The following is a 60,948-nucleotide window of genomic DNA, read 5'->3' on the forward strand; positions in this document are numbered from 1 at the left end:
AAAATAAGTCCATGCCAGCTCACCATTGGTGATCAGGTAGTTTCTGTTCCAGTTACAGTCCCATAAATCATGAAGCTTGCTGACAGAAAAGCTTCAAATCTCCTTTGAAAGCTGTTTGTGGTCTGACTCCAGTTGCCACACAGTGCTCACTGATATCATTTGCAAAAACCCCAGTGTGACAATATTTATCAGTGAAACAGAAATCAGGAAGTGACGACTTTTCTTTGAACATTTGCTAAGGCTAATGTAAGTGTCACAGAAATGGCTTATGTATAAAGAAGTTTAATAGATGGTTCCAGCAGTTAAAATGTTCTTGCTTGTACGTTTCTGTGGCCAATATTGTAAGGGTGTGTTTATCTTGTCACAAAGAACAAGTTTTGTTACACCGCTATTATAGCGAGGTTTGGGCGTGATAGTATAGGCTGTGAGCCCACGTTTAATAATCACGCTAAGGAGTTCAGCGAGCTATCTGCAAAGGCCTGGTTAGTCTACCAGCGGTACAAGGTATTTGTCATTGCCATAACTGTATTGTAATATTGTGAAAATTTGTAATGTATGGTGTTCTAATTATTTTATGTTTTAATTTAGAATGCACAAGACTGTAAAGCTATTCTTCTAGGACCTCCGAAGTGGCAGGCGGCCACGAGGTAATTTTCGTTGTTAAAGCACAAGTGTTAATTTTGATAGACTGAAGCGCTTAAAGCCTTTGTGTTTTATGTTTGTAGTTTTCACGGCGTTCAATAAATGCAGCCAAGCGCCCGTCTTGAAGAAGCCGTGCCTGTGTTGTCATTTCGGAGTTACAGCTAAGCTGTGCTTTCTACCACAGTTGGGAAAAGAGAAAAGAGAGTATATTATCCTTAATGTATTAGGAAAAAAGAAATCTGATACAAAACTGATACAACCACAATAGTCACATATCAAGTAACCAGAGTACAGCTGTGCAGGACTTTTATTGTGAAAAGTAGGAAGAGGAAACAGTTTTCATGAGCAAGCTTTTCTGACATGTGTATTCAGTGTTTGAGAGGAGGCGGCAGACAGCACGACAGTCAAAAACCCCCGAGCACACTGGTGCTGGGAATCCCACAGTGCTCGTCCTTTAATAAACACTCCTCACCAACAAGGCCCAGCTGAACGGCTGCTGTCTTATCATACATGAAGCGAGCAGCGTTCATACAACAGAGGGCAGGGCGCATGCTTGTGACCTCACTAAACATTAAGTCGTCTTAAAGAGACACCACACTATTGCGACTGTTACACATGGAAACTTATAAGCATAACTTCTCTCCAACAAACGTGGAATAACAGGAAGATCCTTTATAAACACAAGTCATTTCTTCTTCTTTATATGGAGGAATTAACTGGAAACAAACTTGGCTGCATGAAGGACAATTTAAAGGAGTTTCTTATAAAATACTTTAAAATTTAGAGACGAAGCCAAGAAGACACTGCAGAGGTTTCAGCCTGATGTGAACTGTTCTGCTTCTTTCTGTGAGTTACGCACTGAAACTATTTATCATCTATTTGATCAGGATATAAACAGCAGAATCAGAGTTATTTCTAACAGCAGTCTGTTTCATTATTGATCCAACAGCACAGATTTATCACTGATCTGTTAAACCTGATCACTTAACCCTTTCACACACAGTGGTCACTACAGTTACAGCTATTCAAAGGCTTGTATTTGTGTCAGTGTTGATGGTATACTTGCACATAAACCACTACACTGGACACTGATGTGTCCCTCCATACCCTGTCAAAACCTGTTGTCCACCTAACTGGACATGTAAAAAACACTGTTGAAAAGTACACGTTTAAATGAAGTTCAAAAATCTTTTTTCATGCCTAAAGATGAATAAAAACACTTAAGAAAAAAATCCTGATTGAGGTTGTAATAATTCATGTGTGAAAGGGTCAAAACTAGAAAATAGACGGGACAGACATGACTGAGGGATCGGAAAGGGAGAAAGAAAGATGAAGGAAAAGAAAAACAGAAGGGAAGAGGGACAGAGAGAAAGGAAACTTAAAAAGAGAAAGAAGAGAAAAAAATCTCCTGGATCACCTGTTGAGAGAAAAAGAAGAGAAAACAAGCAAAAAAAACAGAGCAACATACTAAACACAACACCATCACGTTAATCTAGCTAAGTGTAAACAGCAGTAAATACTAAATATTGAATGCTGTTGTGTAGCAAGCAGGACCGACAGCGCACAATGTGCTTGGAAATAGCACCAATAGAGGTGTAGTTTATGTCTATGAACAGTGAACACCCGTGTGCACAGTTGTGTGGATCAGCGCGCTTGTATTCAAAAGGTTTCCACATGTAATGGTCTGCAAGAGGATGTAGAGAGCCATAGCCCCGCCCCCAGGGCATGAAGCAGGCATGGAGGAGATCCAGCCTCCATGCCTGCTTCTGTCTGTCCCGTCTGTAACAACTGAAAATAAAATAAATAATAACAACAAAGGTCGATCAAATGGACCAATACAGCAAGGCCGTGATGATCTATTTGGCAAAGTAAATCCACTGGGTCTCCTTGTTGGTCTTCAGACAACAATTCTGACGGCTAAAGAACCAAATGGGAGGCAAAAAAACAAACAAAAAAAAAATACTAGAAAATAAACGATCACGTTTTGAGTTGAAAACAGTGGCAACAGAAACAAAATCACATAGTTCATAATAAAATGACTGCTGTGAATCTTCTTAATCCAGTGGATGATGTTCAGGTTGTGTTTGTGCTGATTACAGAACCACGTGATGTGATGACTGCAGTGAAGAAGAGCAGCATATACTGTCACACAGCCCCGATAGCAACATGACTCTGGACCAGATCTGTAGACCAGGTCTGGACTGGAGTCCACCTGTGCAGTGGAACAGATCAGGATTGGATCTGTTTGTTGTTGTCACTTCTGAAGAGCTTTGACGTTCAGTTTTAGACAGTTAAAATCATTATTTGCGCCTAAGAAAGATCCAGTGTTTCTGGTCTAAATGTGTCATATAAATGCATAAACCACAGGATTTACCACTAAGGGCTCCTGTCTGGCCAGAATGCCGTTAGCCCCCTGTGTGGATGTTATAGCGTGGACAGGGTGAAGGCCAGATCAGTGAAAGATAGAAGAAAGCAGATCAATAGAAGAAAGAAAAGGGACAGAAAAGAAGGGTGGTGGGGGAAAAGTCGAGGGTGAAGCAGATGTACACAATGGGTCTCCACCTGCTGCCACAGATGGAGCTCCCACAGCCAGGGGAAGGAGTACTAGCGGTCCAGTGCAGCGGCCAGCCAACCACTGCAGAGGCCGGCCACTTCAGAGAAAGCCAAAGATGGGACTCTGGACCCCAAGAACCACCCGACACCTGGGGGAACCCCGACCACGCAACTAAGAGGAATAAGCCATCCCCGGAAACAACCCTCATTGGAGCAGGCCAGCAAGTCTCGCACCAGTTGTGACATCACATCCTGTGTCGTGCGACACAGTCGTTGTGGTGCGTTGGTCAGTATCGCTTAATTTTTGTAACTTGATCCATTGTGCTGTGGTCGTTGCAATCATGCTCATTTTTCCACCATTTTAATGATAATCCTGCACCGAAGCTCAGAGACACACGAATACACAGAGTGAGATTGTGGCGAGAATAAGGCACGGCGGGACCACGGAGTATCATTCAGAGCCATCTTTATTTACATCTCACCACAACAATCCCCAAACCCCTGAGTCCCCGTGTTTTTAACTAGGCAGGCGTGATTAAGGATGCCGTGCAGGTGCGTCCGCTCTCCCTGCACGGCACCGCAGACCACGCCCCACCACATACCCTCATCGCCCGATTGAGGCCGGGGAACCATCCGGCCGAACCTACTCACCCACCGCCAGTGGGAAAGGGAATCAGCCCGGACAGCTGGCGCCCCGGCCAAGCGACGGGGAGGTGCAAGTTCAGGTGGCCGCCCGCGAATCCAGCGGCGCAGGCCAAGCTGGTTCGGAAGTTGGACGCGTGGCAGATGCACCCGGCGCGGCAGGTGCACCTGGCGCGGCCGGCACAGTCGTGAGCCCCAGCTCACAGGTGGCTGGGCAGAGGTGTGGTGTGTACTGGCCTCTGGTGGTGGTGAGGTCGGTCTGGTGAGCACGGCGATCTCAAGCGTGGCGCCAGTTCCACTCGAGCAGGCTCCCCTGGCACGGGAACCTCCAGCTCCTTGCGCGGCCCATCCATCACCGCCGTCGCTCCCCGCTGGAGCAGCCCATTGCGCGACTCCTCCGTCACTACTACTCCCTCCGCCGCCACTCCCGGCTCGCGCAGCCCCTCGCACAGCTCCTCCTGCAGCTGCTGCTGCTCCTGCTGCTGCTTCCGGCTCAAGCAGCCCCTCCCGCGGCTCCTCTTCCTCCAGCCGGCACATACCCTCGCGCGCCTCGTCTTCCGCCTCCGGTCGGAGCGGCTCATCCACCGCTCCCGGCAGGAGCAGCCCTTCACCCGGCTGTTCCCCCTCCTCTGGCAGGCACAGATCCCCGCGCGCCTCGTCTGCCACCTCCGGCTGCTGAGTTGCCTCACGCGGCTCCTCCACCGCTTCACTGTCCTCGGGACACACCTGTGGGGGTGGAGCCCAGGCCCAGAGCAGCGCCGCCAGCTCCCCAATCCTTTCCAGGTGGCGCTCGGACTGGTCCGATTAAGGATGCTGTGCAGGTGCGTCCGCCCTCCCTGCACAGCACCGCAGACCATGCCCCACCACAGAGATGTTGAAGCAGTTTGAAAATGTGAATTTGTAGAAAGACCTTTGCAAAAAACACCCTCAACAAAGTCGTGGGTTCCAGTTTTGTCTTCTCCTTATCAGCTCGTGTGACGTGATCCTGTCTGAATGGTCTAATTTAGGAGAATAGTGCAGCGCCTTCTCCTGCTTTAACGACAGTTAGAAATGACTGCATCTGTGTGCTGACGAGATGAGTTAAATGACCATTGTGGCGGTATGATGGTGCCAGGAGTGGTTCCAGGGATGGCCCCACAGGGGCACTGGTCCCAGCTGAAATTTGATTGGCCCCCTGAAGTGCCCCTGTCCTGTCACTCATCTGTCCTTTGCGGGAGTGCTCATCAGATTCAAATCCAAGTCCCAACACTAGTGGTGCTAATGAGAAAAATAGGAATTTCCAGTGTGAAATCTTACAGAAGAAGATTTGAACATCCTGCAATGAAAGCTTTTCAACCGACAACTGGTTAGAGTCTACATTTTGAGAAGTTTGTTGGTATGTCATAAATCTGTATTTACCCACAGCTGTCATGTAGCTTAAGTCTGACAAACATTAAATGAGCCCCAATGCTCCCGGTATTGGTGGAGAGATCCCGTTTAATCGACTGTAACACGAGCTTTGTAATATAAGTCCCGGCGTGTGTGGTACCTAAAAAAAACTGAATCTCAGCTAAAAGCTCCTTTAAACCATTTCTGCAACCTCCAAATACAGCGAAAACAACAAACAGTTAGGAGCCGTTACGTCATTTCACAACAAACACAACGCAGCCTCGTTAGTGCAAAACTGCAGATAGCAAAACATTGTTTAAAAGCTGAGATCTCACAGATTCCAAAACTGCGAGTTTCATCACGCTCCGACCAAAATTCATCGAACCAGCTGTAAAAACAAGCAGACCACAAATATGCACAGCGTTCAATAAAATATAATGTAAAGCTCCTTCCAACGTGTGAACATCCAGTCGGGAGTCCAGAACTTTCCCTTCCTCACTCGATCTCCCACAATGCCTCAGAGCCGTTTCCCGTCGAAAATCACAAATTTTTCCTGGCTACAGACATTTGATTGGACCAGGGTGAGTGTTGTAAATTTATGGTTACGTGTATTTTTTGCTCTGCAACTTCTGATTGGTGGACCTGACGTAAAAACAGTGATTTTAGCTTGATTCTCTTGGCTAAAACTATTTTAAAAAGAGGGTCAATCATGCAAATCTGCCAATAGAAGCCAAAGTTACAGCCCCTCAGAGTTTAAAGAGAAAAGGCCCGTTTCCAACACTCGGTTGTGCAAAGGGAAACAGGCCCAAAGTGCCTGAGTGTGTGGGTAATTCTTCAAATAATATTCAAAAGCAAACATTTATAAGCATGTAAATAAAATTCAATCATTTCTGCTCTTAAATACCTAAGAAATGAAAACTGGCAGATGGTACCAAAATGTGAAACGCCTGGCTATCTGTGCATTTAGTGCTGTAGGTTTTCACTGTTTACCTTCAGGAGCATAAATCTTTGCACAGATAATGTTCATATGTGGATTCCTGGTTTTCTGGAGTTAATTGTGACCCAAAGCGTATTTTTAAAGTGGTTCCAGGCAATAAAATCTAAAAATAAATACATCTACTTCCTTTTTCTGTGTTCCAGCCTCAGTGACTCTGACACAGTGCTGTAATATTTACACCTCTGATGAAAACAGAGTTTGTAGTTGCAGAGAAATACTCGACTCATTTTGGGCATTTACGAGCAGGAACCTCAGAAAGCCCCTCGCTGCTTCACTGGTTAAGAAGCAAAGCAAACATTAGTTCACAGTGATGTTAATTAAGGCCCAAAGTTTAGGAACGAACGTCAGCACTTCACTAATGAATGTAATGCTGATTCATGTGCTGGTTGCTATTTCCCATATTCTTTGGCACTGATAGATGAAGAGTCTCAGGCAGGACCGAGGCTGCCAGCTGCTGACAGTGAGCAGGGAGAGAGCAGCAGAAGCTGGGCAAGAGCAGGGCACCTTCAGCCCCCTTCATCAGTCAGAAATCATTTGGGTGTCTGTGTGAAATGTCTGATTTTTTAAAATCTTTTTGTAGACATATTTATTAAATGTTTAACAATTATATAGAAGAAAGACAATGTAAAGAACAAAACCTTTGTCCCATAAACACGGTCAGGAGTCACAGTCGAGTGTGAGCTGCATGTATACAAAGAAATAAGAAGGAAACAGCAGTTAGAATGAGCATTGTACGTGCTGCTGGAGTAATACTTGGCCCCTCTATGAATATTGTGGCCTCTTGATGGCCCCACACTCAGAAACATAGATCCACCACTTTCTTTTCTACTGCACTGAGGTCTAGCAGGACAAGCACAGAGATGAGTCCACTGTCAGCACCACTTGTCTTTTCCCAACCATTAGTCCTGTTATTGCGCCTGTTGATGTGGGTGTGGCCAATGAAATGTCTCCATTACTTGTGTTGACACCAGGCTGTGATATTCTACAGGTGATGGTGGCACACTGTTCAGTCTTGGTGTTGGATCCTGATGTGTGGAGCCGGGGCTTTGGCCACAGCTACTTTCCCCTGTAGACCAAGCCCCTGTAGAACAGGCTGCTTACAGCACCCCCTGGTGGTGTTAAAGTGGAGGAGAGCCATGAGTGAGAGATGATCTCTTTCCTTTGGCTCTGCTGTTTGTCCTCATATGATCCTTCTTCCTGGCAACAGTGGGATGCATAAGTTGGTTGTCATGGTCACTGCAGTGTCCTCTCCTGCTCAGCCAGAACATTGAGACTTCTGGTTTCTTGGGGACGGGAATGATGATGAAGGATGTGGGGACCACCAACTGCTTCAGGAAGAGGTTGAAGATGTTGGTCAGCACATGCTCTAAACCATGACCTGGAACACCCCCAACACATCTGGAGAGCACTGAAGTCTGAGAAAGCAGCAAGTGTGTAAATCCGTGACTCCATAACCACAGACTGGGCTCTCTTTACACTTCATCCTGCAGCATCTGGACTCCCCAGGAACCTACGCCAGGATCCTGTTTGTGGACTTCAGCTCTGCCTTCAACACCATCCTTCCAGACCATCTCCGAGGCAAGCTTTCCCAGATGAATGTGCCTGATCCCATCTGCCGGTGGATCACTGACTTCCTGACGGACAGGAAGCGGCACGTGAGGCTGGGGAAGAATGTCTCGGACTCCCGGACCATCAGCACCGGCTCCCCTCAGGGCTGTGTTCTTTCTCCTCTGCTCTTCTCCCTGTACACCAACTGCTGCACCTCCACCCACCAGTCTGTCAAGCTAATCAAGTTCGCAGATGACACCACCGTCATTGGGCTCATCTCTGACGGGGATGAGTCTGCCTACAGGAGGGAGGTTGAACGTCTGGTGTCCTGGTGCAGCCACAACAACCTGGTGCTGAATGCCCAGAAGACAGTGGAGATTATTGTGGACTTCAGGAAGCACACAGCCCCACTCCCCCCCATCATCCTGACTGACACCCCCATCACCTCTGTGGACTCATTCCGCTTCCTGGGTACCACCATCACCCAGGACCTGAAGTGGGAGCCCACCATCACCTCCGTCATCAAGAAAGCCCAGCAGAGGATGTACTTCCTGAGGCAGCTGAAGAAATTCAACCTGCCAACACGGACGATGATGCAATTCTACACTGCAATCATCGAGTCCATCCTCACCTCCTCCATCACCGTGTGGTACGCTGGAGCCACTATCAGGGACAAACAGAGACTGCAGCGTGTTGTGCGCTCTGCTGAGAAGGTGATTGGCTGCAGACTCCCATCTCTGCAGGACCTGTACACCTCCAGGACACTGCGGCGTGCAGCCCGGATCTCAGCTGACCCTTCTCACCCTGGACACAGTCTGTTTGACCTGCTCCCCTCAGGCAGGAGGCTCCGGTCCATTCGCACCAGAACCTCTCGCCACAAGAACAGTTTCTTCCCCTCTGCTGTTGGACACATGAACAATAACCACATGACTGTCCCCGCCACTAACACATGACCCTACGCTGTGTCACTGCATCATTTCATGTCTGGCACTGATCACCACCTGCACTCATGTATATATCTTTCTACGTAGCACTCTTAATTCTTATTCTCATGTATATATCTCATGTATATCTCATGCACATATCTTTCTTTCTACATAGCACTTTAATTCTTATTGTTTGCACTGAAGCACCGCAGCAAATTCCTAATGTTGTAAACCTCAACATCTGGCAATAAACCCATTCTGATTCTGATTCTGATTCTGATTCTCTTTAAAAGCTGGAGAGGAAATTCTCACTCACTGGGACACCGATCTGCACCATGGAGCGGTCCCATCAAAACATTATCTCAGGACACCACGAGCAACACACTGGGGAGGGGAATCATAGCCAGAGACTCAGCTTTGTCTCTGTTTTCTTTGTACTATTGTAGGGTCTTTACCTTACAAAGGAACAAAAACAGAAGGTAAAGAGGCGGGAACAACAATCCTGGGAGACTGCCAACAAGCCGACTGTTTTCTGAAATCACACCCTGCACCGCACTTACGGTGTGTTCACACCGACGCGACCAGAGCGTCAGCTTTACATGTAAAGTCAATGTAGAAGCGTGATGATCCGCGATTGCGAGTCCCGCCAAAATTCGGAAGCAGATTTGCGTCGTGAAAATGTGTCACAGCAGCACGTCACAGCAGCGTGTCTGGCGCATTTGACTCGCGAATAAAACCACGCGCGTCACTTTTTGTGTTGCATTTTGTGTACACCCGTGTATCGCGTCCCCCGCTCGAGTTGGAAAAATCTGAACTCCAGCGTCAAATCCCGCGGCGACAACCAATCAGGAGCCTGGTGACGTAGCTGTGACCTAGGTCAAAGGGGCAGATCCAGCCAAAGCCCTTCATTCTTCAATGGAGGGAAGGCTAATCAACGCCGTAGCAAACAACCCGGAGCTGTACGACACCAGCTGCTTTCTGTACCGAGACAGGAATATAAAGGACGAGCTTGGAGGAAGATATGTGAAGAGATCGGGCAACCTGGTGTTGAGACAACGCCGGTCTCTGCGATTCGTTTGGTCCTGGTAGAGATCACTCTGAGATGTTTCCATGTTTTACACAATCCTTTTATTACCCATTATTCTTACAGATGCATCAGGAGATCAGCACACTGCATTCTTATGCAGTCCTATGCTAAAGGCTGATCGAAAGAACTCCACACAACAGTTACAGTTATAACTTCTGGTCTCCTCCCCCCTACAGTAAACACCCCCACAATGGAAATACACTAGTACAGTGGCCAAGGGTGCTGACACCCTGACCCCCACCACCTTTTATGGTAGCGTCGGTTTGCCCTTTGTCTGCTCCTCAGCCTCAGTAACTTTTGCTACTGTCCTGGGGGTTGATTGTCCTTCTGCCTGCACCTCAGTTCTTTCTTTCCATCCCAGGCCTATTTTGTATCCTTACACCCATTACCACAATATTATAATGTTGCAAGCAATCACAACTATATTCTCTTTAACTTTGATGTACATTAAGGAATCTATTCTCAACACTGGTAAGTTCATTCATTTCTCTTTTGAAAGTTTTCACTGACCCGGGGAAGCCGCACAAAAGCTAGCAAGCCACCGCTATTTTCCCACTGACGTACAAATACCGTTCTGCTTTTATGCATGTTGTCATATAGGAATTTATTGTTTATTAATAAACAGCACACAGTGTTCATCCGTCACTGCTTCGCTTTTTCGCTGATTTTTTATTGCACAGTACAGCATTGCATTCTGCAGCCTGATTGACAAATCTCCTCCGTGTCAGTTTTGATAACCATCACGTCCAATAAAAAAAACAGCACAAAAACACCCATAACTATGAGCTTCATTTGGAAATACACACCTGCACCGCGAGGGAAAAAGGCACACAAAAGTGGCAGGCAGATGAAGACAAAACGCGGGTACGGCGAGGATGTCCTTTACGCTGCAGCTCTGCTCTCCACAGTAAATAGAGAAAGGAGACTCTCTCTTCAAACGCTAGCTCGACAGCTGCCATCTAGCAAAGATACCATCTGGCACAACTTCCTCCCACGTTCCTCCCACATTTCTGGTTCACGCGCGTCAAAATTGCATATTTTGACACACGATGAATTCGCGTTGGACACGCGTCGATGTGCGAATTTGCACGCGTCAAGTTAGGGGCGTCTGGTGCGTTTTGATGACGTCTATCGCGTTCAGTGTGAACACACCGTAAAATACCACAGCTCTAAGATGGAGGCTGATTAGAAGCAGATGGCAGAGCGATCAAGTGCAGGTGAGGCCACAGCTGTGCGGAGGAGCTTCCGGGTGGAAGGCCATCCGAGCCACGCCCTCCCCGGAAGCGCGAACCTCCGTAAACAAACCCCGCGGCTGGGAGAGAGGAGAAACAGGGAGAGAATACACACAAAGGTGAGGTCATGTAATTGGATTACCAGTCTGGCAGGGATTATGGTGTTAAAAGCCGAGCTAAAATCAGTAAAGACAAGGCTGATGTCACTGTCTTGTTGTTCTAAGTGAGCTACGGTTGTATGGAGGGCTATAGCATCCTGAACTGTTCTTCCTGTGAACTGAGCAACGAATGTGTGAGTTCTGACCAGTTTCTCGAGACACTTCGAGATGACTGGAGTAAGACCCACTGGCTCTGCGAGGCACTAGAAAACTAAATGAAATGTTTATTAAGGGAGAAATGTTTCAGGAACCTGAATTGATAGTTTATCTGAAGCAACATCACATCAGAGACACTCCCACCTCTGACCCAACTACCCAACCACAGCAGAGCGCTACTCTGGCAGGTCCAGCGTCAGCACCTGTAATCTGTCAGTGTTGATTGGTCTGGGTCCAACAAACTGGTGGTTGGTAACCAGCAACAGCACTTCAATGACGGGCACAAGAAGCTCTCTTTAAAAAGAAGAGTGAGGAGGTGCATAAGGAGCTGCCTCCAGTCTGTAAGTGCTTCTGAACGTTAGCACTGCTAACACCTGCCCACCCCCGGATCCTTACAGACTTACTCTCTGGACGCTCCCTGTTGCTCTCCCAGATCTCTTACCCCTCCATGCCTCGCCTGCTCCCGCAAAGAAGTACGACTGTTTTCAAATTCACACTTTTCTCACTGCAGTAATGGCTGGAACACCTGCTAACCCCTGTCTCCCTCATTGCAGTGACTTTGAGAATTTTCCACCTCCTAATTCCTCGCTGGCCTAATCTCTCGGTTACTGCACTGGACGTTACCCGGTGTCAGGTTCCTCACTCAGGTCTGTGAGAGCCCCAAGACTCCCTCATGGACCCCACCTCCCAGTTAGACACAGTGGTTACAAAGCACCCTGTTTCTCAGTCTGTGTTGTGTTGCCTGTAAGAATACAAGTTGCATTCAATGTGTAATAGAGGCACTCGAGTAGTCTCATAGAAGTGAGGTAGCGCTCACAGTAAAGTGTTTGTATTCTCATGTTAGTGTTCTCATTGAAGAAGTCAAGCTGAGCTCACAGTATAGTGGTACGCTCATTCTTAGTATCTTCATAGAAGAAGTCAGGCTGTGTTTTCACTTTAGTAGTTCTATACTTGTTCACAGCAATTCTCAGAAAGGTTTAAGTATATTGAATTATTTCACGCTTAATCGTTGTGTTTTGTAATTATTGCATTCTTGTTCACTTTGTTTTCTCTCAGACTCTGTTTGCTTCGCTCATACGCTCTGCGTCTCTGAGTGGTTTTCGCATCTGAGTCCATTCACCTGTGTCTAGCTTTCTGGCCATTGCAGTGGGGGGGGGGGGGAGCGCGGTATGAAAAGGGACGAAAACAAAAGAAAAACGCTTGGACACTGCTAGCACAGGGCGCCCACACAAACGCAAAGCAGGAGATGAAGCATCGCTGAATATGTTTCCAAACCAACTTCATTCTAAGCCAAAGACAAGAAAATATGGTGAAGCAAATCTTCCCTTTGGTTTCACTTGCACAAGTGCTGAGGTAGGTCTCCCTGCAGGATTTGTCTTGTAAGACAAAAGTTTGGGAACCGCTGTCCTAATGCAACACTGCACACACCGCCGTGGAGCTGCTCAGTGTTAAATAGTAACAGAGTAACACCCCTGACCTGTGCAAGGACATCATTTTAAGAGACTATTCAATCAATAATCAATAACATGTTTGCCTTTTTTCAGGAAATCACAAATCTGAGGACCATTAAACACTTCCTGACTCTTGTTTTTGAACAGCCTGCTCGATGAAGATTACAGAGAATAGTGTTGTAGTTCAGCCTGACCAGATCTGAACTGGTCAGGCTGAACTGACCACATGGTGGCAGTATAACAGTCACAGCATTCCTCAGCTGCTTTCAGGTTCCATTTGCTCTAACATTTCATTTAACGTTACTTTTACAGACAACAGCTTTGTCAGATAGGTGGTTACAGGGTTGTGTGGTTATTATTTCAGTCGGTTCATGTAACGACCCTGACTGCGTGGCACAGACTGGACAGCAGGTGGCGCTCTTCACTTATTTGATGATTCAGCAGGTGAGAAAGAGAAGTGTTTTTTCTCCACGTCCAACATAAGGACAAAAATGTTAACCACCTAAAATCTGTAAACAGGGTAAACAGCATCCTGTCATAATGTCTGGCTGGTTCTTTAAACCTCTATAAACTTTGTTATTACTGATTGACTTGTGTAATTGATGGTAGCTACTAAGGCACATTAGCATAACTGCTGATCTTTGGACTAAAAACATGTTTTTTTAGTTAATTTAAAGGCAGAATGTAAGTTTGAAACAACATTCAGAACTGCAGCTAACCTGTGTTTCATTCAGCTGTTCCAGGACAAATTTCCAGCTCATGAATGCTGAAGATCTCACCAATTCACTGGGAAAACATCAGCCTTCACCTGCAGTAGAGAAAATCCATGACTTCTAAAAGTTGATGGAGCTTCTAATTCTTTAGTTTGCTCAGAATCTGAACTGCTTCAGATTCCGCTGGTTTCTTCTTTCTGGCGCAAAGTGGACGATAAACAAACAAGAGAGAAAAGTCTATCAGCTGATCATTGATCAGTTTCATGATTGAAGTAGAAACAGAAGCGAAGAGGCAGCTGTGCAAAATAAAGTTCAACATCAGTAACTTCATAGTATAGAAACTCCATCATGCTAGCTAGCACGCAGTAGGAGTTATTGTAACTGACTGTAAAAAGTCAGCACAAGGAAAATGAACTCCACCTAAACTTGGTTTATATCTGACCCAGATAGACTGCAGGTCATAACTTCTTACCTGAACTTCAGTTCACCTGACACTCGGACCGGCGGCCGCTTCGAGTCAGGGGCGGATCTAGAGAAATTTTCTTGGGGTGGCAAAATCAAAGCCTTTTCCCCCCCAAACACATATGCAGGTGGTTACATATGGTTAAAATAATTCAAATGCAGTAAGTATACACGTTTTTCATATAAATATAGTCTATAACTTAATTATTGTCTGTACCCACATGATTACACACTTTGGTTACATAAAACATGTGAGTTTTGATGTTATGTACTGTATAGCCTGTATAATAAATAAATATGTAGCCCATGTAGTGTAGTGAGTAGTTCCACACACAATATAGCTAAGTAGTACAGACCTATAAAACATGTTTGATTAGCTGATGGGCACCGAGTCTAATAAGTGCTTAGTGGACACATGTCCAACACCAGTTTTATGTACTTTTAATTTCTTTATTATTGTGTAAAACTGCATGCTAAAGCGGAATGCTAATGGGATGTTCTGCCGTAGTGTTTCCGTTGTTTCCATTCAGGAAATAAAGTGGCAACGATCGATCAGAGACTCCTTGTCTTCTTAAAAACACAACACAACGCAGAGTCAAGGAGTCTCTTTGGGCCAAACTGCTGCAGCGGGATGAAGCAGAAACCGGTTACACCTGCAACAAAGATTGTAGCTGAAAGATGACGTGTGTAAAGTTTGCTCTGTGGGAGGGTTGAGGCTGTTTTTAGACCTTTGATAGTTTCCAATCCAGTTCTGACAGACAGAAATAAAAACAACATCATTAAGATCAGATCATGGAGCTGTTTCTGCCTTGTTTCTATCTTCAGATTACAAGACTTTACTACAATAAAGATGCTGACATGTATCTGTAGCAACAACATCATTGAATCTAGAACAACTGGAGCCAAACCAGTGGCTCTGCTGGGATCACTGGTGAGCCAACACTTCCTTGTTGATGCAGATTTCAGGGCTTCCTTTTGCTCCTCCGTTATAACTGTTCTCTCTTCTCAACACATGATGACACAAAGGAATCAGCAGTGACAAAGATGATGCTGAAGAGAAGCACACACTTCACACATATAACAGACCAGTGCAGTTACACACACCTCTGCTTGACATCAGGCCTCAAACAAAGACACAAAACACTAACTTGACTCTAAACAGAAGAAACGAGCAGCTGTTTCTGTTCTGTGCTTATTTATATTTGACACACATGCTTCTCTTTGTGCAAACACACATCGCACTATAAGGGTAACCTCGCACACAATGATTGGACAGCACAGTGATGATGCTGGGAGATCCTATACGCAGCAACACAGAAACACTGAGAACTTTAAACAATGATGGAAAGTGTTATAAATGACTTGTTGGCCTCTGATCTGTCACAAACAGCTGAAACGTGTCTCTCATGAGTCACATGAAGGTTTTTGACAGAAAGGACAAAAAGTAGCTGCAGTCAGTTTGTGTCATTTTTATATTTATTCATCTGGGAGAAAAATCTGAGGGACATTAAAATGTGTTTTCAACAGAGACAAGAACATGAATATAACAGAACAGGTAAATGAACATGTTTCAAGTAAACAGCTGGACTGATCAGGTCCAAACACAGAGTGATAAACTTGTCAAACAGCTGTCATATCTTTATATATAAGCTCTTTATAAATGCTGTTCACTGCAGTCTGTTGACTAATAATGTCAAACTGTTAGAAACACAGAAACATCAGAATGGTCTTTGTTCACAGAAACCTGTCTGGGATCCTTTGTTGTTCTTTTGATGCAGAGTTACATTATAAATATAAAGAGTTATTTCAGATTCTCATCAGTTTTCCTGCATGTCTTTATTTAACACATCAGCAGGGCTGAAGCTCTCATGTTAAACACACACTGATCTATGTACACGTTCATGTGTTTCTAACAGAACCAGGCTGTTATCAGCCTGCACTAACATTATGTCACACACACTGAATGTAACAGTGACAGTTTACATCATCACACAATCAGCTGTGATTGTTTCACTGTCATCAAACTAGTCAACAGGAAGTAGAATCAATAGAAACCAATCATTTACTGACAGCATGTCTGATGGAAATAAGTGCAGATTATGTATGAAGTATAACTGCACACAGTAACTGTGTTACAATAAGGACTTAACAGCGCCCTCTGCTGGAGTGTTTCAGTACTGTGTTAACTAGAATACACCACCTCCTCCTCACACCACCTGCTACAGCTCTACTCTTCTATGACTACAGTCATCCACAGCACTGATGTGAGGTCACATGGTTCATCTGTAAGGAGCACAGCTGACCTCAGGTCAGTTTAATGACTGTGAGCAGCAGCTGTGTTATTGTCACTGTGACAGGGAGACACTCTCAGACACAGCGCTCATGTCAGCTTGTTCTCATGCAGGAGGATCAGGAGCTCCATGTTTGTCTTTCTGTTTGAATTATGATGTGTTTGTGCCATCAGAGTCTGTCATGAGTACTCAGGGTTTCACAGCAGCTCTTCTGGATGCTGACGAGGACTCCAACCTCATGTTTCACCTCTCTGAGCTTCTGATGTCTGTGAACACTCGTGTTTCTTCTCTGGGCTCATCTGGACAAAAACACCTTTCTGTGTTTGGCTCCAGCCTCATTCTGACTGACAGGAAGTGTGTTATCCATGAGCTGCACTTCTGTGAGGAAGTTTCCTGCTGTGTTTCCTGTCTGTGGACAAACACGAGTGTTCCAGCTGAGGACTTGGTTCCTTCCACCTGTCCATACAGGACATCACGCTGTCTTTTCTCTGTAAATGCAGCTCCAGGTCCTTCCACGTGCTGCTCTGTATTTGTGCAGTTTGTAGTGTGTCCTGGGAAACGTAGCACACATGGTGTTCTTCTGCTGTTTCCTCCTTTCACTGAGTGTGAAACACTGACGCTGTGCTGTTGTTCACAGAGGGGAGCTGATTCTAGCTGCAGCTGGACTCTGTCATCTAACTGAATGTGTTGGTGCTGATCACGGGGCTCTGAGGGGGGAGCAGCAGGAGGACTCTGGATGCTGACGTCAGTGTATCTGTGGAAGCTCCCACAGCGTGTCTGTCATTCAATATTGTGCTGTATATTGTATCTATGCAAAGATGAACAGACTGTGTGTTCACTGGTCTCTGTGCTGCAGCTCTGATGTCATCATCACTCCCTCCTCCACCCTCAGCAGTCCCAGCATGCTGCTGTGGTGCACCCCACCCTCACTCTACACCTGAGCCACAGACCACACCCTTCACCTCAATATACACCACAGTTTTCTCTGCTATGGAAATGAGATCAGGAGGAAATCATGATTATTATTATTTAATAAACGCTCACATTAATGTGGGCTTATTTGTTTCATATTAGAAACATTAGTTGAGTGTTTTTAGTATAAAATGGTGAAAGTCCCTCTTTTTGCTCCTCCCCTCACCTGTGGATGGACGGTGCTGTTACCGTGGTGACAGCTTGGATGTGTTTCAGTCCTGCCTGGTTATCACTGCAGGAATCTTTCACATTTATTACAGGTAATAACTCTGATTTTTCTGTGTATTATGAACTAAATGTATCCTGATACACACAGAGATGGATGAGCAGAGGTCACATGATGAAAGAACAAACATGGAGTCTTTGATTTATTTAGATATTTATTGATGAATGCAAACAAACCCTGACACTGAACCATCGTCCAGCTTTCACAGAACAAACCTGATCACATGACCTGCTGACGCAAACAGTGAAAAGCTCCATGGCAACAACAACAAACAGCCTCACATATGTTAACAGAGGCTGTTAGAAGCACAGAGTCTTTACAGTCTTTCTCCTGTTTGGACACAGATCTCTGCACATCTTCATCACAGTTACTCACAGACGTGCAGAGTGTGTGGATATCAAAGCTAAGTTTCCACCATGTTTGTAGTCTGTACTGGGACTCATGGAGCATCTCTCTATGAGCACTCAGTGCTTTAAACAGTGAGTCCCAGTTTAACCAGCAGCCTTCACACCACACATCACACAGACATGGAAACTTCAAACCCTCAGACTGAAGGCACCATCATAAATAAATAGATTGTGATGAAGATGAAGAACTGGAACAGTTTGCTGTGGTTTCTTCTGTTCCTGTCAGAAATAAGAGTCTGGCAGCACTTTGCTCTCCTTCCACATGTTTAAAGAGGAAGTGAAGAAGAGTGAGTGAGTCGTCTTCCTCTGTGGGCCCAAAATCAGGTAGCAGCCACGTATTTTTAAAAACCCAGCACACTGCTTCAGAAACACTGAGTCCAGGTGACCAGAGTCATGTGATCAGTGAGGTCTTCACTCAGGACGTCACTGCTTCAGGACCTGATTCAGAGGTTTATAAGGACGTGGATCATTGGTGCTGATGTTGTGTGAGAGCTGGTGAACCATGGGGAAAATAAATAACAACCAGGCCATCAGCAATTCTACCCCCAGCTCTAAAACCTACATAATACACTATACATATAGTTATATAGGTTATAGTATGTTATATATAAACTTAGCTGAAGCAGTTTTATTTGTAGCTTCAGGCTGCACTTCAAATGTTTGTCCACCAGATGGCAGCACAGAGGCCTGTGTTGGAAAGCTTTGAGTAATGAAGCGTTTTCAATCCAAGCTTTAGAAAGCTTCATGTGGTCATCAAGGAAGCAACCAGGAAATATCTGCTGTGTGTAAAAACAGCAACACAAGAATCCAGGATGAAGACAAGAAACTCAAAGCTCACAAAACAGGTGGAGCTAATTTTGTGACGTGTTTCTGTAAAAACACCACAGAAGTGAATCATCAAAGTTTCCATGTGAGCTGATGATGCTGCTGCAGAGTTTCTGTGAACCTCCTGTGACCCCGCCTCCTCATACAGAGACATCTTATTGCTCTTCAAACTGCATCACGTGGACACATGTGATTGTGTGTTGTAGTATTGATCCCAATGCTGGTATCAGTCCTGGATCAATAACACTGGATGGATGCGTTCAGCATGGAGCCCCTGAGCTGTGTTACAGACAAACATGAAAACTGACAGGTCTGTGTCATTCACAGTCTGTAACACTTCTAAACAACAGAGGCTGACCCAAGTGCCTCAGAGCCAGGCACGCTCACATCACAGCTCTCTAAATAAGCCAGTTTCAAAATAAGAGCTGAAAGCTGTGTTTGGTTGTGTTAGCTTATTATTGTGGAGACTAACATTCAGTGATTATGTGTTCAGACTCATAATGATTACTCTCATAAATCCTGATCTTTGTATTTACTGTGTGTTGGATCAGTAACTGAGATTCATCGTATCACACAGCTGTGCTGCTGCTGCTGGTGACGTCAGCACATCTGGAACAATACGAGGTATCTACTACCAGACTGAGCAGGACGTGAGACCTGTGGACTGTTTAAAGCTGTCCCTCCACAGGTCACTCAGACCTGATCCACACCTCAGTGATATTCTCTGACTTCCTCAGTAGAGACAGAAACCATTCAGATCTGGGACGATCAGCTGACTGATGATGTCACACAGACTGTGTTTTTCAGGAACAGTGATTCTGATGTGAGCCTGCTAGCTGACAGCAGACCTGATGAAACCACATGTTCACATATGTGAGGACAGACTGGACTCTTTGACTGCACCTTGGTTCTCCTCAGAGGTCTGTACAGGAGCATGTCCACCCCCACTGAAGATCTCAGTCACTGTGAAACATCAGTGGTGCCAACAGCACTTCCTGTGGTGAGGATGCAATAATGCAATGTAGCATTTTTACACTGAACACTTCCAGTCATGGAAACTGTCTGTTGGATCTGTGTGACGTTGCTTTCTTGGTTAGAGTTCCTCACAAATGTCCAGATTATTCTTCTAATGAGGCGTCGACCATGTTTTCAGTTCTTTGGAAGAAAACATCGCCCTTTGCCATCATTACTTTTCTTTGACTTCTTCAAATGCAGCTGAACTCCAGCTGGTATTTTCTTGGACTTTGCAGCTGTTTCTGGTCATCAGTTCATTCCTGCAAACCTCTGAAGCTGAACAACAATGATGCTGCATTGCTGGCTGATCCCAAAAGGTTGATTCTGTTCATCTGGACGTTTTCAGAAACGTTTGCTCACTGATCAGGTGACTTCTTCAGTCTCAGCTGACTGCAGCACATTTGCACAATGACTGACAGACAGACATGTACAGACTGAACCATCTGTTCAACAGTCAGAGTGTTTCTCTAACAGGAGACACTCTTTACACTCCACTCAGCACAGGGACACTGAGGAACCACGAGACAAGAACATAAACCCAGGATAAAGAGTTTGAGTGAATGTGGTGTTGAAGGTGTGGAGGTGGATCAGAGTGTCGGAGGAGACTCTGTAAAAAGACAGAGTGCCAGCAGGACAGTCCACATACACTGCTACTCTGTTAGAGACAGAGGAGGAGGAGGAGGAGACAGAGGAGGAGGAGGAGGAGATGGATGTTACTCTGTTATTGTGCCTGACATAACGAGGACCATTATAATCACAGTACAGACTCCAGGACTGATCGTTGTATCCAAACACACAGTCATAACTGTGTCTTTTCCTTCTGATGCTTCTGTAACTCACTGATATACAAACGTTTCTTCTCCACTCGACCTCCCAGTAACAGCGACCAGTCAGACCATTTCTACACAGCAGCTGATAATCATCAAATCTGTCTGGATGATCAGGATATGACTGAACCTCCCACACATGTGTCACCTTCCTGTTGTTGTCAGACAGTTGGAGCTCTGTGTTCACTGTGTTTGTGTCGATTGTGAGTTGACAGGAATCTGATGGAGAGAACAAACACAATCCAGCTGCAGTTATTGATCCATCATCTGTTCATTGATTGACACTTTGATGATGACTCCTGACATGATGAAGATGGTTGAATGTGTGCTGCTTTGTTTTCATGAATCCCATTAAAAACACACTTACACTTCCTCAGACCTGGTCTCAACCATCGGACTCCAGCAGGCTTCACCCTGAAAGGAGGAGGGGGGTCAGAGCAGCACAGTCAGCATGCACACATGGACATTACATGGCTCTCACACACACACTGTTACACACTGAGCTCAAAGCTCGGCTCCACTGTTTTATTCAAAGAAATCTACATTTATTTATCAGCACATTTAAAAACAGGTTGAGCCAAAGTGCTGCACAGAGTAGAGAGAAAATAGGAAACATACACAGTAATTACTATAAAGACTCGTCAGAATTGAAAGCTACAGAGTACAAATGTGTTTCCAACCGGCTTTTAAAAATGTCGAGTGTTGGTGACAACCTGATGTGAAGGGCGACTGTTCACCTGCTGTTCACCTGCTGAGTCTTGTCCTGTACAGGACAAGACTCAGCAGTCCATCTGCATCTTACGGATAAAGGACACTCTTTCGAGGATGCCAATGTTCACATTTTGGACAGAGAGGACAGATGGTTTGAAAGAGGAGTGAAAGAAGCCATCTATGTCCACTGTGAGCGACCATCTTTGAACAGAGGCGGGGGTTTACGACACCAACTCTCTGCCATCTATAATCCAGTTTTGAGATCCCTTCCCAGACGCCTTAACGCCCACTCACATCCTGGGCCATCTGACCTCAGGAATTCGCATGATAAGGTGGGGCCAGGTTTCACAATGAACACACCCGAAACTCTGGCTGATTGGGACCCACACCCAGTTACACACCTTGGCTCAGGCGATTAGAGGATCATCAGGGGGTCCTTTTGTCCCTCTGTGGGGGGATACTCCCACTAGGTTTATATCTGGGACTCTCCACCATTTGACCTTAGAACTGAAGAAGCTTCTCGGATGAGAGGTGAAACGTCTTCAAGCAACTTAAAGAAGTCCAGACGCTTTTCTTTGCAAGCTCCTTTGACTAGCATTATATTAGTGAATAGTTAATGCTAAGTAGGCTACCATTAGCAGCTAAAAGCTAATTTGGGTTAGTAGCTAACGCTAATACCCTTTTTTCTTCTTTTATAATGATGTGAGACGTTAATGCTAAATAGGCTTCCATGAGTGACTCCTTTCCCTTGCATTATAAAGATGTGAAGAGTTTATGCTAAGTAAGCTGCCATTAGCAGCTAATGCTAATACTGTTTTTCCTTGCTTTATACAACTTGAGCAGCTATTGCTAAGTAGGCCACTTTGCTCTGCTAAGGATTTGTGTGACCATGATGGAAACTCTGATAAGCTAATGCTGCTAAGCTAATTCTCTTTATGGGCCCTGTTAGAATCAATATTTCATTCTCATTCTGTTGTTTGAGAACAATAACAGAAAAATGTGCACTTGAGAACAAATTTATTGTGGATTCAGCTGTGAATGTAGAGTTTGTCATTATTTAAGCTTCCATTTCTGTCAAGGAAGAAACGCTTTTATGAGTTTTATGTTGCATTAAAGTATATGTTCATATCTTACTCTTATAGGAAAAGAGCAGAATGTACTAATCGCTCTCTTGCTCTGTTTCTAGAAACAGGAAGTTCACCCTGTGACATTTACACGAACTTAGACACACACACACACACACACACATGCAAAATTAGAGGAAACTGCTTGCTATAAATAATAAACGACTACTGCAGCTCGTGGTGAGTCTCTCTCTGAGTCTTCACCCGTGCAGCACGTTTAAACAGTCTCCAAGTGTCTCAGTGTTTTTTATTCACCTGACTGTTTGTTAACTGTAAATATCTGACATTTAATTGGTCCTTCGAGCCGCTAATGGACTGGTATTAATAGTAATATTACGCTCCATTTCACAGTGGTATCCTTCTTCATGTCCCGACGTCGTGACAAACCTGCGTTGAAGCCCCTGCAGAGCTCCCTCCCGGAAGGGATAAAGTCCAGGAACGTGAATTCGGGTCCTGGCCAACGTCTTATACAGGTCCACGGCGGTGGGATTTGAAGGAGGACGCCCGACCGGCAACTACAATGCCAGGTGAATATTCCACACTTAACACACTTCGCGGAAAACAATCGGCTGGGACAGCCTGCGTGGTCTGAGTACATTAAAAATAGGAAGTAACCTATTAGCTAACAAAGGTCTATAGATTTTATCCGCTCACCTGAAACAGTGGTTGGAAGCAAGATGAAATTAATTATCCGCTCACCTGAAATAGTGGTTGGTAGCAAGATAAGTTATCCGCTCGCCTGAAACAGTGGCTGGAAGCAGAATAACGATTAGTAGACTTAATTATCCGCTCACCTGAAACAGTGGCTGGAAGCAGAATAACGGTTAGCAGCTCGCCTGAAAAAGGGGCTGGTAGCAGATACTAATAAGACACCCAGAGCTGTCCAGTACAAATTTTGCGCGTATGAACTGTCATTTTACTGTTTTGTTGGTGGAGTAAGTTGATTTAACAGCACATTAAGGTGGCTGAACTACTCCACTGAATTGTTTACCGTTGATTGCTGAAGTGCTGGCGGAATGAGAATAAGGTTGTGTTTCATCACATAAAATTAACACCGCTTTCAAGGCAGCTTGAAAGTCAAAGGCCGTTGTTAATATCCGCTCTCATTCCTCGTGCCAGCGACAGCATCACGGGTGTGTATGTGTGTATGAATGTAATATATCTATAAACTAAGAAAAAATGGGTAATAAATCTACAAAACTCACTGCTGACGAGCAGTGGTTAGAGAAAAGTTGTCCCGGCGCCGGTCAAATTAGTGCTAAAGGATGGAGGAACCGAAAGAAATTAAACTGCCTTGCGTGGGAGGGAAAATGCAGTCCCTCTGCAGTAACTATTTTAAAGGAAACTCTCCAAACAGAAATAAATAATGAAAAAAGCTTTAAAAAGAAAGACAAACGTCTCACAGAATGGCAGTATTTTAAAGCCTGGATGGCAGAAAAAGATAAACGCACCAAAGCACGTGAAGAAAAAAAGAAAAAGAAAAACGAGCAGCACACAGAGTCAAAGGACCCAAATGTCCCAAATCCGCCTCCATATGTGCCAAGTCCCTGCTCTAAACCGCCATCTACAAATCCTTTCACTACTATACCAAGCCCATATGCCCCTGCAAGACAGGCACTGAATCTTATGTCAACACCCCCCACCCATAAAGAACAGGACGATTTAGGGAAAGATTTGTACGGGAGGGATATGAGAGGGTGGCCAGACCCCCTGGCCCCAGTGGAGTATTCCCAATGATCGCAGCACCAAACCCTTGATATGGAATGACCACAGGGCCACCTGCTGATGAGGATGCTGTCCCACCAACAGACGATAGGCCAGTAATATACACCTATCGCCCCTGGTCACATGAGGTTAGGAAAAATGTTCTGAAAGATGTGCCTCCCCTCAATGAAGGCTTTCTGCCATGGAGGGATGCAGTAGAATTAATTCGCGACAATTGGGGTCTTAATGGACATGAGATGTTGCAAGTCTTACAGGACCTGCTTGGGTTGCGGTTCCCTAGAGTAAGGGGCACGTTTACGGGTGACGATCATGACCATGAATTACTCCTAGCGGGCACAGACCGATTAGCTAATGCCCTAAACATAGTATATGAACGTGTCCGCACTGAATTAGCACCGCGCCCTGACTATGGTAAAATAGGGGAAGTGAAACAAAAAGAGGCTGAGACAGGGTCTGATTTCCTGGACCGTCTACGTCCTGTTTTTAGACAGCACTCAGGCCTGAACTATGAAGACGGGCCACAAACTCCTTTCCAGCAACAATTAAAAAATGCTTTCCTGAACGGCCTCATCCCAAAAGTGCGGGCCCATGTGGATAAGCACTGGGTCACACAGAACACAGGCAATTTACCAGACGCCTTACAATATGCTGAACATGCTGTTAAGGTCCAAAAGCAGAAGGAAAAAGGAGGTGTTTTCACTGTAGACCCCGGGACAGGTTTTGTGGCATTCTCAGGACAGTATAAAAGGCGCAGGCCAAATCCGTTTAAGGGAAAAGGAAAGAATAGGGACAGAAGACATCGTGGAGCACAAGACAGAGACACAAGCTGTTACAACTGTGGAAGGGAAGGGCATTTTGCCCGTGAGTGTAGACAGAGACAGCGTGATGATAGCAAGGAAGATAGAGATAGAGGTGGCAAATGACTAGCTTTAAAGCCAGAGCCTAAAGATAATGATGAAAGTGAAGTATACAACATAGAACAGTTACTTCTAGGCTCTGAACACAAGCCCACCATTATAGTACATGTTAATGGACAGCCCATAACACTGCTCTGTGATACAGGAGCATGTAAAACAGTACTAACAACAGAACCGCCAAACATCAAATTCTCAAATAACACACTGTTAGTGAAATCAGCATCAGGACACGTGAGCACAAAGCGACTAACAGAACCTTTGTTCCTATCCCACCGAGATAGTGGCCGCAGCTGTAAAATCCAATGCATATATGATCCATCGTGTCCAGTTAATCTTTTAGGGAGAGATGCGCTGGAGAAACTAGACGTCGGAATATTGTCAGGGCCAGAAGGCATGTATGCTAAGCTAATGCTAAATGAGGGATTGGGGGAGCCACATTATTACTGGACGCTGGATTTGCCCCCTTTAGAGGCACTCCACCATTTGGCTAGCAAGTACTTACCAGCCTTATCTACACAACAGCCATACACTGAGTATCACAACACGCTGAGGTTTAAACGGAGCCCAGGTCCTGACCCACCTTATGACAAACAGATACACAAGTTAGGCCCACAAAAGCTAACATTACAGCATCTGTATGTTACAGAAAGCGGAAATGCAGTCTGCTCAGTAATACAGCCGGAAGCAGTGAGGCAAGTGAATAAAATGCCAAAAACCCACATGTATCAGTGGCCCACAATAACAGCACTGAGTGGAAAGATTTAGGTCACATCCTAGAAAAAGTGCAACGGGACAGATATGAAAAAACCGAGGAAACGCATGAGGGCTGGTTGCAGGGTCATAGAACGGGATGCATGAGGTACACGCTGGGGTGGGTCCTTACCACACTCCCATCAACTCACATGACAGACAATGCCAGTCTGCATGCAGTAGAAAACGAGGACTGACACGCACTCTCATTACAGTTACTTCCAGAACTAAAAAAGCTACCCACAAAGCTGTGGTCCACAGGATTGGCAGATGTAGGTTTGATTAAGGGAGCAGATCCCTTTGTAGTAAAAACTACCACTACCTACAGGCCAGTAAAACCACAATATCCTTTAAGCACAGAAGCAAAGACCGGGATCAGATCAGTAATTGCAGATGTTGGATACCTGAATACACACTGCTGGCCCAACCTTTGCAAAGCCTAATCTATGGTAAACACTTAGCACTGAAAGATGAAATAGAATGGACACCAGAAGCAGAAAAAGCATTTAATGACCTAAAACTTGCCCTGCAAACAAGCACAGTTTTAGCTTTGCCAGACTATGAAAAACCTTTTTATTTGCATGTTGACGGCGCGGCCGGTTTTATGAAAGCCGTTCTAACGCAAGCTTTCGGGGAAAAACAATGCCCACTTGCATTCTATTCCTGCAAATTAGACTCAGTCGCCTCAGGTTTACCAACATGTGTACAAGCTTGTGCCCCTGCAGTGGAGGCAGTTAAGAAATCAGCTGACATTGTCTTAGGACACACATTGATTATCAAAGTTCCTCACGCTGTAACCTCCATTTTGCTACAAGAAAACTTATCTTATTTAACTCATGCAAGACAACTTTCATATGTAGGCATTTTGCTTTCGCAATCGCACATTACAATCGAGAAGTATAGGCAATTGAACCCTAGCTCACTCCTCCCCGTACCGGAAGATGGTGAAAAACATTGCTGTATGCAGACACTTGATGAGGAAACGAAACCTCGACCGGACATTTATAGTTCACATCAGCATGGTTTCACAGACATTTTTGTAGATGGCTCAGCATCCAAAAATAGTCTAGGTCGCAACTGTGTCGGTTATGCAGTAACCACAGTAGACACGATTCTGGAAGCGAAACCTCTAACTTCCTCTTTTTCAGCACAGAGTGCTGAGCTCATTGCTGTCATACGTGCATGCCAGCTATACAGAGGTCAGGATGTCAACATTCACACTGACAGCCAGTATGTTTTTGCAGCAGTGCATCATTTTGCAAAAATATGGCAAAATAGGGGCATGGTCACCTCCACAGGTAACCCAGTCCAACATAGACATCTGTTAAAAGAGCTATTAGATGTCATAACGTTGCCCAGACAGCTGGCACTATGTAAGTGTGCAGCTCACCAGACAGATAACTCAGAAATTACTAGAGGCAATAACTTCGCAGACCAAGCTGCAAAGAAGGCCGCACAGCAACCAATACAAACTTTAATGTCTGCAACTTCACAGCTAATACCACTTGATGTACTTGAGGATGAACAGAAAGCCGCACCTATTGCAGAGCAAAAGAAATGGCTAAGGTGTGGAGCAGAACTACACAATGACTTAATGACTTGTAATGGCAAGCCAGTATTGCCAAAATTCCTACACAAAACAGCAGCGTTGGCGACACACGGGTTAACACATGTGTCGAGGGGGGGATGATGAGTATCCTCTCTAAACACTTCTATACCCAAAATTTCGAAGCTTCAGCACAAGAGTTTATCAGAACATGTATGATTTGTCAGAAACATAATGCACAGGGAAACCTCAGACCTAAACGAGGCCTTTTCCCCACACCACCCGTTTCACACAATCCACATGGACTTTATTGAACTCAATGAATGTCAAGCATCAAAATATGCTCTAGTAATAATAGATGTATTCTCAAAATGGCCTGAAATATACCCAGTCAAAAGTGTCAATTTCAGTAGCAAAATGCTTGTGCAATCATTTCATTCCAACATATGGCATACCCACTCTGATAAGGTCAGATAATGGGACTCATTTTGTAAATGAGGTTATCAGCAAAGTTTCTGAAGCCCTAGGTTTCAGCATCAAACATCATTGCTCATATCATCCACAAAGCGCCGGATTAGTGGAAAGAACTAACGGCACAATAAAACAGAGGCTAAGAAAATGTATGGAAGAGACAGGAAGGCTGTGGCCTGAGTGTTTGGGTCTGGTTAAGATGTGGATGAGACTGACCCAGGGGTCACAAAAGCTCACACCCTTTGAAATCATTCACGGGAGACCTTTTCCACTGCCTCTCACTAGTGAGCCAATTAACAAATCTATAAGAGAAACCACTTTAGCAGAATGGATGACCAAGCTGTTTGAAAATAAAGAGATTGTTCTAAACAACCAACTGGCGAGTGATATCTCTCCAGTGTCTTGCAGGTTGCAACCAGGTGATTGGATCCTGATTAAAGTGCTCCAGAGGAAAGATTGGAGTTCACCGAGGTGGGAAGGCCCGTACCAGGTCCTGCTCACAACACCAACTGCCTGCAAAATAGCAGAAAGACCATCTTGGATCCATCAAAGCCACTGTAAAAAAGTGAGTGACAGTCTAGACGTTTAGACGCCGGTTCCCCTAGCTTCTAGGTGATCTACCGGTGGAGGAAGGGCTGATTGGGTATATCCCGCCTCTCCACTTCGCTGGTAGTCTACTCAACAGAAGTCTAGGTGTGCCTGGTCATCATGAAGAAACTTGTCCTCATAGTGGCTGGCATCGTGCTCCTAGTGAGCCTACTGATACTCACCTGGAAGGACGAGGTCCCACAGCACCACCTGCAGAAGAAATGGTCGTATGACAACTCACACCTGAAGGATATGGACAAAGAGCACAACCACCCCTGGCTGAACAATACCTGGTACCGGTACGTCTACAACCGAGTACATGCAGAAGACAACCACACAGGCTGCTACGTCTGTTCTCACCTCCCAACAACAGCAATGCAAGCCACCCTATATGGAAAATCACCCAGCCTTCCCGAAGCCCTATGTATATTCCACAAAGCCATCAACGGAACATGTTCCCCCGAAGACATTTTCTTCTTCAAGGTTCAGTGAAAGACACAAGACACAAAATCCACACTGCCACGGTGCAATGGAACACAGATCAACTATACAACTAATAAGGTACTGTTCTGTACACCAGACACCTCAGACTGGAACTACAGCTGTGATGACCGATACTGGGTACACCTAAACGCAACCAATGACAGGGGAAAATCATTCAACGTCAGAACGGAACCAGGAATACAACATCCAATGTGTTTCACCTTCGCATACAGCAACAGAAAGCTGGGATGGAACCGAAACTGCTCCCAGACTTTCCGAATGCCACAGGACAGAAAGGCACAGACAAGCTTCCTGAATGGCACATATTGGGTGCAGGGTACAGCATGGGCATGTGGGTCAAAGACATATTTCACCATCCCACCCAATAGCACTGGACTCTGCGCCCCAATTTTAGTGTCAGACCACACATTCAGAGTATTCCATCAGAACCAACCAAGACGCAAGAGGAGCACTGATGACGTGCAACCCGATGACCCAATCTGGGGCAGTGATGTACCAGCGGAGTTCAAGTTGTGGACCACCGGACAGAAGGTCCTGCACTCACTGTTCCCATGGATCGGAACTGGAAAAAACACGTTAAGAATTGAGACTCTTGACTACCGATTTGGACTTTTCCTGAACAGCTCAACAAAGATAAACAAGGCTCAGAATGAGGAAATCGACGCGATCAGAATAGTGGTCATGCAACACAGGGTCGCCCTGGACATGATTCTCGCTGAGAGAGGGGGCCTCTGTGTCTTATTCAACACCACTTGTTGCACCTATATCCCGGACAACGTGCACTCCCTGACCATGACCACCGCCCTAGACAAGTTGCGACAACTGAGTAATGCGCAGCAACAAGACTATGTCACGAACAAAGAGGACTGGCTGACCTGGCTGCTGAGTGGCAGCTGGAAGACCCTTGTGATAAAAGGACTCGTACTGCTGGGAGTTCTGCTTCTATTATTATGCTTGTTTTCTACATGTATCCTACCATGCATAAGATCCATGATTGACAAAATGGTACAGGCCACAGTAATCACCTATGTTGGACTGCCACTAGAAGATGAACCGGATGAAGAAGATTTAGTATAGGAACACACACACATACTGAATGATGCTACAATTGAAAATGTTATAAGCAAGTGATTGTTGGCTGATAATAAAGTATGATTAAGTGTAAAATATTAACAACAGGAGGGAATGTCAAGGAAGAAACGCTTTTATGAGTTTTATGTTGCATTAAAGTATATGTTCATATCTTACTCTTATAGGAAAAGAGCAGAATGTACTAATCGCTCTCTTGCTCTGTTTCTAGAAACAGGAAGTTCACCCTGTGACATTTACACGAACTTAGACACACACACACACACACACATGCAAAATTAGAGGAAACTGCTTGCTATAAATAATAAACGACTACTGCAGCTCGTGGTGAGTCTCTCTCTGAGTCTTCACCCGTGCAGCACGTTTAAACAGTCTCCAAGTGTCTCAGTGTTTTTTATTCACCTGACTGTTTGTTAACTGTAAATCTCTGACAATTTCCAAATGTTAGCTGACACTTTATTAGGTACACTGGCATCTATCTCAGGTACACCTGTGACCTAGATGTTCCTGCAAACAGACTCCTTGGAGACCCCCTACATAAATATCCATGTACTATCCAGCTAGACTAGTGTGTCTGTCCCTGAAAATATTCCTGCATGTGCGATTGTTCTTGTGTCATCTGCAGGAAACAAACAGGAAGTGAGTGAAAGACACAGGAAATGTTTCCAGCTCTTCCTCCTGTATCAGACATTCTTCTTACCTGAGAGTGTCCAGTCTCCAGCCTGGTTCCTTCAGTCCAGCCGACAGCAGCTTCATTCCTGAGTGGCCTGGATGATTGTAACTCAGGTCCAGCTCTCTCAGATGGGAGGGGTTGGAGCTCAGAGCTGAGGCCAGAGAAGTACAGCCTTCCTCCTGTATCAGACAGCCTGACAGACTGCAGACACACAAAACAACAATCTGTCAACAATCGTTTTCTCTTTGTCACAATAACATCTATCCATTTACATCCATTCAATGTAACTTTATTTATAAGTGACAATACCCAACAGACAACAACAGTCATCTGAAGCTGTTTAACAGTGTAAGGTGACAGCCTCCAATATTAGAGAGAAAGCCCCAAACATCAGACAATCCACTGTGAGCAGCACTTGGTGGTGGTGGGAAGAAGAACTCCCTTTGCCCCAAAATCCTCCCAGTGAAAACAGGCTCCAGGAGGAGCATCTACCATGACTGGTTGCAGGGTGAGGGGAAAGAGAAGAGATGAGCTCAGAGAGACAAGAACACAACACAAACTAAGGAGAGAGAAGACAAAAGTTAAGGACATGCAGTAGTGACATATAAAAGCATCAAGGAGTGAAAAGAGGGGAGAAGAAATCAAAGCATCATGGGAAGTCCACAAACAGCCTGAGCCTATAGCAGCATAACTAAGGGATGGCTCAGGGTCACCTGATCCAGCTCTAACTATAAGCTTTATCAAAAAGGAAAGTTTGAAGCTGATCTTCAAAGTAGAGAGGGTGTCTGTCTCCTGAACTCAAACTGGGAGCTGCTGCCACACCCAGTCCAACATAGCCAGGCTTTCTTTGCTGCTTTGACAAAACCTCAAATCCCAGTCAGAAATGATGAGCATCATCACAGTGATGATCATTTCTCTGTTAACCCAGGCTTTCTGCTTCAGGATCTGTGCACGCTCACAGAACACGGAGACCTTTAAACAGCATTTCACTAAATGGATGGACTGAGCTCAGCCTACCGAGGAACTGGTGCCAGAGATCATAAAGAACATCAAACAGTCAAATTCAACACTTTTAATGGAAATATGAGATTAATGCTGCAGACAATCATGAACCTGCTGAATTCATGAACATCAAGAATGCAGCGAGTGGTAAAATAAAGATTTGACCTCAGTGTGCTCAGTGTTCCTGTCTATTCCTAACATATTCCTAACATGATAGCTGCACTTTAGAGCTCTAAAACTGGAACTGACACATTTAAACTCTACATGTTACTCAGTATATTCAGTTCTGACACTCGCCCACAGTCCAACAAAGGAAACATGGAGATCACATCAGTTTGTCATCAAAGTCTAATTATTTGGGAAACTTAACCTGTTATTATCTCGTTAACTCATTAACTGATTAACGTCAGCAATAATTTAATCACAGTTTTTTAAAATCATGATTACTGTGAAAGTGCTCACTGGCTCTGAATATAAAAGGCATGGGTCACAGGAGGGATGTTGACCAGTGCTGGCTTGAAATGGACATCATTATGCGTCTCAGCCAATGAGAGCATTGAGGGTGGGTCTAATACTACTGCAGCGTTCACATGACCCAGGACAGAAAGAAAGGGGCGGGGACAGAAACATGGAGACAGGTACAGATCTTTGACATGTTCATTTTAAACTGTTCCAGGAGGCAGTGTTGATACAACTAAAGTTATCTGGAAGCAAAGTTGAGTTTTTTATCGTCGGAGTACTTCATGTCTGAAGTATCACTTAAATGCATTACACGCTGTTGATGGCAGCAAACAAACCACCCAAACAAACAGAGGTGGGAGGCTTGGGCAGACTACGTAGATTCAGCTGGTGGGAGGAGTCTAGATAAACCAAAGAAAGACAAGCTAACAAACGCCACAGTGAAGTGAGTAGCTACAAACGGCAGGCCGATTAGTGTTGTTGAAGAAGTCGGTCTGAGGAACGTTCTTAGGATCAACAAATGACGGCATGTATGAGCCTCCCTCAAGATGCACCATCACAAGAAGAACACATGAGCTGTAGAAAAAGGAGAGACTACGAAAGCCACGGTGAACCAGCTGTTGGTCTCTGTGGAGACTACTGGACGTAGCTGGGTAACCATGGTTACCTGGGAGTTACAGAAACATGCAGAACATGTGATTCATGTTGCACAGCAGTGGGACATTTGAAATGAAGTCAGCACACTCAGTACAGATAGTGCATCAAATATGATGCTGCTGCCAGACGTCTGCCTTTGAACACGTCCCTGCATCGCGCACAACACCAAGGTTGCCATGGCAACAACAGCTAACAGGGACAAAGTGCACAGCTGGAAGCCTGCAGGTATATTTAACATGATGTATTTCTCAGTGTCCTGTCTGTGTGTGCGAGACAAACAGCCTCTGTATGTGTGTGTAAATACAGCATGAATATGTAGAGGACATGTTTGTGGATATAAGTAAATGAATGCTCTGCGTCATTTGAATCTTTGATTCTTGTTTCTGTTGCAGGTCTGTGACTGAACTTCTGGGAGGAGAAAAAATGGTTTCATGCTCTGTGATTCTGTGTTTTGTCATCTCTCTCAGGTGATGGAGAGCTCAGATGATGACCCACCTACGTGGTCAAATTCAAGTCTACATTCAGAACAGACCTGGAGACACGCAAGCAAAATGCCAACATTGTATATGAAAACTGCTGCTGCACTGGAGCCAGATTCAAGGAGCTCAAGTGTTTACCCAGATCTTACTGAACTTACTGAAGGAACAGAGGGTTGTTGGAGGGAAACCTGTGGAAGCAACAACATCCGAGCCACTAGAGAAAAAGTTGGCCCTATTGGTGCTTCATCAGAGTGTGATTGTGAACAGGAGGAAGACTCAGCTGAGAACAGTGTGGTGGATACAGAGCAGAGCCCACCATCAGTACAGAGGCCTGTCCATTAGAGTGCTGCTCCAAACATGCAGCACATGTAGTTGGCCACAGCTGCAACATCTGTACCTGTGAAAGCTTGTTCTCTGTTGCTGCTCATATTGTACAGAAGAAGAGAGTTTCTTTATCATCAGAAAATGTCAATGAGCTTGTGTGTCTTAGCAGCTGGCTCGGTGCAGAGGAGGAAGAAAATGTCAAGTCAGAGGAAGATAAATGCAGTTCATGTTGTCAACTCAACCTGGACTATTGAAAGAGTTTTTCTTTGTCTTGTTTCTGACTGAGATTCTCCAAAGGAAATCCAACACAAACAAACACTTCACACACTCAAAGTCCTGCACAGTAAATGAGCTGATGAGCGTTTGTGCTGCTGCCTGATAACAGAACAATAGTTCTGCTGCTTCCTGTTCTGCAAACACACATTTATAAATGTTCACTTGCTGTTGATCAAAGGTATGTTGGTGGCTCTGGGCGCTGAGGGCAACTTTGTAAAAAACTAGATCAAATGTTAACGTCCTGGCAGAGGCAAAGAACTTTGATTTGATATTTGAATAGATTCATGTTTCAGCTCAGACTAACAGAAATATTTGAACTGCTACTGTGTTAAAGGGAACACTGCTGTTAGAAAGCACCTGATTTGTTTCTGCACACTGAATGTTGCACTTCTCATACTGCAGTACTATTAAAATAAGTACACAATACACTACTTTTGAACTCATGATTGAATGTTGCTGTAACAAAGCCATTAATGTGATTCAAAGTGTTCATGGTTTCCCAGCACAACAAATGATTGCACAAGTGTGACTGATCCACTTTCTAATGTGTGTGTAGCCCACACTGTGTGTCACTGTGTCACAGGTGAGTCTGTGTATCCAGGTTCTATGAGGACAACAGGATATAGTGACTGAGTCCAGCAGCTTAAAGTCTGACTCCATCCTCCATTTAAATAACTCACACCAACAACTGAATAGCTTTGCCTTTGTGCAGCTGATAATTCATTTGATTATAGATGGCAGAGAGTTGGTGTCGTAAACCCCCGCCTCTGTTCAAAGATGGTCGCTCACAGTGGACATAGATGGCTTCTTTCAACATCGAAGTTTACCGGAAGCCCACACATACGGACCAGCCATCTATGTCCACTGTGAGCGACCATCTTTGAACAGAGGCGGGGGTTTACGACACCAACTCTCTGCCATCTATAATCCAGTTTTGAGATCCCTTCCCAGACGCCTTAACGCCCACTCACATCCTGGGCCATCTGATCTCAGGAATTCGCATGATAAGGTGGGGCCAGGTTTCACAATGAACTCACCCGAAACTGGCTGATTGGGGCCCACACCCATTTTCACACCTTGGCTCAGGCGATTAGAGGATCATCAGGGGGTCCTTTTGTCCCTCTGTGGGGGGTCACTCCCACTAGGCTTATATCTGAGACTCTCCACCATTTGACCTTAGAACTGAAGAAGCTTCTCGGATGAGAGGTGAAACGTCTTCAAGTAACTTAAAGAAGTCCAGACGCTTTTCTTTGCAAGCTCCTTTGACTACGATGACCTGGATGACTGAGAACCTTCACAGACAACGTAATTCTTTACTCGTTTGATCTGCTCCTTACCACAAGCCACCAGACGTAGAAGGTTTTGGACTTTTAACTATATTTTCTTAAGTTTTACAACTTTTCTTACCGTTAAAAACCTCGTTATGGCCATTCATGCTATACAAAGTACCGTAATTGTCGGGCTATAAGCCGCTACTTTTTGCACAAGCTTTGAACCCTGCGGCTTTTAGTCAGGTGCGGCTTTTCTATGGATTGTCCATGAGCGGATTTGTTTTGTTTGTTCTGCTGTTGTACGGCACTACGTTGCCTGGCGGAAGGATCGGGGTTCAAGAGTGGTATGTTGGTCATATGTCCATCCGCCAGGCAACGTAGTGCCGTACGAAGTAGCGCGAAAAACAAACTTCAAAGTAGCGCTACGCATTCAGCTGGAGGCGTGGATGATGAGCGGCGATAAACGTGCAAAAAGCAAGTTATGCTCAACTCCACCATTGGATTCTGACAGCGTGGAAAAGTGTGAAAACATCCACGATCACCAACGGATTTCGAAGGGCTGGACTGCTGCATGATGGAGAGGACACCGCCATTGCCCTTCAGAGGGTGTTCGACTCTGACACTGACAACGAGGATTTGTTTGGTTTTGTAAGTGACAACGAAGGAGAGAAGCTGAGAGTGGATGACAAAGCCACCCTGAGCCTGTTCGTTTCCGACACTGGAGAAGAGGACTTTGGTGGTTTTAGTGCGCAGGAAGAAGAGAAAGATGGTGAATGACTGACTTTTCTTCTTGTTAAAGCCGTGTCACTGCACCTGAGCCTAAAAGGTAGTCTGAATCTATTTTTCTGGTGTGCTGTAGGTTATTGTTATGTACTACATTTGTTACTCATTTATGAAGCGCAGTACATGTTTCGTACTTGTAATTACCGCTACTTGTACATATACCTAAAAAGTTGTGCAAATATGTACCCATAACTTGTTTTTCAAAATATTAATAAAAGTGATGTGTCTCCAAACAGCCATCTCTTTCCTGACAATTCGATTTGTGCATATTCTCTTACATATGATAAGTCAACATTGAAACACCTGTGGCCTTTAGTCAGGTGCGGCTAATGTATGTACAAAACAGGATTTTCCCCTGATTTTAGCTTGTGCGGCTAATATTCAGGTGTGCTCTGTAGTCTGGGAAATACGGTAATTAGACATGTGCGATATCTACAGAAATGTCAGAATCTCAGCTAAAAGTTCACAAAACCATCTCAACAATCACCAAACAGCTAAAACAGCAGGTGAACAGATTACACAAAATAAGATGTAAACACAAATCCCCTTGATCATCAGTTTTTTTAAACATGAAGCGTAGTTTTTGACGTTTATTTACTACTGGTTCAATGAATTTTGGTTGGACAGTTATGAAACCTGCAGTCTCAGAATCTGTGAGAAGTCTGTTTTCAGCACGCAACAGCATTGTTGTGTTGTGTGCTGTGGATTCACCTCTGCAAACTCATCACTGTTTTACCATCATGTTTCTACTTAGACAATAACAAAGAAAGCTGTTCCCAGGAAGTACTTCCCGTCTTGTTAACATAAGAGTATGTTGCCCTTCAAAACACCTCCACTTCTCCTCTTATTAGAGGACTGCCTTATTATTAATCTGCTAATTCTGTCAGTTGATGAAAGAAAAATGCTTGATCTCACCTGAGAGTTTCCAGTTTACAGTGTGGACTCTTCAGTCCTTCAGACAGAAGCTTCACGCCTGAATCATTCAGGTTAATGTTACTCAGGTCCAGCTGTCTCAGATTAGAGGTCTGAGAGCTGAGACCTGAGGACAGAGCTTCACAGCTTCTCTCTGTCAGGTCACAGTGACTCAGTCTGAAAAATAACAGATAAACAATTACAAAAATAAAACACTTATGTTGAAGTGTAATGAGATACTATTATATTTAGCAATATTTAATCTTGTTTTGTCAGGAAACTGAGCACTTATGCAGAGCAACATGTGGAGAGAATCAGAGGAGAAGAAGTGAAGAGAGAACAGCAGTAAAACAACACTGAATCGTTCAGTGTGCTTTTGATATCAACAAAATGTGTCAAATTTCTTTATTTTGTATTTGTTTTAGTAGAATTGATGATTATCACTTAGATAACAACCACAACCCAGGTCTAAATTGCACTTTGGTAACAGTTACACCCAGAAATATTTCAGAAATGTGGACAATTTGTGCTCCATTGTATTCAGTATTGAACAAACTGAGTACCAATGACCACTTAGTATTTTTGATATTTTATTTGAGTTGTTCCAACCTGATCTGTGTTAACTAGAATAAACATTTAAAAACTAAAGCTATGATCACATATTTACTTAAAGAGCTTTGTTGGAGGGTTTGACCACTGGCAGCAGCCTCAGAAGAGCCTTTTTAAAGGCTCATCTTCTCACTTAGATCATTTATTTCTACTTACATTTCTTTCTGGGAAAAATGGGGATTACTTTGAAAACAGGAACTATTTTCCCCAAAAATCAGCCCTGGATTAGTAAATCTCTCAAACATCTTCTCAGTCAGAAGAAGCTGTCTTGTTATGAGGGATAGAAGAAAAAGATCGAGGCACAGAAACTTGTCGAAAGAGAGTTAAAGCAGCTAAAATCAGGTCTAAAATTAAAGCAGAGCAGAAGTTGAATAAAGGACACTCAAGGCTGGCTTGGAAAGGAATGAAGTCCATGGTGGGGATGCAGAGCAAGGACCAAAGATGAATGTGATGCTGAATCAGCAGAAGACTTGGACTCATTTGATTCCAGCTTTGATAACATTGATTTCAATTAAGAGCTTTGTGATTGTAGGAAAAGGCTGGTAGCTCTGAGAGTCCCACTGATGAGGTGTCTGTGAAGGTTCGCAGTCATCTAAAGAGCTTAGAAAAACAAGGCATCTGGACTTCTTTAAGTTTCTTGAAGACATTTCACCTCTCATCCAAGAAGCTTCTTTATTTCTAGGGTCAGATGGTGGAGAGTCCCAGATTAGCCTGTGTACAAACAGACTTCAACCATATGAGAGTGAGTGAATGAGAGCACACACAGGACACTCTGATCTCTGAACACTGGAAGTCCCAGGCTTTTCTAACCCAAGTCAGCCAAGTGGAAGCTAAATTGGCTAGTCTTTTAGCATCAATTCATATGTAAATTAGGTTGTTACCTGAGAAGTAGGGGTGTGTGAATGATTGCTGATTTCTAACTGCCAACTGCCTCTTTGTTTGTGTGTGGGGGTGGGGAGCTGCTAAAAGCTGTTAACTTCCTTTTGTGTTGAGGTGGATGCAATTGTTATCTTGCGGGGGTTTACTAGGGTTCCATCATTACATGACTGCTGGTCAGCAAACCTGGGAAACCCACAGCATAACCCTAACCCTGCTGTATATTGCAAGTAAACCTGACAAGTTTGGTATCAAGTTTTGGGTGGCCTAAAATCCAACTACATTTGCAATGTCTTCCCATATCTTGGCAAGGACCCCAATCGTCCCAGTGGGGAGAGACTGTCTGAAAATGAAGTGATGAGGCTGATGGAACCATTCCTAGACAAGGGCAGAAATGTTACCACGGACAATTTCTTCACATCGCTTTCACTTGCGCAAAAACTTCTTAGACGGAAAACCACCATCCTCGACTAACTCTCATATGGCTGGGAAGAAGGCAAGAAACGAACAGTTGCTTTGGACACAACCCTCCACACCTATCCCTGGAAAAAGAGCCATGTGTCAGGTCAAACACAAATGCTTTCACTGCTACACATACACATGTAGTAAATGCAGACTACAGATACTATGGCAGTGCCAGGATAGTGAGTGATTGCTGAAAATATTGAAATGTACTCACTTTTTATTATTATTTGTAAATATGTGTACAAATGGTTGTTTTTTGTTTTTTGTACTGTTTTTATCAATAAATTTCAGCAACAAAGGAAATACACCCATGTGTGTTGATTTCTCCCTAAGATGGCAAACTGAAACAAGTTTCCTTGTGGCCCAGGAAACTAACGACTCCAAGTGGCTCAGCATGGCCCCACCTTATTTACATAACAAAAGCAGCAGTTCACAGGTAAACACAGGATATTAGCTAAAAGCCTACCAGCCATTTGGCTGGAAGGCGGGTTTTAAGAGTAGAAAAGCCAAATGACTGCTCTCTGGGACTCTAGGTGTGAATGTGTGTGACGCAGTGAAAAAGAGGATTGTACTGCATATACTGTGACTGACAAACAGAGTTTAAAGAGAAAGGTGTTTGGATTAAAATGGATTATGCTAAAGTGAACGTGCTAATGAAATCTGAACTGACTGAAATGTGAAGTGAAGATAATTCAGATGTAAAAGAGAGAGAGGGGGTGTTAATAAGGTGGGGCTGAAGATCAGTGAAGGGCATGTAAACAGCTGATTGGCTGAGTAGATATCAGATCGACAGTTTCACGGTTTTCCCTGTGGATTATAACTTCAAGAAGATGTGACATTCATCAAGGAATCCTGCTCTCCGGATTATTTCCATGAATACTGAGCTGGATCACATCTACAGGACTGGAATGGCCATCTCACCACCAACCTCACTGTGCACATTCACTTTTTAACCCTTTGTGAGACACTAAAGGTGTAAATCTGCGTATTTATCTATGTTAGTGCAAACTCCTCTAATAGGTTGCTTTGGCCTTTCCAAGTAATATCTTCCCTTGGAGTCTGCAGTCCAGGCTCCTAAAATCATCCTAGTTTAACAAGCACTACAATCTAAAGGAGAGCTGCACTAACAGGTGTGACTGATGAGATCTGACCTGCAAGGATACTCATGTTTATGTATATCAGGACAAGCAGGGAAGACCTGGACATCAACTCTGTCAGGCTGCCTGAGTCCTCTCACCCACATCAGCTCAGAACTCTGCATTATCTACTGAGTCAGACTCAGAGGATCAGGGATCAGAAGTTCTACAAAGAGTAGAACCACACTGCCTGTATAGAGGTCTGTGGGCCTACTGATCCACAGTGTCAGCACAACTTTCACATCATATTCATCTCAGCACAACTAAAACATGTGACTGACCTCAGAGTTTTAAGTCCACATCCTGGACTCTCCAGAAGAACACAAAGATGCTTCACTCCTGAATCCTGCAGCTTGTAGTTGTGACTCAGGTCCAGCTCTCTCAGATGGGAGGGGTTGGACTTCAGTGCTGCTGCAAGATAATCACAGCTGATCTCTGACAAATCACAGTCCTTCAATCTGAATAAAAAAATGAAAGATGTAAGTTTATTAGACAAAGTGTGACCTTGAAATCATTCAGTGTTTCATCATCTGTTCAGAGCTGAAGAAGGTTCAGAATGTAGAAGTTTAGAAAATGGAAACTCCAAACAGCTGAAGCCAACAGGAAGCAGCTTCAAACAAACAAGACAAAAAACTCGGAATGCTTCACATTAAAGTTGTACATTTATCATAAAAAAATGAAAAAGTCGTGTTTTTCCTTCAAGGAACAACATGGCTTCACTTTTAAAGGTGAAATATGAAAGAAATGGACATATTTGAAGTCCAACACCATTTTCCAGTCACATTATTAAAGCAAAAAACTACAATCTCATTTTCATTCCAACAAGTCATCTTCTGACCCTTTATTATTATTGTTATTATTCAATATTTATAGAGGATGTTTTTAAATTAGGCTCAATTATGTGACAGACATTTCATCCCATATCAGTTTGGCCTCATCCTGGGCCGGATTATCCAGCACACACTCTGACCACAGGCCCAGGGGCCACGCACAGCTGGGCTCCATCCAAGAGACAGGAAACAAACCAACACAATAATAAAAAGCACCGTGTGATCTTCTTACATCTTCAAGACAAACATACATTGCAAACTTTCTTTCTTTTCTTTTTTTTTTTATAAAGCTCTGACTTGTATTATGAGTCTGTGGTCTGGGAGAGAGTCTGTAACGCTCTGTCTGCAAAATACAGTAAATAATGACCAACGTTGGGCAATTAATTATATAGTTACTTCTTCAAAAAAGTTACCGAGTTTTGAAAACAACAAAGTTGTTTTTTTTTTTGCAGCTGTTTACCTAAAAATGCAGCCAAGGCGTTTTTTTTTTAAAATAAACATTTTAAACTATTTACAGAACAATCAGCTGTTCTGATGCCACATAAATTATTTGTATCACTCCAAAAAATAATTTCTGTCCACTATGAGATAAACGAAAACAACAGCCTGATACCTGCAGGTCTGACAACAGGAGATATATCACTGCTGTAATACCTGTACGATTCAGCAGTCGCTTGAATGTCAGTATAATATCAGCCTGATGTCTGCAGTTTAGTGTCAGCACAACTTTCACATCATATTCATCTCAGCACAACTAAAACATGCTGACTGACCTCAGAGTTTCAAGTCCACATCCTGGACTCTCCAGGAAACCACACAGATGCTTCACTCCTGAATCCTGCAGCTTGTAGTTGTTACTCAGGTCCAGCTCTCTCAGATGGGAGGGGTTGGACTTCAGTGCTGCTGCCAGATAATCACAGCTGATCTCTGACAAACCACAGCCCCTCAATCTGTATAAAGAATGAAAGATGTAAGTTTATTAGACAAAGTGTGAGCTTGAAATCATTCAGTGTTTCATCATCTGTTCAGAGCTGAAGAAGGTTCAGAATGTAGAAGTTTAGAAAATGGAAACTCCAAACAGCTGAAGCCAACAGGAAGCAGCTTCAAACAAACACAACAAGAGAAAAAAACTCTGAATGTTTCACATTAAAGTCGTACATTTATCATAAAAACAGGACAAAGACTTGAAAAAGTCGTGTTTTTCCTTCCATGAACCACAAGGCTTCACTTTTAAAGGTGAAGTGTGAAAGAAATGGACATATTTGAAGTCCAACACCTTTTTCCAGTCACATTATTAAAGCAGACAAACTACAAGCTCATTTTCATTCCAACAAGTCATCTTCTGACCTGGACTAACAACACTGGTCTCTATGTGCAGCTGGCTGTGAGACCGGTGCTCAGGGAGCGTCTACAAAGTGCAACACTGAAAGAACATCACACACTCATTTGCTTCCAGCACTTTCACACAAACATCTACTGTCATCATTGTCACCAAACTCTGTGGATCCTTTATTGCAAATTCAAACGGGATCAAATGGTCAGACAAAAGAGGGTTATGAGGAAATATGATGAAATGTTGTGTATTAGCAGCAAGTTACTGAATCATTTTCCTCAGAAAACAAACAAAATGATTGACAAACATGTTTTTACAAACTCAGTGTTGGACTTGGATCAGCAGGATAAGCTGATGTTTAAAGGCATTTGAGTCTCGCTGTATGAGAGTCCAGTTATTACTCAATATTTATGGATGATGTTCTTTCAGTGTTGCACTTTGTAGACGCTCCCTGAGCCTCACAGCCAGCTGCACATGGACCAGCTGACATTACCCGGCATTAGAGGCGGCTGTAAAAAAAATGGATTTTCCTATTTAAATGGTTTTAATTTGAATAAAGCGATGTTGATTCATTCAATCCTGAATCGATTTTTAATATAAATGTATTTTTCCAGAATCTCAGGTTAAAGCTCCCAAAAGTATTTCAACAACAAGCAAACAGATAAAACAGTAAATGAGAGCAGCTAAACACACAAAGATGGAAACACAGAGCGTGGATCGTTCACTTGACGGCACGTACACGGACACGCCGTCGGGGCTGAAAGTGGACAGCTCACAGATCCTGAAGCTGCAGGTTTCATCTGTCTGTCTGTTCTGTTTGATCCTCAGTGACTTTGACACAAAGGCCTCTGCTGTGATGATCACACCTCTGATCAAGTCTCACAGTGTCAGCTTTGTTTTTATACATATGGATATGTGCTGATAAATGATCAGAATTATAATATTTCCCACTGTCTGCTGTGTGCCGTGACCTTTGACCTGCTAAAGACAGTCAGCTGTGGATTATTCATTGTTGTGTCTGATACTTAGAACTGTGAGGAAGAACACTACACAGTTAATCAGGGTCCCCTCTCTCTGAATCAGGAAAGGTGGGCAGGCCGCGTGTGGGCCGCGGGCCATACGTTGAGTCTCACTGTTTGAAATGTGAACATTGTTCTGCTGCAGTCAATGGACTAAACCAGAGAAGAAGAAAACAGACTTTACCATGAAGATCCTCAGTGTGGATCAGTATAATATCAGCCTGATGTCTGCAGTTTAGTGTCAGCACAACTTTCACATCATATTCATTTCAGCACAACTAAAACATGCTGACTGACCTCAGAGTTTCAAGTCCACATCCTGGACTCTCCAGGAAACCACACAGATGCTTCACTCCTGAATCCTGCAGCTTGTAGTTGTTACTCAGGTCCAGCTCTCTCAGATGGGAGGGGTTGGACTTCAGTGCTGCTGCCAGATAATCACAGCTGATCTCTGACAAACCACAGTCCATCAATCTGTATAAAGAATGAAAGATGTAAGTTTATTAGACAAAGTGTGAGCTTGAAATCATTCAGTGTTTCATCATCTGTTCAGAGCTGAAGACAGTTCAGAATGTAGAAGTTTAGAAAATGGAAACTCCAAACAGCTGAAGCCAACAGGAAGCAGCTTCAAACAAACACAACAAGAGAAAAACTTCTGAATGTTTCACATTAAAGTCGTACATTTATCATAAACACAGGGCAGGGATAGCTCAGTAGGTAGAGTGGTGGCCCCATGATCGGAAGGTCGGGGGTTCGACTCCACTGAACGGCTACTCTGAGGTACCCCTGAGCAAGGTATCGTCCCTACACACTGCTCCCTGGGCGCTGCATTGGTGGCTGCCCATTGCTTCACTGGGTGAATGGGTTAAATGCAGAGGAACTATTTCCCTATGGGGACTAACACGCACATTTAAACACAGGACAGAGACTTGAAAAAGTCGTGTTTTTCCTTCAAAAGGTTATATAAAAGGTTGGAACTGTAAAGAAAACAAACATATTTATAATTATATAGTTAATTCTTCAAAAAGGTTACTGAGTTTTGCAAACAACAAAGTTTGTTGCAATAAATACTGAATAGTATCGTTGTTATAAACAACAATACTATTCAGGAAGAAAACCAAACATTGCAGATATTTTTATCATAACTCTGGTTTTACGTGGCCGATCAACACAATTTAAAAACTGGTATAAAGTCCACACTTTGTCCGTCAATTGTTCCGTCTGTCCTGCTCACATCTCCAATGGTTGTACACGTTGTCATTAACGTGGCTTCACTCCACATCAGCCGCTTTGCTAAAACACCGGTGTCGGCACATAAGGACGCTGTCATAGCCTGTCAACGACGTTGATTAGCTGTGTATATACGAATGTGAATCGCATCATTGGCTGGACTATGGGATAAGGTGGCATCGTTCTAATCCCATACGGGAGCAGCCAGTCACTTACTGACTAACACTGCAAAGCAGAATTGTTAAAGTGTTAATTTTAATTTCAATTGAGATTTGATTTTTTTTTTTTTTGTGCGCAACACAGATTTTCTGTGTGCAGAGACCATGCCAGCAGTGTGCAATTGCACGCGCGCAGCTTAGAGAGAACATTGGGCACCACCACAGTTCACTTCAGCAAAACTTTACTTCAGATTTGTTTTCATGTTTTGATCCAGTGATGAGAGCCGTTTCCCCCATGTCCAGTCCTTGTACTAAGCTAGGCTAAACATGTCCAGTGCCTGTCTCTGTGCAGCTTTTAATCTGATGTTAATAAAGTAGAAATGGAGGAAGAAGAAAATGACTTCATCAATCAACATGCAGCTACCAACCCAAATGGTGAGGTGGTGGTTAGTTATTACTGTTGTTTATGATCCCCTACATTATCCTACATTCAAATATATTCTCCAGCTACAATAGTGTTTGTGTTCCTAAAAGGATTTCATGAATGTGTTATTGTTCATGTCACATCTGTATGAAACAAAGAGGAAGAGAGGTTTATCCTTCATGATCACAAACTGTTCCAGGATGTAAACCTGAGATCTGTGTGGAGCAGCTGACCTGTACGATGTGCTCAACACAAACATTATTTACCATCAGTTACTGTGTGACTGAACCACGTGGGTGTATGAAACATCGCTTTTAGTTTTAATAGCACATGGCAACATTCAGACGGGAATCTATACAGTAACAATTTGATTTGTTACATTGAGGAGACTGTTGAAGGGAACGATGAGGGGAAACTGTAGCAGCAGCAACAGAAACCAGGAGACAAAGCTGAGGTCTGGGTTCCTCTATGCTACACACAGCCTCCTGCTCCTGTACTTTAGTAAACACATAAATATCTCCAAGTACACTTACTTCAGAAACTCTATTAAACTCATTACAAGTTTAGTTCAGCTTTAAATTACTCACAACATCATCACACGAGTAAACAAAGTAACTCACACAGCTACCAGGGCTCTAGACTAACTTTTTGCCATGGGCGTCTGATCATTTATCAGTACTGATCATTTATCAGTACTGACTTCATCAGAATTGTGAACATCACAGCAGATGCCTTTGTGTGAAAGTAACTGAGAATAAAACACAGAAAAACATGAAGGAGATTTTCCTGGACTGGCTTTTTATAGCAGATAACCTTAAAAATATTCTACAATGTTCTGCATATAAAGTTTAAATTTCTTCAGTATTGAACAACAGAAAAAATAGGCTTTCTTGTCCGAGGTCATTTAAGCGAAAAAAAGAAAAAGAAAAGAAAAAGACAGCAGCCACAGCGCTGTAAACAACTGTAGACTGGTGGGTAATAAGCAAATGAATAATACAGAAAACAGAGATTTGAGACGGGAAACTGTTCTTGAAGTACAGAGAGAGAGAGAGCTAGCTGTGCATGAAGTGTGATTTTAATAGTCATGGAAGCAAAACAGGAAAATTCAGCTCGGTGAACCTGCAGCTAAGAATCAGCACAAAAATACATAATCACAGCGCGGACCGGACGCATCAGAATCGCTAAGCTCCGACAGCGTGTCTGTCTACAGCCGTTGGGTGAGAAAGCCGAGAAAGACAAAGTTGATTCTGATGCGTCGGGTCCGTTCTGTGTTTACGTCTTTGTGTGGAATCCGTGTACCTGCTCTCACATGCTGTTTGGTTGTTGTTGAAATGGTTTTGTGAGCTTTAATCTGAGAATCTGGCGTTTCTGGCAAAACACAGTTATGCCGGGCTCACACTGTGCGATTTTGTCAGTTGCGCGATTCAGCTCCTGCTCAAACTGTACGATTGACTCACAGGGGTTAGAAGTTCGTAGGTCACGATGCAGGGTCTCACACTATACGACCTGATGCTCTGATGCAACCTGAGTGCTCACACTGTGCGTCCATAAAATAAGCAGAGGCGGTGGTGTATGTTTCATGATCAACAACAGCTGGTGTGATTATGCGAACGTGCACCCGGTCAAATCCTTCTGCTCACCGGACCTGGAGTACCTGATGATTAAGTGCCGGCCATTCTGGCTACCGAGGGAATTTACAGCCGTGATTATTACGGCTGTTTACATTCCCCTACAAGCCGACACTGACCGAGCACTCAGGGAACTGTACAGCGCAATCAGCAGTGAGGAAACCGCACACCCAGAGGCAGCGTTTATCACAGCCGGAGACTTTAATAAGGGAAACCTGAAGAAAGTCTCACCAAAACTCCACCAACACATCCATTTCAACACTCGTGGAGACCGGCTACTTGACCACTGCTACACCTCTTTCCGGGATGCGTACATTCGGCCAATCAGATCACCGCTCCATCCTGCTCCTGCCCGCCTACAGGCAGAAGCTGAAACAGGAAGCTCCAACCCGGAGGGCGGTGCACCATTGGACGGACCAATCGGAGTCTACGCTGCGGGACTGTTTTGATCACGCGGACTGGGAAATGTTTCACGTGGCTGCTAGGGACATTGATGAATACACAGACTCAGTCTGCGGATTTACTGTATCAGGAAATGCGTGGAAGATGTCGTCCCATCCAGAACAGTTAAATCCTTCCCAAATCAAAAACCCTGGATTAATGGAGATGTTCGCGCGGCACGGAGCACCGCCTTTGCCTCCGCGAACACATCGGACTACAAACACGCACAGTACCAACTCCGGAAGACGATCAAAGCAGCCAAACACTAGTACAGGGACAGGGTGGAGCAACAGTTTGACAACGCTCGGAGTATGTGGCAGGGACTAAACACGATCACAGACTTTAGAGGGAAAACCAGCACACCGCAGACCACGGCCTCTCTGTGTGAGGATCTAAACGTATTCTACGCTAGATTCGACACAGCGAACACCATGAGACCGGACAGTGTGCGCAACGCGGATGACGTCAGTGCGCACACTGTGTCTGAGGAGGATGTGCGGAAGTGCTTCAGGAAGGTGAACGCGCGCAAAGCTACTGGTCCGGACGGGATTCCCGGCCGCGTCCTCAAGTCATGCGCGGCTCAGCTGGCTGGAGTGTTCACACACATCTTCAACCTTTCCCTCTGTCTGTCTGTAGTCCCAGCCTGCTTCAAAATGGCCATGCACAACTCTGTTGCTTGTGAAGCTCGCACAGAAGAATTTCACTCACATGTGCTGTACCAATGTACCTGCACATGTGATGTGACAATAAAAGTGATTTGATTTGATTTGATTTGAAATGAAGGTTATAACAGAAATTCTGTCGCTCGCTCTCCCTCTCTGTCTTTCACTCACACAGACACGCACACCACCACCATCAACTTTGCTAAATTGCTAATGAAAAACCTTGATCAGGCAGCTGTGATTGAGCAGCAATGTAGATCCAAATATTTCCACGGTTGTTGTGGTCGTGATAATTTTGTGAGGCCACATCGAAAAGGCTCAGATGAGCTTTCCAAAGTTCTACAAGTGCCTCCATCACTTGTGTCCAGATCACACGCTGCACTGCCGTGCTGTGCCGTCTTTTTCGCTGACATTTGTGTTTGCGCATGCGCAGTGTGAGATACTGCGGTGACACCCTCACGACGGTCGCGAGGAGGTTTGAAATCCTCACGACCAAGCGATTGATGATCGGGAGCTGGTCGTGAGGTGTCAATCGCTTCTCGTTACCCCACGTATACTACAAGATGCACGACACACGATGAAGGCCAAAATCGGGCCGATCGCCAAAACGGTCGCACGACTCAAAAATCGGCTCAAAATGGGCCAAAAATTGCACAGTGTGAGCCCAGCATTATATTTAAAAGTCAATTCAGGATTTAATGAATTGATATTGTTTTATTCAAGCTACTCACCTCCCACTTCCACCTGCACTTTCAACTGGACCACGGCCAATCAGAGAGGTGCCGCCCCTTACCATATCTGATTGGTTTAGTCCACGATAGGGGCATAATGTGTGTCTGTTGTTGACCACAGGGAAGGTTGCAGATTTTTTTTTTTTTTTGCTAACCGAACAGTTGGTCGCACAGGTGCAACCAAATATTTTTTTTAGTCGCACCACTGAAAAATTTGGTCGCATTTGCGACCAAATTGGTCGCACTCTAGAGCCCTAGCTACTGTTCAAGTTTAGTCATCTTTAATACAAATATACCTCATTATTATGAATCTCACACCCACCTGCTCATTGAACTGAACAATAATTCTGTTTTACCATTGAAACAAAATATGTGACTGTAAAAAATTCTTCAGACGGTAATTAAGAATCTCCTAAGCAATCCAAAGATAAAGAAAAGTTCACCTGCCAATTCTATAAAGCTTGGTTGTTTATACAATAATATCTTTTAATGATATGTTTGGATCCTGACCTGAGAGTTTCCAGTGTACAATGTGGACTCTGCAGTGCAGCAGACAGAAGCTTCACTCCTGAATCCCGCAGGTCATTGTTACTCAGGTCCAGCTCTTTCAGACTAGAGGACTGGGAGTTGAGAACTGAGGACAGAGCATCACAGCTTCTCTCTGAGAGGTTACAGCCACTCAGTCTGGAAGAAAACAAACAAATTAATTAAATCAGTCAAATGAAACATTTTTTAATGCCAGCATGCAATACAATTATTGGTTAACTAAATAGCTTCATTAAAACACAACTCTTCTTCTATATCAGCACTTACTCCTTGTAAGCTCCACCTGCTCCACCTTCTGAGTCAGAAGACATGAAAACAAACTGTAAATCTAGTAGAAACATGATTGGAAATCTTCTCAGATCCATTTGTACATTTAGAGCCTGATCCTGAAATATAGCAGCACTGACATTCACAGCAGCAAAGGGTTCTTGCTGATCTGAGCTGGCTTGGCCCTGGCTTATTGAAGATTAAAGAAAGTGGAATCAGCTGTTCAAAACCCCACAAGACTGCCCGCTGTGACTGAAACAATGGGGCGGATCGTGACTTCTCAAAATGAGCTCATTGAACGCACCACGGATAAGATCTTGAAGAAGCTCATGGCGGTCGTGAGTTCTCAGACTTTGCTCATTGAGTGCAAAACAGATAACCTCTCGGAGAAGCTCGTGGCTCTCCAACGGGAGATTGAGAAACGAGTGACCGACTGTTAGATCAGCTGTGAAATTGACATGCAGTTGTTCGCACCAAAGAAAACCACCATCATTTCATGCGGCTAACATACTGGCGCCAGCTGTGGTCTCAAGGCTGGAGCTGAACATAACAAATCTCACCCTGATAACAGACGGTGTTTAGACTGTTCCTTCCCATCCTAAGCATGCCTATCCCCTCCCGATGCAGACGATGGGTCGAGGGGACCAGCGCTAATGCTTCAGGCCCGGATGCGCTGTCTACACCGGCTGTCTCTTACCCTTTACCCATCCCTTTTGCTTGTCATGTGTTTCTATGGCGTATTAAGAGTTTTCATGTGCTCTGCGCTAAGGTCATTTTTTTCTGTTCTCAAACTGATCTCCCTGTTGGAGCTCAGTCTGGGGGGAGTTCTTTTTTCTCCTCATCTTTCCTGATGTTGTGCATTTTCCGCTGTTCGGTTCCGGGTCGCTGCTCTAGCGGCTGACCGGCCAGCTACCTAGCCTGACCTGTTTCCCCAATGTGATGTTTGTGTATTGTATGTACGGTTGGCAAGGTCAGTATCCTAATTGCCCCTTGAAAATAAATACAGTGTTCTGAATCTGAATCTGAAAAGATTACAGAAGACGACTCTGTTCAGTAAATATTACGCTCATGCTGTCAAGAAATACCAAAGGTAGGTAAAACTCTGGTTGTTGCAGCCATCCAGTATGACATGCTTTGTACTGTTCTGCTGCAGTTTGTGACATCTGGTGGATGAGTTGTGAAGGATGATGAAAGAAACACTTCACTCAATGTTTTTCTTCTAAACTGGATGTAATTTTGGCAGCCGAGAGTTTTTCACAATCTATCCTGGCTGCAAATAGGAACACAACAAATAACTAACTTTACCCACTTGGATCCTTATCATTCAAGATTGTGAAAAGATTCTCTACTCAGAGAATACTGGTGATTTTAGATGAGAGAGATGATTTGGAAGATGATGAAGGAGAAGAGTTTTCAGAACTTGAGGCCTTTTGTCTTCACTGTATAGGACAGAGGAGACAGGAAGGGAGGGTGAAGTGAGGAGAATAACACACAGGAAATTGTCTTGGGCAGACTCAAACCAGGCCCTGGAGTCACGACTCTAACTTTCAGTACATGGGTCACCTGCTCAGCCAGGTAAGCTAGTCAGCAGTGTGTGAGTTAATTTGAAGACAATGATGACTATAACTCAGGTAAATAAAAATACTTATCATCAACCAACAAGGGGAAAACAGTGAGCTTGAATGACCAAGCTTTGACCAAGGGTGGCTCACTCCTCGGTCTTCTTGCCCAAGGAGTGAACCACCCTGCATGGCTATCAATGTGGTGCAACCAAGGCCATCATACAGTACAGGCCATTCAAGCTGATTTTTAACTTAAAAATCATCTAGATTAGGATATGTTGGCTGATCTGAATTGTGTTCTAGATGCAATCACAACAAACAGAGAGCTGTTGTGTGTCCAAGGTGAACAGGAAGAATATATACATGCATAAAGTCAATAAAGTCAGGTTTGCTTTAGACTGTGCTGCAGTTTATCATCAAAGACTGACAAACAGGCACCATGCTGCCAATAAATGGCATCAAGTCTGACTTGAATTTTTTCTTTTTTTTCTTTTTTGTTTTTAATCAAGATTAAATTTCATAGCAACCACAGGAGAGATAACCAGGGAAGGTGTGCTTGAGGGGATATAGCTAAAACAGCTGGTTTCAGACTGAAGATGAACTGAGGTGCTGCACCCAAGTCTGCAGGTTCAGGGAGGGACAAACATCTGCTGCAACCAGATTGGAGTGAGAGGAGAGAGCAGGCCAACAACAACAAAGAAACAACAAACACACTGTGGAAGACTGAAGCAGAGTTTAGTTTAAAGTGGAACTAAGGATATTTCTCTGGCTGCTATGATTCACTGAGTAATTCAAATGCTTTCTTTAATGCAGGACCCACCATCCATGCATGTAAAAGCAAGTGTTTCACCAATATTTGTGACTAAAAATAGACCTGCAGTAGAAATGTATCTAGGAGCATGCATGTGAATATAAAGTATCACAACATAAGGCACATGCAGTCTAAGTTTTTAAACATAGACTGATAACATAACAGCAGCAGTGATGATCAGAGTTTATGGTGAATTCAGCGTCTCGAGTACACCAAGTACTTGAGGCATCAAAGAGGTCACAGTTGTCTTGGAGAAATCCCAAAACTTTAGGATACAAATTCATAAAAAGACAGAAAGCCTGGTGAAATAAATTACTGACACAGTTGGATGTTAAAAGTAAAGACATGAGTACAAATGTACTCACAGAGCTTTGTTGGAGGCTTTGACCACTGGCAGCAGCCTCAGAAAAGCCTCCTCTGAAGCAGAGTATTTCTTCAGGTCAAACACATCCAGATCTTTTTCTGATGACAGTAAGATGAAGGCCAGAGCTGACCACTGAGCAGGAGACAATTTATCTGTGGAGAGACTTCCTGATCTCAGGGACTGTTGGATCTCCTCCACTAGAGAACAATCATTCATTTCATTCAGACAGTGGAACAGATTGATGCTTTTCTCTGCAGACAGATTCTCATTGAGCTTCTCCTTGATGTACTGGACTGTTTCCTGATTGGTCAGTGAGCTACTTCCTGTCTGTGTCAGCAGACCTCGTAGGAGAGTCTGATTGGTCTGCAGTGAAAGACCCAGGAGGAAGCGGAGGAACAAGTCCAGGTGTCCATTTGGACTCTGTAAGGCCTTGTTCACAGCACTCTGGTGGAGAGATTGAAGTTTTGGTTTGTTAAATAGTTTAGACCATGTATAGGTTGTTTGTTGTTCTTCCAGCAGATTGAGTCCAGAGTTGATGAAGGTGCGATGGACATGAAGAGCAGCCAGAAACTCCTGAACACTGAGATGAACAAAGCAGAACACCTTGTCCTGGTACAGTCCTCTCTCCTCTTTAAAGATCTGTGTGAACACTCCTGAGTACACTGAGGCTGCTCTGATATCGATGCCACACTCTGTCAGGTCTGATTCATAGAAGATCAGGTTTCCTTTCTGCAGCTGATCAAAAGCCAGTTTTCCCAGTGACGTAATCATCTTCCTGCTCTCTGGACTCCAGTGTGGATCTGTCTCAGCTCCTCCATCATACTTGACCTTCTTCACTCTGGCCTGAACCACCAGGAAGTGGATGTACATCTCAGTCAGGTTCTTGGGCAGCTCTCCTCCCTCTCTGGTTTCCAGCACATCCTCCAGAACTGTAGCAGTGATCCAGCAGAAGACTGGGATGTGACACATGATGTGGAGGCTTCGAGCTTTCTTGATGTGGGAGATGATCCTGCTGGCCTGCTCCTCATCTCTGAACCTCTTCCTGAAGTACTCCTCCTTCTGTGGGTCAGTGAACCCTCTGACCTCTGTCACCATGCCAACACAGTCAGGAGGGATCTGATTGGCTGCTGCAGATCGTGTGGTTATCCAGAGGCGAGAAGAGGGAAGCAGTTTCCCCCTGATGAGGTTTATCAGCAGCACATCCACTGAGGTGGACTTTCTAGGGTCAGTTAGGATTGTAGTTTTGTGGAAGTCCAGAGGAAGTCGACACTCATCCAGACCATCAAAGATGAACACAACCTGGAAGTCTTCAAAGCTGCAGATTCCTGCTTCTTTGGTTTCAGTAAAGAAGTGATGAACAAGTCCCACCAAGCTGAACTTTTCCTCTTTCAGCACATTCAGCTCTCTGAAAGTGAATGGAAATATGAACTGGATGTCCTGGTTGGCTTTGTCTTCAGCCCAGTCCAGGGTGTATTTCTGTGTTAAGACTGTTTTCCCAATGCCAGCCACTCCCTTTGTCAGCACTGTTCTGATTGGTTCGTTTCTTCCAGGTGAGGCTTTAAAGAGGTCTTCTTGTCTGATTGTTGTTTCTGGTCTGTCTGGTTTCCTGGATGCTGTTTCAATCTGTCTGACCTCATGTTCATCATTGACCTCTGCAGTCCCTCCCTCAGTGATGTAGAGCTCTGTGTAGATGTGATTCAGAAGGGTTGGGTTTCCTGCTTTAGCGATCCCCTCAAACACACACTCAAACTTCTTCTTCAGCTTAGACTTAAGGTTACGATGATAAACTGGAGCTTGAAGTTCTGAAAGAGAAGAAAAATAAACACTGAATTCCAAAAAGAACTAATCTTTAAAACATGTTGCTCCATCTTCCATCTCTGGAAAATGTTCATTTATCCAGCAGCTTAAATCTTTACAGAAATCCTCTTACTGCTCTGCAGACGGTCAGCCAGCTCCTCCTGCTTCATTCTCCTCAGGAAGTCCACTATGATCTTCACAAATGCCTCTCTGCTGCTGCTTTTCTGACTCTCTAAGCATTCTGGGTAACCTGGACTCAGAACCTTCTGGATCTTCTTCAGCTCGTTCTTCACAAAAGTGATGATGTTGTCCTCCAGCAGCTGGAACAGAATACTTTATGAATGAGCCAATCAGACTGAAATCATGGAGCCAAACATCAGATCCATGTTGGACACACTGACGATCCACTGGTCTACAAAGAGCAGCATGGAGATGACAGTGAACAGAACAGATGTAACAGTAGTTGTTGTACATGTACAGACCATAAATATGGAGTCCAGCTGTGTTTGATGCTGCTGGGCAGACTGACCACTGGGAACCTCTGAGCTCTGCTGGTCCACTCTGTGGAGGAACCATGAAGAATTAGTTCAAGCACAGGATAAAGATCCAGGAGTTTCTGCTCAAATAACTTCATCTGAATCAAGTCTGTCAAGTTTTAAACTCTCAGATTGTGAACATATCAGTAATTTTCAGTCTGTTTTCATGGACGTCCTTTCAGTGGTGATGTCAGGGATGATTTTGAAGAAGCTCATTAAACTGAACCATCAGCAGATCACTGCTCCAAAACCAGAACATGATCCGAGGTCACCCTCCACCACCAGAACACCAGCTTTAGTAACGTGGTAGATCAGTGTAGTACAGATCAATAACTGATGAGTCATTTGATCAAAATCACTGAGTGCTTCACGTCTGACCCTGTGATGCTTCTGTAGACATTTTGCATATTTAATGAATGTGTGACAGTTTTACATTCATTCTATGAACACAGTGGAAATGTTGTGTTATAGTCTCCATGTTTTTTCCAGCATCATAAATTCTTAAGTTCAGAAAATTACATTCTTTCTTCACAGGTGAAAAACAACAACATTTATTCTCTATTGAAATCTGCATCGTCCACTCCAAAGGTCACAATCTGAAGGTAACATCTGGTTTTGTTCCCTGTGGTTAACTCTGAGCATCAGTATGGTGGGATTTATCCACTACATCCACACCACTGTGGTTCAGTGTTGTCCTGATGGAGTAACAGCAGCCAGTATGATCCAGGCTTTAGCTGCTGGGTCTCTGTGTGACCTCTCAGACTGTTTAACAGATCAGACACAAAGAGAATCAGAGCAGCTCTGTTCTTTAAAGACAAACATGAACCCACTCAGGTCACACTTTCCCCACAGATATGAGCATCACTGTCCTCAAACAGCAAATGACCAAGTCTAACATTTGGATCTTTTCTCTTTCATTGTTTTCTTTTTAATGAATCTTTGTAACAATCTGAGGATGTTTCAGGTCATATTTATCCAGGAAACACAAACATGTAAAGGAGTCATCACAGCTCTCTGACCTCGTTGCTCCAGGTTCAGCACTGAAGGCTGGAGGTTGATCTTTGGACCGGTCACTCCTCACAGACGGACAGCTGGACCCTGCAGACTGTGACCTCTGACCTCTGCAGACACAAACATGATTGAAGCAGCTGTGATCACACAGACTGCAGATAATGCAGCTGTTTCCTGTAAGTAAAATCCTCTTAGATTAGAGTTCAGCTTTTTACAGGAAAACTGGACAAAAGAGATTTTTGTAATAAACTCATTTTCATTTCCTCTCAGCTCACAAACACAGTCAGACAATCAACCAGAATCAACACTGATTATAATGTCAGTGCAGAATTATTTCTGTTACTCAATGAGTTCAGCTCTCTGACCTCGTTGGTACAGGTTCACCACTGAAGTCTGGATTATGACCTTTGGACCCGTCACTCCTCACAGACGGACAGCTGGACCCTGCAGACTCTGCTCTGTCCTCCTCTTCCTCCATCATCATCTTCAGTCAGTCTGAGAGGTAAACCACAAACACTCAGTGAGTTCACATTAACAGGAGTCACTGAGTTACAGTCACAGGCAGCTCCAGCAATGATCCACTGATGTGTTTTTATTCCATGTAAGAATGTTTTTATTGACAGAGATGACGTTTGTGTGTCAGTGATGCAGTGACTGTTGTTGTTACCTGTACAGGCTGGTTAGACTCTATGAAACAGATCATACAGATCTCTGCATGTTAGAAGAGACTATTAAAGGTCATGAATGAGACAAAGGCAGGGAGGCGTCCTTTACAGCTAAACAGCCGAGTGAGAGAACAGCCAGCACCTCTACATTTATCACATTATACAGCACATGTATGATACTGACAGGGATGAGAAGAATTTAGTGATTCTGATTCCATCATTGATAATACTTATTGATAGGTTTTGTATTGTTGATATTCATTTATGCTTAGAAATATTTACTCATATATGCTTAGAAGTATATAATCATTTGTAGATTGAAAGAATGTCTCATGAGGGGAGTGCGTTCACTCCTCTAGAGTGTTCTGGCATAGATCACACCTCCTAGCTTGCTGATATATGGGTTACCAAACACACGTATATCTCTTTAAGTATAGGGCTTTGGAGTTGACGTCACGCCGCAATGCATTGTGGGAGCGCGGCACCATTTTCGGGGTCTACGAATCAAATCAAACACAATGTGTTGGAACGACGATTACAAGATGCTTAAAAGCTGCTCAATAGAGAATGGACTGTATAGAGACCGATTGCGTCCAGAGGCGAAGCAGCAGTACTTGCAGAAAATAGCGTGCATTGGAAATGTGGACCCGTATGAAATACGGCCGTGGAGTAGAAACCCTGAAGACCAACCGCTATTGACGTAGCCTGATATATTTCATACCTTATCTGTGGAATCAGCGCGTACAAGTCGTCATTCAAACAAAGGTAAGTCAGCTCGAGTACTGCATGTGAAATGCGTTTGATTTCCCTGCAAACATTCACATTAGTGCAGCATAAATTCATTCATGAGGGGAAATTACAGTGAGAACGTGTGGAGGCTGTTAGAGGGATAACATAGTGAGTTCAGTGCATTGATGTGACATTGTCCTGAAGGATTTAGTTATTCTCTATGGTTAAAGAAATTGCACTAATTAATTCACATTTATTATAAATCATTCTAATTATACATCTTGCTTCTATATTTGTATCTTGTGTCACTAAAAATACATTTTATTTTAATTTTATACATTGATTAATGACCTGCAGAATCTCCTTATCATATTAAGTGATTCATAATTGTCACTTTATGCTTTCTCCATCTTGAAAGTGATGACATCCTTGCATTACATACTTTAGGTTCATTTTCTGCAGGCAGGTTTCTGACAGAGAACAGGCAGATTTACACTATAACATGCAGCGTTCTATAGATGGACACATAAAGAAATGAAAAATTACATGTATGTGCTAACTTTCTTGACACTTTGTTACATTTATGATAAAGTAGATAAAACACATTTGTGTCGGCCTTGGCTCATAGTTCTTGTCTTTAAATGAACTTTGTCTGTGTGTGTTTCAGGTGCTGCACTCTCAAAGACTGAATGAACCAGCATTGCAGCCATGGGTCACTGTGAGCATCACAGGGAAGGTTGAAGCCGCCCACTGCACCTGTAAGGCTGGAGTCGCAGAGACCTGCACCCACGTCACTGCTCTTCTGTCTAAAGTAGACAGAACAGTGTTGATCTGTGGCACAAGGACTGTTACAGATGAACCTGCATACTGGGTTTTGCTGGGTAATGTGACCAAGATACAGCCAGAGGTTGGCCATAAGATAGACTTCTCCTCTTCAGCTGCCCAAAAAAGGCTCTTGATCAAAACATAGACAGACCATCTGTATTGAAAGGTAAAAGGAGCCTCAAAACAGAAAAATCCCACCTGCTACTGTGGAGGAGTTGTCACTGCTATAATGCCATGATGTTTTATCTAGGGGTCTAGATTTATGGTACTCTTTGTGTGTATGTAGACGTCATATGTTAATGAACTTATGCATATTCATGTAACCTCAATAAAAGAACAGTGGTACGGGAGAACGGACGAGAGCGACTGGGGTCAAGCGAAGGAACGGCGCTTTGTCCGGTCATTTCTCCCATGCACAAGAAACATGAAGTCTTTGCCTACTTGTGTCTTGCTTTGCAGTGTAATTATATTGTCTTCAACGTTCCAGCGAATAGGTTCAAGCTACAAACCTATCACTTATTGATTCTCAGTAGCTCTGCTTTGACAGTCACCACCATCACTGAGCAGCATATCAAAGACATTTGTGCACATTAACTGCATGTTGTGGGTCAAATGTTTGTGCATGTTGGAGGCATTTCCTCTTTGTTGTGATCTGTGTTGGTCATTACTCAAAACAGTCATTATTACACATATTACACAGAACACTTTAATTAAAAGTAATGGAGTACATTACTTCATTACTCCTCATAACATTACTTTGATGTTACTGTGTAAAATGAACAAATGAGCATGTAACAACATAAAGCTGAGGTACAGCCCCACACACCAACACAGATCCTGATGAGGTCACGTGATGTTTCTCTGAGTGTTTATGAACACAAATCAAAGATGAAACAGCACAAAGACACTTCAAAGTGATTCTACTGTAGAAACATGAACAGGTAGAAACCTGCAGCCTGACTGCTCATCACTTTGTTACCTGTTCAAGTTCAGCAGCAGCAGCTCACTTTATCACGGTGCTGGTCTGAGGTCAGTGTTTACTCAGCTTTAACCTCACTCTGGGTTCTTGGCTAGCTTAGTGTTAGCTTAGTGTTAGTATGCTGTGTGCTAGCTTAGCATTAGCTTAGTGTTAGCATGCTGTGTGGCTAGCTTAGCGTCAGAGCTCTGCAGCTGTCTCGTGTGTAAATATTAATCACAGTGACAGTAAAGGAGGTAAAGGGCTGTGGCGTCATCACGTACTCTGCGTCCTCTGTGGACTCCGAGTGAACTCACAAAGTACAAACTACAAGTACACAAACACGAACATAGCTCAGAGTGGCGGACACACTCGGCCTCGTTGGTCCAGTTGGTGTGAGTCCGTTACCGTGAACTATGGAGCGGCAGAGTTGTGCTGGAACTAAGCTGAACACAGCTGATGTTAGCCAGGAAACATTACACACTGACTTTAATGGAGAGACCGGAAATTCAAACACACACAGTTTGTTGTGTGAAGAAATCAAACATGAGCTGAACAAACAGTAAAGTTCCTAAAGACAAACTGTTAAAGGAGGAAACAAAGCAAACTTACAGTTTCTTCACACACCAACAACAAGCTCCACTCCACACCTGGACACTAAACACAGACACAAAGGTGAGCTGCTTCCTGGAAGGAGGCGGGGCTCAACCTGAAACTCAGCACAGGTGGGAGGGGCTCAGCTCTGTGTGTGCTGATGTGTTAACTTTAAAAATATGCCGTCTGACTGCTCAGACTGAGTCAGAGTAAAGTTCACATGCTGACGTGTGGAGACATGAAACCTTGTTGTAGCTGCAGGTGTGAACACACTGATGCCAGATCAGCTCTGCTGTATTTGTAACATGAACATTTCTGCTGCAAAGCTTCAAATGTTCGGCATGTTTCTCTGTTTCCAGTCTATAGATACAGTCACACTTTCTACCTTCACCTGTGCAGTAAAGACTGAGAGCAGAGCTGAAACCAACCGTCCAATCAGTGAGCAGCATCAACACCTGAGCTTCATTCAGACTCTGTTATTGAAGATGTTGTTGGTACAAAGTTCATCTGCTGCTCACATGAATCCTGTGATGAAAGCTTTATTTCACTGAAGGTTTCTTCAAATCTAATTTCAACCTGTTGAAGTCATGAATGAAAGTGCAGACTGAGAGTGGATCACATGATGTTTAAGGTGTGTCATGTGACATGTTCAGTATTGTCACACATGTCTAGATTGTCCCTGATATCATAACTGCTCAAACACTGATGATTATATTTGAAGAATTATTACTGATGGCAGCAAAGTTTGAATGGAGCTCTCTGTCTGTGCTGATTTGTCGCCCTCTGGAGGTCAAAGCACAAACTGCATGATGTCACTGTAACCACCACAGTTACAGGCAGTGTTTTTATGGCTGAAACACTGAAATGATGCTAATGGCTGTCATTAGGCTCAGTGATAGCAGTGCTGATGTGTTCATGTCAAACACTGGCTCAGGTCAGACTCCTTCATCCTTCTCCAACGTGAGGCCGCCCTCAGACCCACAGGAGCTCTGACCTTTGACCTCCTGACCCTAACCATTTTAGTCTTGTTGCATCTTTAAATGCAAATCCATCCAAAGTGTAGCCGAGCAAAAGAAGCTGTAAGTTGTTCTATGAATGATGTTGTTGAAGGAGCTTGAAAGAAAAGCTTCTGGACTTCTTTAAGTTGCTTGAAGAGGGACATGGACGTCTTAACACCCACTCACATCCTGGGCCATTTGATCACAGGAAATCACATGATAGCGTGGGGCTAGATCTCACAATGGGTTCACCCAAAACCTTGGCTGATTGAGACCCACACCCGTTTTCACACCTTGGCTCTGGTGTGATTAGGTAGAGGATCAACAGGGGCTCCATGTCCCTGAATTTAAACTGAATTTAAACACACCGTGCACAATGCCAAGTTAGATAAGGGTTAAAAGAACAAGATAAGAATAAATAAAAAGATAAAATAAGGATAAAAAATAACTTAAAAAAATAAAATAAAAAGATAAATAACTGCAAATAAGTACAAATAAGTAACTGAAGACACGTGTGGTCTGCAGATGTCGATGTACATGGATGTACAAAGGAGTTTAATGTGCAAAATGAACTTAGTGTGCAAAGTGACCTGATGTGCAAACTGCAGTTTGAGGTCGGTCAGCTGTTCAGGAGTCTGATAGCAGTGGGGAAGATGGAGTTGTTGAGTCTGGATGTTCTAGATTTCACACTTCTGAACCTTCGTCTCGAGGGCAGAGGTGTGTCTCTCCTCTGGACTCTGTGATGGTAGCTGCTCTGCAGAGAGGGCAGCGGGGTCCTGATGATCTTCTCCACAGTTGTTATAACTCTCTGCAGGCGTTTGGGGTTTGCAGTAGTGTTGCCGTACCATGCAGTGATGCAGCTGGTCAGGGTGCTCTCCACAGTGCAGCTGTAGAACCTGCTGAGGAGCTTGGCCAACATACCAAATTTCCTCAGCCTCCTCAGGAAATACAGCAGCTGCTGAGCCTTCTTGACCAGCTGTGTGGTGTT

General features: G+C 44.0%; 2 protein-coding genes and 1 pseudogene across 2 annotated transcripts; 1 reads left to right on the forward strand and 2 right to left on the reverse strand.

Moving 5' to 3' along the window:
- Positions 1–15,427: 15,427 nt before the first annotated feature.
- LOC147336841 (stonustoxin subunit alpha-like) lies at positions 15,428–43,494 on the reverse strand. Its single transcript, XM_086285645.1, has 7 exons — positions 43,324–43,494; positions 41,448–41,624; positions 40,126–40,302; positions 36,762–36,935; positions 30,623–30,796; positions 20,865–20,911; positions 15,428–20,716 (listed from the first exon to the last, which is right to left on the reverse strand). Exons 5-7 carry the CDS (start codon positions 30,676–30,678, stop codon positions 20,166–20,168), a joined length of 654 nt encoding a protein of 217 aa, XP_086141771.1. The 5' UTR covers positions 30,679–30,796; positions 36,762–36,935; positions 40,126–40,302; positions 41,448–41,624; positions 43,324–43,494; the 3' UTR covers positions 15,428–20,165.
- LOC147336842 (endogenous retrovirus group FC1 Env polyprotein-like) lies at positions 28,450–29,910 on the forward strand (annotated as a pseudogene).
- Positions 36,310–59,058, reverse strand: LOC147336843 (protein NLRC3-like). The gene is made up of 9 exons (XM_086286229.1): positions 58,981–59,058; positions 55,560–55,689; positions 55,203–55,304; positions 54,130–54,208; positions 53,781–53,967; positions 51,852–53,652; positions 48,811–48,984; positions 36,762–36,878; positions 36,310–36,340 (listed from the first exon to the last, which is right to left on the reverse strand). The coding sequence occupies exons 2-9, from the start codon at positions 55,676–55,678 to the stop codon at positions 36,310–36,312; spliced, it is 2,610 nt and encodes an 869-aa protein (XP_086142355.1). The 5' UTR covers positions 55,679–55,689; positions 58,981–59,058.
- Positions 59,059–60,948: the final 1,890 nt, after the last annotated feature.

The sequence above is a fragment of the Aulonocara sp. 'chitande type north' Nkhata Bay genome, linkage group LG3, assembly GCF_057382095.1.
Source record: "Aulonocara sp. 'chitande type north' Nkhata Bay isolate Kocher_YH1m ecotype deep benthic linkage group LG3, A_spYH_male_GT1.1, whole genome shotgun sequence".
Classification (NCBI taxonomy): domain Eukaryota; kingdom Metazoa; phylum Chordata; class Actinopteri; order Cichliformes; family Cichlidae; genus Aulonocara; species Aulonocara sp. 'chitande type north' Nkhata Bay.

Bases quoted from the DNA above. Each gene is read 5' to 3' on its own strand.
- LOC147336841 (XM_086285645.1), bottom strand. From the start codon at position 30,678: ATGAAGCTGCTGTCGGCTGGACTGAAGGAACCAGGCTGGAGACTGGAC. The intron at 20,912-30,622 runs GTAAGAAGAATG...TCCTCCTTTCAG, and splicing joins TGGAGACTGGACACTCTCAG to GGTGAAGCCTGCTGGAGTCC. The intron at 20,717-20,864 runs GTAAGTGTGTTT...TCTCTCCATCAG, and splicing joins GAGACCAGGTCTGAGGAAGT to ATTCCTGTCAACTCACAATC.
- LOC147336843 (XM_086286229.1), bottom strand. From the start codon at position 55,678: ATGATGATGGAGGAAGAGGAGGACAGAGCAGAGTCTGCAGGGTCCAGC. The intron at 53,653-53,780 runs GTAAGAGGATTT...CTTCTCTTTCAG, and splicing joins GGCTGACCGTCTGCAGAGCA to AACTTCAAGCTCCAGTTTAT. The intron at 48,985-51,851 runs GTGAGTACATTT...GTTTTCTTCCAG, and splicing joins AAAGCCTCCAACAAAGCTCT to ACTGAGTGGCTGTAACCTCT.